Genomic DNA, 72,089 nt, shown 5'->3' on the forward strand with positions numbered 1-72,089 from the left:
TCATGCCCTAAAGGGAAAAGCTTTCCTCATCAGGCCACTGCTTCTCATATTAGAGTGTTTAGAAGAAAACAAGGCACTATATTCTCTCCCACTTGCTGGTTGACACCTCTTGCCTCCTACTGACATAAGGATTTTAGTGTGGTCTTTTGCGCCGGTCCCCGGCTTTCTGGTTAGCTCTATAATAGGCCCATGGGACTGTGAGTTGGCCCCTGTGTTTATGGAATTTAGTGCTTCTACACTGACAAGTGAGCTAGATTAGGGGCATCAAGTTCCTTGGGGAAACTTGGACCTTCACCGTCAGGATATGTAATTTCTTCTTTGGGCATGACCACTTAACAACCAACCAACAAAGCCCCAACAACGACCCAACCGACACCCAACCAACAAACCTCTCATGCCCTACTGCTTACATACCTTCTAAAAAGTCCCGAGAATCCCAAATCTCACACAGTCACAGAAGCTATCTGCAGCTGGCAAAATCATGCCTCAGATAGAGTATGAGGCAAATCATAGTCATCTACTGTGGACAGTCTGAAGTAGCCCATATGCCACACTTGGGATTAAAATGAAAACACACTCTTAAAATATTTTTGTAATTTTTTTTGAGATTTTTTTTTCTGTTGTATTCTGCTCAAGATATTTTCCCCCAAATTAGTTGAGAACCATGATGTTGAGAGCTCACAAACAAGAGGGACAGGGAGGAAAGGACTGCAACTTGCTCCCAGGGTCTGGAGAAAATTAAAAAAATCAAGAGAAAAAAAAAAAAAAGATTGGAATCTACCAGCCTTCTGTCTTCATCTTCCTTTTCTTCCTCCATTTTCATATTTTTTTAAAAAGAAAACAAAATTTCAGAATTCTTACCACATCGAGTGCCATGGTGTCAGCGTGCCAAACCAAAGGCAATGGTCTGGAATCCTGCTTCCTTACAACACAAGAAGTGGGCCTTACAGACAGACAGGTTAGTACCATTGAGGCAGGAGCGTGTCAGGCATTCTGTGAGTATGTTGTTGTAAAGTCAGCCATCTCTCGTCTTTTGCACGCACCCACTCCATCTCTTCTGCAATAGAAGAGCATATCTAAAAGGCCCTCAGCAGAGATGGCCCCCAACTTTGGACTTCCTAGCCTCTAGAACAGGGAGCTGGGGAATTCTTCATTCTTGATCAATTTCCCAGGGGCAGGCTTACAGCCTTGTCTCTTTTACTTTCGACCTACTTTCTCTTGGGGATGCTGTCATGGAACAGAAAACATGTGGTGAGATGTTCAAAGCAGCCATGGCAATGATAATTTTGCTGAATTCAAAAGGGAGACAACACCCTTATCTTGGAAAATGAAATGTTTTGTCCCCACTGACCCACGTGATAGGGAAGATACTCCTATGCTCAGATAGGACACCCATTTCTGGTACACACCAAGGCAGGGATTCTAGAAAAGAACACTATGTATATATATATATATACATACATACATTCTTTATTATATATTATATATACTTTCTTGGTCTGATTCTCAAAGTTAAATGTTAATCTCTTGAGACTGATGCTAAGATTAAGAAATCTAAAGCTCTCCCTTATGAATATAGGTGTTCCAATGTAATAAGATGCACTTCCTGAATATATAGTAAGCTATGTGCTTGAACAGCCAACTTATTTTAGGTCAACTAAAGACAGCCATGGTGGGGGATGAGGAGGTATCTCAAGTCAGAAAAGTCATTTCTGTGCAAACATAAGGACCTGAGTCAGGATCTACACATTCACGTAAGAGCTGTGTGAGAGATACAGGTCTGTGATCTCTCTCTCTCTCTCTCTCTCTCTCTCTCTCTCTCTCTCTCTCTCTCTCTCTCTCTCTCTCTGTGTGTGTGTGTGTGTGTGTGTGTGTGTGTATGTGCATTTGGGCATCAGTCTAGCCGATATGGTAACTTTCATTGATTCTGTCTTAAAAAAGGTGTAGAATAATAGAGGAAGTCATCTGATGTCATTTTACGACATCATACAGTGTGATCTTACCTACACGTGTGCATACACATGCACACACCATATGCACACACAAAAATACTAGGAAAAGAATCTGTGGTAGGAGGGAACTATCCTTGCTCTCGTCATAGACAGGATGAAGATCGGCCAATCCCCAGTCAGATCCTCCATTATCTCTGAAGATGTGATGTCATAGCTGTGGTCACCTAGGAGGTAAAATAAGTGAAGGCAGAGAATTCTATGTCTTCCCTTCTGTACAAATGGCAGAGATTGAACCAGGGGTCAATTTGATCCCAAATGGTGTCCCTTGGCTCTACGCAGTGTTTGCTATACTCTTTGCATTTTTGCTTTTTGTCATGTTCTCACCTATTTTGCTTGAAATAGACCAGCACATCAAGAAATGTAAGCACAAGGGGTGACTTAGGATAACCAAGGAACTTTAGTGAGAGATTAGAGTATCGACTTTGATGGAGCACCTATTATATTGCAGGAAACAAGAATGTTCTATGTTTGTGCTCTTAGGTCCCACAGTCTAAGGCTGTGACTCATGGCTCACATGCATATGTAACAGAGATGGCCATGTTGGGCATCAATGAAGGGAGAAGCCCTTGGTCCTGCCAAGGCTTGATGCCCCAGTGTAGGGGAATGTCAGGGTGGGGAGGCAAGAGGGGGTGGGAGGGTGGGGGAGCACCCTCATAGAAGCAGGGGGAGGAGAGATGAATAGGGGATAACATTTGAAATGTAAATAAAAGATATCCAATAGGATATATATAAAAGAAGAGAAACTGTAATCTTGTGATAGAAAAGCTTAGAGGGCTCATATCTGAGCCAGGCTAAGGGATCTATGGTTTATATACTTGTAGAAGAGGAGGAAGTATCTGTAAGCCCTGACTTACCTAACTTGGATACTCCAGTACAAAGATGTGGAGAGCCCCGAGCACTCTGAATGGTGTGAGGGGGTCTCTCTGGGATCTAACAGGAGATGCATGTCTTAGTCTTTCTCAGATGCCGGTGTTCTCTGCACAATACTTCCCATAAGGATAAAGACAATATTAAGATGGAGATGAGCCATCTGGGAGGGGCAAGTAAGTACTCTCCGTCCTTCACCTCTGGGAACTCATCTGCCACAGTTTATGTGCTGATTAAGGGAATTCTATGCTAAATCTTGACCTTGGCGTAACAGATCCTATGTTCTTCTTCACAAACCTTAGACTAAGTTTGGTCTAAGGGATCTGAGGCTTTTCTCTAGATGATCCTTTGTTTCTTTTTCAAACAGAGGCTTGGTTCTAAACTCTCATTAACTCTTGTGTTGAACCAAAAGTTTGTTTTGCCATTGATACTTTCGACCTTTCTCTTCCTATGGTATCCTTGTGAGGACAAAAGAGGCGACTTTTCTACAGAAAGCAACACGTGTCCTTCTCTGACAGGGATGAGGAAAGGACTTCACAAAGATACTCTATCAGATAGAAAGCTTATGGAATGGAAGGTCCATCTTTTCCTGGGTGATGTCTTGGTGACCTGTTGATCAAATTCATACAAGTATTAGTGACACTTCCTGTTGTAACACAGACTCAGCACAGATCTTCACCCCGGCCAAACATACACCTCACTACTGAGTTATAGCCTCAGCTAGTCACCACAGATGCTGCAGACTGTGTGTATCATGGGATTTGTCTCTTTCATGAAGGTCTGTGTTGCCCTCCTAACAACTTCATTACTCTTGTGACATCATAGAGAAGGGCCATATTAGGTTTGAAATTTCTCTTTGACCACCATGCCAGTGATTCTTGGATATATGCCAGTTGATACTCTGTCCAGGCTTCTCTCACATAAAATTGAAATCTCTATAAAACATAGTCTCTTGGAGGTAAGATAGATTGAAAAACATGTTTCCATGTGAGCAAATAATTGGATTTATTTTTTGGTTTTGAAACTTAAGAATTTTACCATTTATTTAGATTTTTCACATTCCCTAACACACTCAAAATATGTTAGGTGTAGACAGATAGAACATCTAGCTCCAAGGTGCCATTAAATTAATGAGAACATAAAATTGCAATGAATATGTGCAATGCATTTGGCTTGGTTAAATGAATTGCCTCAGAATTTGCACAAAGCCGCTAACTCCCAGTCACTTGTACAAAGGCCTCTGTGACCTCAGGTCATTCTCCTCGCCCCCTCTACTAATGTTCTAGAGGCCCTGGCTGCTCTAGAGCTCAAAGTCAGGTGAATATTTCAAAGGAGACAAATAGGTGGCTCTATCTGAAACTTGGTGTCCCAGCAATAAGTGAGGAGTATTTCCTCCTTATGTCAGGCAAAGAAGCCAGATTATCATCTAGGGCCTTCTGTAAGGGAGCGAAGGGTGATGGAGCCAGTACAGCTATTCTTCCCAAGAGCTCAGAGACTGGGTGAACTTATCTCTCCTGTTCTCCAGCTTTCAAAACTTTTCTGAGAATTCTTGGTGCCCTCAGAGGCTGGCTGGTCCTGGGTGCAGTGGACTAGGCCAGACTTTTCTTTCTTTCCAGTACTGATATGCACAGGCTAACCTACTATGAGCACATCTCTCATAGTTGAAAGTTGGCTGTTTGGATGGTCATCTATGCTTTGCACTAAGATTACATTTAAGCCGAAGTATGGGGGATCCGAGGAGTTGCTCAGATGTGGACATTTTGGTGACATTGTCCTATGATTCTAGTGTCTCTTATAATACTGATTTTTCTTATGTTGTTTCTTGGGTTAGATGGGGTGAGAATTACCCCAGATTTTTCTTTAAAAACATTTATCTTTATACGCTTGCGTGTTTTGTTTTCATCACGTCTGTGCACTGCATGTATGCAGTGTCCATAGAGGCCAGAAGACGTGTCTGATCCCCACGGAACTGGAGCAAAGAGGGCTGTTTAATAAGTGTTGCGAATAAGATCTAGGTCTCCTGCAAAAGCATCCAGTGCCTTTAACCACTGAACCATCCTTCCAGACCCATTTTCTTATAAGGCCATAAAATCTTTGTGCTAAAGGGACTGGAGGTGGCCATGTTAGCTACACTATTTCTGACTCTCAGATGAGAAAATGTTGTATCTATACAATAAAGGGTGAGGCTCTGTGAATCTCTTATTCAGGGACAATTTATAAACATCAGGATCATCTATGTAGATATTTTGGGAGTCACGAAGAAAGCATAAAATTGCAGAGGGATACTACTCTGAGTTTTTCTCCCTTCCATTTCTTATGTATCATATCTCAAGAAATAATTTCTTGTGGCAACTATTTACCAAGCCATAGGAGGTCAAAGGTCCCATCCTGACATAACTGTCCAACTTGATGATAGTTAATTTTCATACATTATCTCCATCCTCTACAATAGGCGTTTCCTAAGGTGGCCGTCCTGCTAAGTCATGGCTATAATTGAGAACTTTTCTTGTTCTCCCAGGATGTGTTCTGATGACACCAGGAAGAGGAGTTATGGGAGGCAAGAGAGATGGGCTAGAGAAAGATCCATCTCTGTTTGTTTGTGAGGGTAGCAAGAGAGCCCAGGACCTCTGAGAGCTGTAATCCTGGAACCCTGGTCTACAATTGGCTGAGATAATAAGGTCACCTGTGCCATCTCAGCCAGGAGAGGGTTCTGAGACACCCTCCTTTCCATGAGAACAGGATGGCCATAAATATCCTGAGATTCTCAGAATAACTTTCAGGTATGAGGACAATTTCAGTGGATTTTCTGTCCCCTTTCAGTCAATTGCTTTTACCACATATTTGATGTAATTTCCTGTTTCCAGAAGCAATCCCAGGTGAATGAATGGCATTTGGGCATCTTCTGTTCCAGAACCACGTGTGGAATAGTTCTTCCAGGGGGAAAGTTCAGTCATCCTATGACTCAGCAAATTCTGAACCCAGGGCTAAAGATTCCTTCACTATGTTTAAGATAGTCATGCAGCAAAAATCCTAGAATGTTCCAAAATGCCTTTCCCAGTTCCACTGTGATGCTATAACCTTTCACAACCACAGAGTAGAATGTGCTTTCATGGAGCTATGTGAATAAGGAAAGGGCGTTATCTACCAAAGCATCAAATATCAAATTTCTATTACCTATATGAAATACATGATATAATCAGCTTAAACAAAGAAAGATATTTTGGTTCATCACTTGAAAAGTTCTAATCCATGATAAATCAGCCTTCAGCTTTTAGATGTAATGCATCATACAGAAATAGTTAAACAAGACTGATGATATTAGGACTGGGTAGCAAGAGAGAGGGCCTAGGAGAAAATAGCCAATTGCTGCTAATTGTCAAAGTCAAAGAGATTCTCTTTTATGCCACAGGAAAAAAATCCAGAAAAAGAAATTATAGGAATGAACTACCATATCCATCTTAACCCAAATCTTTCTGTTGTTGCTCTTCAAGAGAAAACAGAGTAAATCAAAACAGATCTGTTTGTTATTTATTAGTAATGATAAGCGAGAACACTCAGCAATGGTTTACATTTCCATCACTAAGCATTCATTTTTATCTCAATAAATTCAAAATTACTTAAGCAGTCTTAAAAGTCTGGGATATCTCCAGGATGAAGATGAGACCCATAGAGAACCTGTTTCCCTGTGTCCTCTGAAGCCAAATAGCACTTTGAAAGACCATTTCCTGTTGGTTATTTAATTACTATCTCTCCTAATATTCCATAAATAATTTTTCATCAGTTTTGTTCCAAGATGATCTTTGATATTTTTGTCTAGGATTTTTCCTTCCTCCACTAAATAAGAAACTCACAGAGCTTTGGGCACATTTGAGTTCTTAGGCAGTGCCATGGTGGTAGTAATCTTTTTGTGCTTTGCATTTGTGCACCTTTGGAGGAAATATATGCAAAAGTACATACAGGACAGCAGGAGATACATGTAGAGGCTATGTGAGAAGATAATTAATCATCTTGGGTATCTACTGTTTCCTTTAGGGAAGGCCAAGCTGGGAACAATTAAGCTTGTGTGACTTGGGAACTGGTACAGAGACAGAGCCATCTCTGACAGGCTAGCAATCTAGGAAAGGTGACTTGAAGCTTAAGGCAATTTCTAATATAAAAGTTGTCATTAGAAACAAGGCCAGTTGGGGTTAGTGAGCTGGCTCAGCTGGTCAAAGCACCCAAAGCGTCTAGAACCACAAGCCTGGCATCCTGGAGCCCATGTAAAAGTAGAAGAAAACCAACTCTACTAAAACATCCTTTGACCTTCAAATGCATACTGTGGACATGCATGTGTCTGTGCTCACATATGTAGAACACATACATACACACACATAGACAGAGAGAGAGAGAGAGACAGAGAGAGAGACAGAGAGAGACAGAGAGACACAGAGAGAGAGACAGAGAGAGAGAGAGAGAGAGAGAGAGAGAGAGAGAGAGAGAGAGAGAGAGAGAGAGAGGAAATGAGGAAACCAAGTTGATCTGATCTAAATTCTTGGGAAAATATTATGTGGGTTTATGTAGGAGTCAAGAAATATGTTATCTCATGAAGAACGTTCAACTGTGAGCAAGGCTATGCTCTCATACCAGGTGGCATTGCTTAACCCTTTGGCTGTATTCCAACCAACAGTACCTGATACTGTTCAGTGCCAAAGACAGCATAGCCCCCTATTGATATATAAGACCAAGGGGACATTACTGCAGTTGGTGGCACACGCGTTTCTGATGACAGAGCATCTAAAGAGAGAATACTAGAGTTTCTGTGAAGGGTGTTCTCCTCCATGGCCTCTGCATCAGCTCCTGCCTCCAGGTTCCTGCCCTGCTTGAGTTCCTGTCCTGACTTCCTTTGATGATGATGTGGAAGCCTAAGCCAAATAAAAGTTTGTTTTTATTTCCTTTCCTCTCCAAGGATCATGCTGTTGGGTTACAGCAACAGTAACCCAAGTCAAGACAATGACATTCCGTAAATGAGAGAGGAAGGTGAAGTGGGTCTGTGTTTGTCAAGAGTTCAGAAACTGAATGGGTCTTTCCCCCTTCTAAAAGCTGACTCTACCTGTGGTGACGTTTGGAGAATCACTGTAGACGCTAAAATATTTGCATTCTTGTGACATGCTGCACTTGATGGTCAGTTTCTTCTTAAGATTTATTTGTATTTGCGTGCCACGTTGGAGGAAGTGTTGTCACGGGGGTGGGCTTTGAGGAGGTTTCAAATGCTCAGGCCAGACCTAGTGGCTGTCTCTTCCTGCTGTCTGTCAATGCAGATGTAGAACTCAGCTCCTCCAGTGCCATGTCTTTCTGTGCACTGCCATGCTTCCTGCCATAATAATAATGGACTACACCTGTAAGTCAGTCCCAATGAAGTGTTTCCTTTTTAAGAGTTGCTATGGTCATGGTGTCTCTTCATAGTAACAGAAACTGTAACTTAGACAGAACTAGATTCTGGTCCTTTAGGAGAACAACTAATGATCTACCAGAGCCATCTTTCTTCAGAATGTCTTTCTTCTTCCTTGAGGCTGTGCCTCACTGTGAAGACCAGGATGACCTTGAACTACAGAAATCTGCCTGCCTCAACGTCCTTGGTTCTGGGATTAAATGCATGCCTCATTCACTTGCTAGTATGTATTTTAAAAAGACAAATAAGGTGAATTATTTATAAGATGTGAGGAGAATATATTCTAGGATATTTTTTCCATTATTTTTCTTTCCCCCATTTTCTAGTAAAAACACAAAGTTAAGGACAACAGAAAAACACAAGTCTATCCTTTAAATTATCACATTTTACAATTCTCTTTTTTTCTGCAGTAAGATGGGAGTGATTATGCTGGGGGAATCCTTCTTCTTGGATCTTAGGTTACCACTCTGATAGGCTCCTAACGCTGTGATTCACACAGAAACTTTTGGACATCAGAAGGGGGTCTCACAGAAAAGCCTACATTTGCCAGTAACTGAGCTGGGACTTTATTTGGCTTCCTCTCCATTTCTGGTTAAATCATTCTATTTAAATATTTTGAAGTGAAACTCTCCATTTTCTGTTTTCATGTGTTCTGGTTGTGCAGAGAGTTTAGTTACTATCATAGACGGTGTCAATCTTGTGATGTTTGCCAGATAGCACAACATCTGCAATGTGGTTTTATTCTACTGTAAATGCTTTGAGATTTTCACTGATGTTTGGGAATGTTTGCAATTGGAGTCCCTTGAAACAGTTTGTTTCCTGTCATTTTTCTTCACTTGGGGTTGAGTCATATGTCCTTGTATTTCAGGATGTCTTCTTCATACCCCTGGGAGAGAATCTCCAAGAAGAGAGGCAGCTGGTGGGAGAGAAGACAGTTCAGTTCTGGTGGAGGTGGTAGGAGAGAGGACCCAGGAAATCTGCCCAATGACACAAGTTTGAAATGACTACATCTGTGACTACAAGTCGTGACAGGGATGTCACAGAAAGATGCTTCTAGCATTCTCGTTATTTATATTTGAATGTGATAATAAAAATTTTTGAGCATCTCTGAGATTATCAGTGCTTTGTTGAACTTATATCTTTTTTTAAATTTATCCCATGAAATCAAGCACCTAATGAAACTTTTGTTGTGGAGATAAAGTCTTATGAAGTGACCTATTTTTTTTCCTCCTAACAATACTCAGTTTGAAGAACATACCTTTTAATAAGAAGAGGTACCTTCAGCTATACACTGTACTTTTAATTTTCCTGGAAGCAGGCTGCAGCTTTGAGACTGTTAGTCAATGAAGTCCCATCAGAAACAGTTACACTAAATTATGTCACCAGTGGATAGAAAAAAAGATTTCTTTGTCCTTGGGCTGGAAATGGCTCCAAATGATATCAACCTAGAAGGTCTGCTTGGGAGAAGAGAGGGAAATACTTTTCTAGCCAGGATTCATAGATGTCCTGTAGAGCAGAGGCTGTAAACTTAAATGCCCCACCCTTACTTGGTCCATTGTAAGTGTTCTGTGCTATTTTTCTCTCCCCAACACTTTTAAAAACAATCTGATAACCCTAAACTGCTGAAGAAGAGATTCAGAAAAAAAGTCAACAAAATCTTATGCTATTCACATTTCAAAATAGTGTGTGTGCATGTGTGTGCTTGCAAGCACACATGTTCTTGGGTGTGGAGACAGGTGGGCATGTAAAGTTCAGACAATAACCTCAGGTGTCAGTTCCTACTTTCTACTTTAGTTTAAAAAATATATGACATTTAATGTGTGTGTGTGTGTGTGTGTGTGTGTGTGTGTGTGTATGTGTGCTCACCTGCTTACTACCTGAATGAGCCTCACACACGTGAAGTTACCCAGAAGGTCCAGAAGAGGACATAAGATCTTCTGGAGTTGGAGTTACTGTTGGTTGTGAGTCAATACCAGGTCTGGGAACAGAACTTCAATTTCCAAAAGCAGCAAGTGCTGTTAATAGCTGAGTCATCTCCCAAGTGCCCACCATGTTTTAAGACAGGTGGTTTCCTGCTCAAAGCTACCTATGCCTAACTAGTTGGCCCATGAACTTCCAAGGATTCTCATGTCTCCATCTTTCTTCTTGTAGAAATACTGGGCTTAAGTACATGCTCTACCGTGTCTGTACTATGGTGGGTTCTGGTGACACAAACTCAGGTCCTCACACTTCTGTGGCAAGTGCTTTTACCCACTGAGCCATATCTCCAGCTCTACCTCTCTTTAAACAGTAGTCTTATTTGGTAGTGCTAGACATCAGGTTTCCTATCTCATCTCTATTATTCAGGTCTCTCTAGAAGAACAGGATGCTATGAATATATTCAGATTTATTAGAAGGACTTATGGGCTGTGGTCCAGTCAGTCCAACATGGCTGCCTCCCAACTGAAGGTCCAAGGATCCAGTAGTTTAGTCTATGAGGCTGGACATCTCAGCTGGTCATCAAAATTCTAAAGAAGCAGGCTCTATTGCTAGTAAAGAAATGGACTTGCTATCAAGATTGAGAACACACAGGCAAAAACAGCAACCTTCCTCCTTCCGTGTTCTCTAAGTAGGCTGCCCACAGAAGGTGCAGCCCAGATTAGAAGTGGGTCTTCCTGAACTCAGAAGATCTGGATTAAAGGTGTGTCTTTCCATATAAAAGATACCGATTAGAAGCAAGTCTTTCTGTTTTAAACGATTTGTGGAAACAAAAGTTTCTCATGGGCATGCCTGGTTCTTTTAGGGTTTTAGATGGTTCCAGATTTAGTCAACTGGACAGCCGAGAATAGCCTTCAGGGTCTCTGGGTTTTCTGCTCATCTTTTTGTCAATCATGTGTGTCTGTTCCAGAGAACAACAGAGAACATGGTGGTGTTGGGAAGTGGCCACATCATAACCGTTTGTTGGTGACAGCAATCACATACCTTTAGCTATAACAAATTTGAGGTCTATAGAGGATGGACATATTTACTAAAACGATGACTCCTTGTAAGAATAGGATAGAATATTGATAAGGTAAAATAACCTTATCAATAAGAAAGGAAAAGGACCTATATATACAACACAGGCTTTCCTAGGTCACAGCTCTGTCACACCTCACCCATCTGTGGTCATCTTTGGTTTAGGTTGTAATATAGGATTTAGCATATTTGCTAATGAGTCAAACTGTCTGCCTTTCAGTCTCTGTTCTTTTTTTTTTTGATAAGCCTGCAGACCTTCACCAAATTATTTTTCTGAGCCACACATCTCAGTTGCTAAAAGTGAGAATTCTAACGGTGCCTGCTTCATTGAGTTACTGGCCTTTATGTCAAGTGGAATATACAAAGGACATGGAGTCAGGATTGTAGTAGTTTGGATGGAAGGCTGAGACTTGGACATCTGCTCCTCAGTGGCTGGCACTGTTTAGGGAGCTGAAGAGATGTGGCCCTGATGGAAGTAGTTATTGGGGGTCCGATGGGGGAACGTTTAGAGAATTGAAAGTCTCACACCACTCCTGATAAACTCTCTCTGCTTCCTGCTTGTGCTTGAGGATTGGAACTCTTGGCTTCCCATTCTGGGCACTGTGCCTACCCATGTAACCCTCCCGGCCATGATGGACTCTAGCATGAAGTTCAAATAAACCCTTCTATGAGTTGTCTCGGTCATGCTGTTTTTAATCATCACAGCAACAGAGATGTATTGAACACAAGGACTTTCCATATAGTAAGAGTTTGGTATTCAGGTTTAGAGGGAAGCTTGTGTAATCTCACAAAACCTATTGCTTTCTTGTTTTCAAATAAAATGATACCTTTAGGCTTGATGTTTTGAGATGAAATGTTTAGATTTTTAAGGTAGTTGGTAGCACGGAGTGTTCTCCCATACCTTTCATGTGGCTTCCTCCAATTTTAACATTTTACATAATTATGCTGTTTCTCCAAGGTAGGTAACATTGGCTTAATATTATTCCAAGCTATGTATATGTCTTTTTTTCACCTGAAGAATCTGTTTATCACCTCTACTTTCCTTGGATTCTCTATCCATTCTTAGTTTAAATCACCTTTTCTAGGGCTATAGATTTGTGTAATGTATGTTTTGGTGAAAAAGAAAAAAAAACCCTGATATTTACAGGTTGAATAGAAGTTGCCTGTGAATTATAAAGCCTGAGAATAAATTGTTCTGCTAGAAACAATGGCATATTTGCTCATAGTTAGCATGTTACTAATGAGGTCAGTTCATCTTCTTATAAAGATGCCATATTCTGCAGAGTAAATTGAACATAATTGAGCTATTTCTCCAAATTATCAAGTTTCAAGATATTTTCCCCAGATATTTGTGTTTCAATGTTCTCAATCTTAAAGCATACATGGGCAACAGAAACTCTTAGACAGTTACTGAGATTTGAAAGGCTGACTGCGAGATAATTTGTAGCTTTCCAATCCAACATTTATGTTTGAAAGATGAAGTTGAGGTATTCTGGCAGAATTATAAGATTGGGTTAAAGAAACAAAACAAAATAAAACAAAACAAAACCCCCAGAAACCTTGGTCATCGGATGTAGCTTACACAGTGAATCTCAGAGGAGAGGGAAGAAAGAAAACACCCGTAACTTCCACATTCTCTGAGTCTTGCAGTTTCACTAAAGTGTGAGTCACACAGGAAAGGGAGAGTCACTTACTCATAAGTGTGTCCTTAGCAACTGGCACAGGGCATCCTAACTGCTCTATGGATACTTGTTAAATAAATATTTTGTAACAAAGTTTTAGTAATTAAAATGAAGTGCTAAGCTTGGGAAAGTGAGCACACTTTTGGAGCAGGTGTGCTTTTGCTGAATTTCTTCATAGAAAACGTTTCTTCACTGGGGTAAGATAGGACCCTGCCTTCAGCTGCTCCTTCACGTGATGCTGTTACAGACTGGGGTGGGGGATGTAGCTCATCCATCACCTCTTTTGCCTTTGCGCCTTGCATTCTTTGCTGACCTTAAAACTGCAGAGCCCATGGGGGGAAGAACTCCGTATTTTCCTTCTCTCTGTACACAAGAGGCAGACTCCTAGTTTACCTCTCTGTGACTGTGATAAGCAAAATGAGGAAAAACTAATTGAGGAGGAAAGGGCTTATTTGATGTTCCAACTCTCGGGCCACAAGCTATCATTGAGGGAAGTCAGAAAAGGAGCTGGAGGCAGGGACCTGGAAACAATAACTGAAGCAGAGGCCATGAGCTACTACTGGCTTGTTCTCAGTGGCTTTCTCTGCTTGCTTTCTTTTACAGCCCATGAACTCAGATCCGCGCTCACAGGCAGCTCTGATGTCGGAGCTGTGAAATCTCTTTCCAGCTGACATCTTTCCAGTAGATGCACTCCACCTTTGGCCAGCACCAGGGGTCCAACCTTTTTCATCTCCTAGTAGGAGATTACTGTGGAAATTTCAATTTCTTTAGAGCCATTGTTTCAATAGTCTGGGAGTCAAAAAGTAGGGGCACATATGTCTCTCTGGAATATCTTCATTTCAGCCAGAAATACCATGCTGTGGCAAAGAAAAAGGGTGAGGCTCTCTTGCCAACCAGGAGACTGATTTTTTTGAAAGAGATTTATCACTATTTGGACAGTTCGTTCAGATGACCTCACAAGAGAGAATGGAGCCCAGGAGATGATAATGAATGGAACCACACCTTGATCAGATTTTGTGGCTGTTTGGTGCAGTTTAATTAACCTTTTGGAGATATTTTGTTCTACCTTTGGTCCACACTCCTTCATACCCAGTTTTACTGCACCATCTCCCACCCCTCGACTTTATCACCTCCCTTTGTTCATTTCAGTAAGAGATGCATGGCAGGTATGGCGCTTTTTGCATAGAGGAATGGATGACGTGTTCTTGTCCAGCTCTGCCAAGAAGTTGTGGCCGATTTAGCCAGACAAAGTAATGCCTGGCATTGGCTGTGGCAGTAAAAGCTGATGCTTGAGTTTGCTGGTGGGTTGCCAAGAGTACCCACTTTTCTTCAGCTCCACTGCCAACTCCGCTTCTTCTCCCTATCTTTGTAGTCTGTTCTCAGCTCTGTATCCAGTGAACATAGCACTACATGTGTGTGAGAGAAGGGTGTGGGGAGATGGGCAGAGGCAGTGTGCTAGCAAAAGTAATGAGAACACATTCTTTTTTTTAAACTTTATTATAAAAAACAAAGATAAATGTACAGATTTTTAAGCATTTTTGCATAAAAGTGTACAAATACATTTTTATAAGGTTGTAATTAAGTATTTGTGGGTACATATACATACACATATGTATATATGTAACAATAATATAGGAAAAGAGGTTATTAATTTGAGGAGAGAGGAGAGAAACTGGGAGGGGCTGTAGGAAGGGAAGGGGGATGTGATGCAGTTCTATTTTAATTAAAATATATTCTTTTTTTCTTTTTTTCTTGATCTTCACACAGTTTATGGGTTGTTTCTGGGGTGTTCAGAGCTTTCTGGGGTTAGTATCCCATTATCAGTGACTGAATATTATGTCTGTTCTTTTGTGACTGGGTTATCTCACTCAGGATGATATTCTCTAGATGCAACCATTTTCTTGAGAATTTCGTTAGGCCATTGTTTCTGATAGCTGAGTAGTACTCCATTATGTAAATGTACCACAATTTTTGTATCCATTCATCTTCTGAAGGACATCTGGGTTCTTTCCAGCTTCTGGCTATTATAAATAGAGCTGCAATGAACATTGTGGTGCATGTGTCTTTGTTTTATGTTGGAGCATCTCTGGGGTAAATGCCCAGAAGTGGAACAACTGGGTCTTCAGATAGTACTATGTCCATTTTTCTGAGGAACTGCCATCTGATTTCCAGAGTGGTTGTATCAGTTTACAACCCCACCAGCAGTGGAGAACTGTTCCTCTTTCTCCACATCCTCGTGAGCATCTATTGTCATCTGAGTTTTGGATCTTGGCCAATCTGACTGGTGTGAGGTGGAATCTCAGGGTTGTTTTGATTTGCATTTCCCTGATGGCTAAGGATGTTGAGCACTTCCTTAGATGTTTCTCAGCCATTCGATATTCCTCAATTGAGAAATTTTTGTTTAAGTCTGTACCCCATTTTTAATAGGGTTGTTTGATTCTCTGGTACCTTGCTTTTTGCGTTTTTTGTATACCTTGGATATTAGGCCTCTATTTGATGTGGGGTTGGTAAATATCTTTTCCCACGCTGTTGGCTGCCGTTTTGTTTTCATGATAGTGTCTTTAGCCTTACAGAAACTTTGCAATCTCATTAAGTCCCATTTGTCAATCTTTGACCTTAGAGCTTGAGCTATTGGTGTTCTGTTTAGGAAATTTTCTCCTGTGCCTATGAGTTCTAAGGTTTTCCCTACTTTCTCATCTAATAGTTTCAGTGTACCTGGTTTAATGTGGAGATCTTAGATCCACTTGCACATGAGCTTTGTACAAGGAGATAAGAAAGGGTCTATTTTCATTTTTCTGCATGCTGAGTGCCAGTTGTACCAACACAATTTGTTGAATAGGCTGTCCTTTTTCCATTGAATGTTTACAGCTTCTTTGTCAAAAATCAGGTGACCATATACGTGAGGTCTCATTTCTGGATTTTCTATTTTATTCCTTTGATCCACGTGCCTATTTCTGTACCAGTACCATGCAGTTTTCAGCACAATTGCCTTGTAATATAGCTTGAGGTCAGGGATAGTGATTCCCACAGATGTTTTCTTGTTGTTGAGGATGGATTTCACTATTCTAGGTCTTTTGTTATTCCAAATGAAATTGCACATTGCTCTTTCCAACTCAGTGAAGAACTGGGTTGGAATTTTGATGGGGATTGCATTGAATTGGTAGATTGCTTTTGGTGTTATGGCCATTTTTAAAATGTTGATCTTTCCAATCCTTGAGCATGGGAGATCTTTCCATTTTCTGAAATCTTCCTCGATTTCCTTCTTTAGAGGTTTGAAGTTCTTGTCATACAGGTCCTTCACTTGCTTAGTTAGAGTCACACCAAGGTATTTCATAGTTTTTGTGACTATTGTGAAAGGTATCTTTTCCCTTATTTCTTTCTCCATGTTTGTCCTTTGAATATAGGAAGGCTACTGATTTGTTTGAGTTAATTTTATATCCGGCCACATTGCTGAACTTGTTTATCAGCTGTAAGAGTTCTCTGGTGGAATTTGTGGGGTCGCTTATGTACACTATCATGTCATCTGCAAATAGTGATGTTTTTACTTCTTCCTTTCCAATTTGTATCCCTTTGATTTTCTTTTGCTGTCTAATTGCTCCGGCCAGGACTTCCAATACTATGTTTGAATAGGTAGGGGGAGAGTGGGCAGCCTTGTCCAGTCCCTGATTTTAGTGGGATTGCATCAAGTTTCCCATTGCATCAAGTTTGATGGTGGCTGTTGGTTTTCTGTATATTACTTTTATTATGTTTAGGTATGGGCCTTGGATTCCTGTTCTTTCCAAGACATTTAAAATGAAGGGGTGTTGAATTTTGTCAAATGCTTTCTCAGCATCTAGTGAGATGATCATGTGGTTTTTTTCTTTGATTTTGTTTATATGGTGGATTACGTCGATGGATTTCCGTATGTTAAAGCATCCCTGCATCCCGGGATGAAGCCTAGTTGGTCATGGTGAATGATCATTTTGATGTGTTCTTGGATTCGGTTTGCAAGGATTTTGTTGAGTATTTTTGCATCAATGTTCATAAGTGAGATTGGTCTGAAGTTCTCTTTCCTTGTAGGGTCTTCGTGTGGTTTCGGAATAAGGGTTATTGTAGCCTCAAAAAATGAGTTAGGTAGTTTTCCATCTGATTCTATTTTGTGGAATAGTTTTGAGAGTATTGGTATTATGCCGTCAATAAATATCTGATAAAATTCTGCACTAAACCCATCTGGACCCGGGCTTTTTTTGGTTGGGAGGCTTTTGATGACTGCCTCTATTTCTTTAGGTGTTATGGGATTATTTAGATGGTTTACCTGGTCCTAATTTAACTTTAGTACCTTGTATCTGTCTAGAAATTCATCCATTTTCTCCAGATTTTCCAGCTTTGTTGAGTATAGGCTTTTGTAGTATGATCTGATGATTTCTTGAGTTTCCTCAGTTTTAGTTGTTATTTCTCCACTTTCCTTTCTGATTTTGTTAATTTGGATACTCTCTCTTTGCCCTCTACTTAGTCTGGCTAAGGGTTTATCAATCTTGTTGACTTTCTCAAAGAACAAGCTCTTGGTTTTGTTGATTCTTTCAATGATTCTTTTTGTTTCTATTTGGTCGATTTCTGCCCTAAGTTTGATTCTTTCTTCCTGTCTACTCCTCTTGGGTGTATCTGCTTCCTTTTGTTCTAGAGCTTTTTGCTGTGCTGTCAAGTTGCTGATGTATGCTCTCTCCAGTTTCTTTTTGGAAGCACTCAGAGCTACGAGTTTTCCTCTCAGTACTGCTTTCATTGCATCCCATAGGTTTGGGTATGTTTTGTTTTCGTTTTCATTGAATTCTAGAAAATTCTTGATTTCTTTCTTTATTTCTTCTTTGAACCAGCTATAGTTTAACAGAGCGTTGTTTATTTTCCATGTGTATGTGGGCTTTTTGTTGTCTTTGTTGTTGTTAAAGACCAGCCTTAGACCATGGTGATCTGAGAGGATGCATGGGAGTATTTCAATCTCCTTATATCTATTGAGGCTCATTTTGTGACCAATTATGTGGTCAGTTTTTGAGAAGGTGCCATGAGGTGCTGAGAAGAAGGTGTATTCTTTTATTTAAGGATCATATGTTCTGTAGATATCTATTAATTCCAGTTGATTTATAACCTCTGCTAGTTTTACAGTATCCTCGTTCAGTTTTTGTTTCCCTGATCTGTCCATTGATGAGAGTGGGGTATTGAGGTCTCCCACTATTATTGTGTGGGGCACAATGTATTTTTTTTTTTAGCTTCAGTAGGGTTTCTTTTATGAATATTGGTGCTTTTGTATTTGGAGCATAGATGTTAAGGATTGAGAGTTCCTCCTAACAAATTTCTCATGTAATGAGTAAAAAGTGTCCTTCCTTATCTTTTTTGATAACTTTTGGTTGAAAGTCTACTTTATTCGATATTAGAATGGCCACTCCAGCTTGCTTCTTGGGGCCATTGGCTTGGAATGTTTTTTTCCCATCCTTTTACTCTGAGATAGTGTCTGTCTTTGTCTCTGAAATGAGTTTCTTGTATGCAACAAATTGCTGGGTTTTGTTTTTGTATCCAGTCTGATAGCCTATGTCTTTTTATTGGGGAATTGAGTCCATTTATGTTAACAGATATTAAGGAATAGTGGTTGCTGTTTCCTGCTATTTTTGCTTTTGGAGGTTGAATTGTGCCTGTATGTCTTTCTTCTTTTGATTTTCTTGCTTAGGAGTTTTCTTGTTTTTATTAGGATGTAGTTCCCCTCATATTGGGTTTTCCACCTATAATTCATTGTAGTGCTGGGTTTGTGGTCAGATATTGTGTAAATTTAGTTTTGTCTTGGAATATCTTAGTCTCTCCATCTATGGTGATTGAGAGTTTTGCTGGGTATAGCAGCTTTGGCTGGCACCTGTGCTCTCTTAGGGTCTGCATGATGTCTGTCAAGTCTATTCTAGCTTTCATAGTCTCTGTTAAGAAGTAGGGTGTGATTCTGATTGGTCTGCCTTTATATGTTACATGACCTTTTCCCCTTACTGCTTTTAGTATTTTTTCTTTGCTTTGGCCACTTCGCGTTTTGATTATTATGTGTCAGGAGGAATTTCTTTTCTGGTCCAACCTATTTGGAGTTCTGTAGGCTTGTTTTATGCTCATGGTCCTCTCATTCTTAAGGGTAGGGAAGTTTTCTTCTACAATTTTGTTGAAAATATTTACTGTGCCTCTTAGTTGATATTCTTCGCCCTCTTCTATCCCTATTATCCTTAGGTTCGGTCTTCTCATTGTGTCCTGGATCTTCTGGACATTTTGGGTTAGGAGCTTTTTGGTTTTTGCATCTTCTCTGACTGTTTTGTCTATGTTTTCAAAGTTGTCTTTGGCCCCCGAGATTCTCTCTTCCATCTCTTGTAGTCTGTTGGAAATGCTTGCATCTGTGACTCCTGATTTCTTTTTTAGGTTTTCTACCTCTAGGGTTTTCTTTTTTAGTGTTTTCTTTATTGTGTCCATTTCCATTTTATATTCCTTCTTCTATTCCTTCATCTCTTTGGTTCTGTTTTCCTCTAGTTCTTTGAGTTCTTTGAGTGTTTTTCTTGTTTCCTCTTTAAAAGCTTCTGATTCTTTATGCTTTCCCCCACCCCCTGTTCTTGTGTAAGGATCTCTATCATCATCTTGAGGTATAATTTTAGGTCTGAGTCTTCTTTTTCTGGAGTGTTTGGCATTCTGCTCTTTGCTGTGATGGGAGAGCTGGGTTCTGCTGTTGCCAGGTTGTCTTGGTTTCCCTGCGGTACGTTCTTTCCCTTTCCTCTTGCCTGTGTTTATATGTGGTCTTGTTGTCAGTGATTGGTTCTTGCCTCTCCCTTGTACCTGGCCTGTGTTCCCTGAACCAAGCAGTGGGAGGCACTTTCTGCACACTTGGCAGAGATCTCTCTGCAGAGATCTCTCTGCACCCCGGCTAGTCGGAACGCCTTCCCACCAGGCCTGTGTCCCTGGTTCCCCCGATGCTCCAATATATAACAGAGACACATGCTCCACTATGTTCACAGCAACTTTATTTTTAATGGCCAGAAGCTAGAAAGAACCCAGATGTCTTTCAATACAGGAATGGATATAGAAAATATGGTATATTTACACAATGGAGTACAACTCAGCTATTAAAAACAATGCCTTTATTAAATTCTTAGGCAAATAGATGGAACTAGAAAATATCCTGGAGTGAGGTAACCCAATCTCTCTCTCTCTCTCTCTCTCTCTCTCTCTCTCTCTCTCTCTCCCTCTCTCTCTCACACACACACACACACACACACACACACACACACACAAAACTCACCCATGGTATGTACTCACTGATAAGTGGATATTAGTCCAAAACTCTGAATACTGAGGATACAATTCACAGACCACATGAACCTCAAAAATAAGCGCGACCAAAGTGCAGATGTTTTAGTCCTTCTTAGAATGGGGAACAAAAATATTCTTAGGAGGAAATAAGAAGACAAATTTTGGAGCAGAGAGGCTGAAGTAAAGGTTATCCAGAGACTGCCCCACCTGGGGATCCCACCCAGCTACCAAACCCTGACAATATTGCTGATTCCAAGAAGTGCATGTTGACAGTAGCCTGATAAAGCTGTCTCCTGAGAGGCTCTGTTAGATCATGACAAACACAGAGGTGAATGCTCATAGGCAACCATTGAACTGAGAATGGGGTCCCCAGTGGTGGAGTTAGAAAAAGAACTGAAGGAGCTGAAGGCTGAAGGCATTTGTAACTCTATAAGAACAACTATATCAACCAACGAGAGCTTCCAGGGACTAAACCTCATCCAAAGTGTATACGCAGATGGACTTATGGCTCCAGTTGCATGTATAGCAGAGGATGGCCTTGTTGGGCATCATTGGGAGGAGAAGCCCTTGGTCCTGCCAAGGCTTGATGCCCCCCAGTGTAGGGGAATGTCAGGATGGGAAGGTGGGAAGGATTGGGTAGGGTGAACACCCTCATAGAAGCAGGGGGAGGCGGGATTTGATGGGAGTATTGAGGGGAAACCTGGAAAGTGGATAACATTTGAAATGTAAAGAAAAACATATCCAATTAAAAATATTCTTAAACTCAACTACAAGGAAGCATATAATATTTGAAAATCAGCATTTCAAATGAGAAGACATCATTTATATTCATGCAACCCTAAAAACGTCACAAAAATTGAACCAGAAGTTTGCAAAATCAAGATAAAATGGCTAAACTGCATGTGGTGTTTTATATATTTATTCCCAGCACTTGGGAAGCAGAGACAAGCGGGTCCCTGTGAATTCTAGGCTTGCTTGCTCTCTAGAGCCATATCCAGGGTAGCCAGGGCTTTGTAATGAGACCCTGTCTCAAACAAGCAGACAAAACAAAGAAACCAACAGGTAACATCAAATCAATAACAATATTGTTTATTTAATTCCATCAAAAGTCTCCCATCTCTATTAAGTCATCACAATCCCAAATATGGTTTCTGCAGGTAGAGTTCCAGGAAACAAAGGGTAGCCGAAGATGTAGCTGTGGTCATCTGTGAAAAGATTGGGCTTTTGTTCCATTTATCTGGCTGTCATGTCAATGTTTCTTAAATGCCAACCTAACCCATAAGTAGAGAAAGGGCATTTCTGTCTTTACATAGAAGAATGCATTGTACCATTCCATGTGTGTCCAACCTCATTTGTATGAGAATACAAACTATCTTTGCTGAACAGAGAATTAAATGCAAAGAAATTTGATCCCTTGTGTGTGAGGAAATTACTTTTGTTCCATGGGACAGTAAGATCAAGAAATAACATTCAAAAAGTCAGACACAGTGGCCCCACCTGTGAGCCTAGAATTCATGGGGCTGAGACAGAGGAGGATTGCTCTGAGTGTGAAACCAACCTGGTCTATGTTTTGAGTGTGAAGCTAGCCTAGACTACAGTGTAAGACTATGCCTTAAACAAACAAAACAAAACAAACAAACAAAAAGGCAAGAAAAGAAAATGATATCATTTCAAAAGGCCACACCCCTGTGATCGTGCAGCAGCTGTCTTCCAGTGGTGGCTGGGTAAGAAGGAGCTGTCACCCCAGGAAATGTTATTGCACTTTGAGGCTATAGCTCAGTTTTTCAGAATCCCTGTCTATAATGTAGCTTGAATTGTAACTATTTCTACCTATGCAGAAATGTATTCAGTCACTGATACAATTTATTTAATGTTATGAGCAGGATCATGTTAACATTTGTGGGTGACTGCTCTCCTTAGAGTTACACCAGTGTTTTCCAGCCATGGGCTGTCAGTTGACATTAACTTTATTTTTATTTATTTACATTTTGGCCATGAGTAACAGTGTGAAATGACAGCCTCTGACAAAGGTCTTCATATTCGGGACTTTACTTGTGTGGGTAGGATGCTCACAGGTTCATAGGTGGAGTCAAAGGTCAGCATGCTGTCCTCTTCTTCTAGCAGCGGTTCAAATGACCCCCCTCCTCTCAATTCTCATCAGTAATGCATCTTGGTGCTGTTTTAAAGGCTTGCTGGTCTGATTTATATGGAGTAAGATCTCGTTACAAAGTAGTTTTCCATATGTTTGCTTTTATTAGTTGTGTCAGTACTTGCTAGTGTGGGTGTGCATGTGGGTGCACAGGTATGTCAAGTGTCTTCCCTGTGGCTCTCTCTATCTTAAAGTGTTTCGAGGCAAGGTCTCCCACTGAATCTGAAGCTCATATATTTGGCTAGGGCGGTTAGCTAATAGTTTAAGGGACAGGCCTGTCTCCTCCAGTCTGGTCTCATGGCTTTTAAACATGGGTTCTGGGATATGAACTTCAGGATGTTCTCTTGCTGTGTGGCAGGCATGTTACCTACTGAGTCATCTCTCCAGTGCCTTTAGATTTTTATTTCAATTTATTTTGTGAAAAATGCCTTTATGTAGCTTTGTTCAACTGTTCCTTAGACACCACACACACACACACACACACACACACACACACACACACACGTATACATTAACACTAGCTACTGTTCATGCACTGTAGAACATTAAGAACTTCATATATATGTGCACACACACATATATAATTCTTTATATTTGTGGGCATTAACACTTCAAGTGTAAGCATTTGTCTTTCTTTTCTTTATAGAGTTGGTGTTAAACTCAGAACCTGGTACAGACTAGACAAGTGCTCTACCCCTGAACCACAGCCCAGCTCAACACTCTCATAAGCTTTCAGAGTTCTGCCCTTTCCCACAAGTCATATATAATATTTCTGTAAAACTAAATATATCCACTAATTGTTTTAATTAAAAATCAGGGAAATGTACCTACAAACTGGTCTCACCATCTTTTAAAAAATGTGGAACTTAACAATTTTTCTAGTCTTTTTACTTTTTAAGGTTTTGTAATTTTGGTTGAACTTTCTTCATGGAAGACAACTTGTAAACTGTGAATCCAAACATGTCTTGCTTAAGCATAGAAATAAACATGTACAATGTATTCATTTGAGTGGAAGCCTGATTCCCCAAGGTGTGGCCACCATCTCTGACTCCAGGGTTTATGTGTACTATATGCTTTCCCTGGAATGGTTTAACTTAAATATCACATCTCCTTATAATCTCCCTAAACCTTCTGGATGAATTTTCTGCCATTTGGAGTGTCTTATATAATCTTTACCATAGTGTAAATTATAAAAATGTTTGAACTGCCTCATAGGATCCCTGCAACATTTCAAAATAGTTACTTCCTGAGCCTTATGGATGTTCTTGATAAGCAGACACACACACACACACACACACACACACACACACACACACTTAGTAATGGTTGAGTCATATTTACAAATAGTTGATCAATATCTGAACAAAGATACAAATTTATAAACATATACACATAGCTATATCCATCTGGAAATATAGAAGTATATGAATTCTTTTCTTTCTAATATAAGAGGAGTTATCTGTCTCAAGAGGAGTGTGCCTGTTTTGAATAATGATGAATAAATTCACTCACCTCAATGGATTATAAATTATCATTTTCCTTTTCAGTGTGCCTCTGAATGGCCCCTTTTTAATTCCAGAAATGGGAAGATATTTAGACAAAGATGTTAGTCCATCAGCATTAAAATCATATGAATCATTGGAATTTTCTGGAAGGAAGAAGATAATTACTGGGAATATATGCCAGCCCTGGCCTCAAGTGTCTGAGAAGCTCTTAAAGTATATAAAACTGCCCAGCATCGGGCAGCTGAAAGGTGTGAACCGAAAGCCCTCCTCCCCCATTCCTGCCCCTTAAATGCACAACTGACATAGCAGCAGCAACAGACTGAAGAACCAAGGCAAAACCCTCTCAGAAGGTTTCTGAGGAGCGAGGACAAGGAATACTAGGGCATTTCTTCTGGAATGAAAATGAAGGCTGGTCCTGGAGGCAGCTATGGTGTCTCATTAGGTGGAATGTGGGAAGCTTGAACTTTCAAACTTTGATAAAAGTATAATAAAAGTCAAATTCAAGGACAGATATAACAGGGAATGGGAGTGGCCTTATGAAGGAAAGACAGGTGGGAGGATGCAAAGAAGATGAACTCAAGGGAGTGGATGTAGGCGCTCTGCAGCACATGCGCAGTAGCCGCAATACCGTGTTGCGCACAGGATTCCTGTGAGACTATGGAAACGCTCATTTGCTTTACTTTAGTAACTTTTATGGTGTCTGTGTTCTCCATAACATCATGTTGCATACCTTAAATATACACAGTCAAATCATTTTTAAAAAGAGAAGGAAAAGAAGATTTAAACAGTCACCATAATAGTCTCTTAGAAAATGGATTTCTGTTTCAGCAAAATGAGGTCCAAGTATGCTGGGGGGTGGTGCACCCCTTTCCAGCAATCAGCCTCTGGGGCTAAACAGACTTCCTTGTGGCTGCAATTTATGTTCTCTAAAAATAATTTTCAGCCCACGGCTCCCTTTCTTGATGGTTTGGTTGTGAGACATTTATCCCGCCCCTCCTTTTATTTTTTTTCTTCCTATGCACCACAAACTTCCTGTTACAAGGTTTCAGAACTTTCTCAATTATTAACCGAAGTTGAATGTTCAGCCTCAATTGCAGGCACTTGTTTAAATTCCAAGCTTTAGACTTTGATACAGTTCACTGACCCGAGGATTTCAGCAAGTCCAGATCATCCGCCTTCGAATCCATCTCTTGGTACTGAACTTGATGTATCAAGATCTCTCCTTGTGAGGAAACTAACAATAGAGTTAGAGGTCAGTGGGCATCCATTAAACTGTCTCCCCTTCATCCGAACCTCTCACCAGCAATTTAAACATACCTAGTCATTATCTACGCTGCTGTTTTCAACCAGCCTACGCAAGAGATAGGAAATCGTCTCTACGTCATGATGTAATGACCCATTCTTCTACCGAGGAAGCCAACACGGCTCTGTGAATGACTGAAAGTACATCGTCTTTCCCCTGATCTCTCTCTAAAGCCCTTTCTTGTTCTACAGGGCTGCTCTTGTCAATCCTGTCGTCCTACGCCAACCTTTCACGCATGCGCTTGCACAAAGTTTTTTTTTTTTTTTTTGGAAAGCACAGCTTGATCCCTTTGCGTCTCTCACATGCTATTCTAACGAGCAGGCAAGGGATACAAGGGTTTCATAACTTGTTCCTTCCTTCTACTCTAGCTTGACAGGCAGCTTCTCTATTTGATCCTCACGTCACTCGGCGAGGACAACTGTGTGATCTTTTATACTCTCCTGTACTTGCTCGCGTCCTTTTTCTCTGGAATGGCTCTTGCTCAATTATCTGAACTCTCTTTAAAAATCTGTCTCAAGAGGCATCTCTGAAGCTCCCCAACCTCCTTCTTTTCTGCATATGATCTCTCTCCTCTTGTCACGTTATTTCTCATTCATATCAACCGCCGTATGTCAATATTCTCCTAAACCCGAAATCCCATGAAACCAAAATATTTTATTTTATCATCCCACCTTCAGATCCTAGCATGTTGCTTGACAGAATCATTCAGTTTTACATTAAGGTTATGATGGTTGAAGAAAATGAAATATGGGCAAACCTTCATCTTAAAGCATCAATTGTATATTCAGTCTAAACTACCAGTTCCATTAATTAACTATGTAATTAAACGTAGAGAATGCAAAGTACATTATTGCAGCCAGAGCTTCTCTCCCTGCTCCTTACATCCTTAGAAACTCCTCGAACCTTTCATAGCCCCCTGCTTTCTGGTCACTTCACACTTGAGTCATTTGACTATTCGTATTATAATTGTTCTAAGAGCGTCTTTATCCCAGGGCTGTGTCAGAGAGACGGTCATTTGCTCAGACCTGTAAGCCGCTGGATCTGCCGTCGCTTCAGTGTCCACAGGAAAAAGGCAATGAGGAGGACCAGTAGAAAGGCTCCACAAACCAAGAGTGCAGTGAGGGCTGAGTGACCTAAGCAAGGGTAAAAATAATCAGAAAGATGATAAAGTCTCAGCTTCTCTTTCTTTGACCCTGAAGTAAAGTTCTAATCTTTAGGGATCCCTTTGACCCAAAGTCTTCCAAATAGGAAGGATGCTATTTGTTCTATCATCATCATCATCATCATCATCATCATCATCATCATCATCATCATAATCATTATTACTACTTATTCATCTTACATCCTGATTACTGCCCCCCTCCAGGTCACACTGATCCACAACCATTCCCCTCTCTCCACCCCCTTCTTCTCTGAGCAGGTGGGGCCCCTCCTAGGTATCCCCCCACCCTGGCACATCAAGTCACAAGAGGGATCCTAATGCTTATAAATTAATGCCGAATTTATAAACTTCACGATATACCTGTGCCATGCTGTGATTCTGAAGTCACTCCTGCAGGGGAAAAGAGGGGGAAAAACAACCTCAATTCTGGGGTGGCCACAAATGAAGCAAATGTCAATATCTCTTTGTATGAGCCGCCATTGCTCCTTCAGCAAGTGGACCTCGCTGTCCTACCTAAAGCTTGCGTCTCCCAGTATCTCTTCTGCACACAGATACACAGGTTGTATGCCTGTCTTATAACCTTCTGTAATAGCCACTCTGTGACAGTAAATGTTTTTCCCCCACCATTCCTTTAGATAAGTGGTTCACGAGCTGGGGGTGGGTGGGTGTCACTTATCAGATATCCTGCCTATCAGACATTTATGTTACGACTGAAAACAGTAGCAAGCCACAGTTATGATGCAGCAACAGAATAATTTTATGGTGGTGGGGGCGGTCACCACACCATGAGGAACTGTGCTGAAAGGGCTGCAGCAACAGGAAAGTTAAAAACCACCGCTTTAGATAGAAACACCCCAATTGCCCTCTCACCGGACCCCCTTGTTGAAGATCAGCCATCCACACATCACACTTTAAAACCTGACTCATCTTTGCCGCCAAAGAGTCCAGCTCAATCTGGGTTGTTAACACTCACTTGGGAGGCACTGCACAGAAGCATCTTCTTTGTGCCCACAGTCGCTGTGACTCCATGGTCTGGCAGGACAATCCCACAAGGAAGACTCGTTCCCTCTACAATTCACTTCATTGAGCCATATGGGCCCAGTTCCTGGACCAAATGCTGCTTCCTTTAGAGCCTTCACAGCTTTGCCACAGCCCAGCTGGTTACATACAACCTGAGCATCACTGAGACCCCAGGAGTCATCACACACTGTCCCCCAGGAGCCTCTGTGCCAGATCTCCACACGTCCAGAACAGTCCGTATGCCCTCCCTGTAGTCTGATTTTGTCTGAAAAAAAAAAAAAATCAGAGATATCTGGCTTATTCCTGAGGAGCTGAAAGCTTCTGAAAGGCTATAAAACAGGGAGATCTGATCGCTTTAAAAACTATTTAATGTGTACTAGCCCAAATGCAGAGAGCAATAATGGCCATAAACGAGACATTTTTAAACAGTCCTCTCTTCCAAAACTTGGGGACCATCCTGGGAGGAGATGTGGAAAGATTGTAAGATCCGGAGGTTGAGAAAAAATGGAGGGCAAGCAATCTTCTCTGGACATGGCAGGACCACTGCATCCACAGCAGCTGTGGCAACCTGCAGGAAATCAAGCCTGTCAGCATTATAGGGTGAAGTAGGGGTGGGGGAGGGGATGATTGTGTGTGCCCACTCTGACCAAGGAAGTATTTGCAGCCGATAGCTCTTGGAGCTGGCGAGTCATTTTTCTTTGGGGATGTGATCCCTGGTAGGTTGACATTGTTTCAGTAGATGGACCCATACCCGTGATTTTACGTGCAGCAGACTGGACTCAGTGGGTTGTGAAGAAAACAAATAAAGGAGACATGAAGTTGGAAGGGGAGCTATGGACCTGGATCTGAGAGGAGTTGGAGGAGTGGAAAGGCTGAATATAATTCAAATATACTGTATGCATTTATGAAACGCTCCAAGATTTAATAAAATATAAAAACGAATGCAGGGTTTAAAAATCTCACTGTTCATAAAATCCCTCTTTTATAAAAGTATATGTCCTTTCATCAAATTGGATGACAAATGGGACCACAGGAAACAGAAAACATCCATACAACAAAGTGTGCCGTTACCATGGTGAAAATGGAGCCTGCAGCATAGCAAACGATCTTTACTGACTATAAACCTGACAAGGGGCTATTCTCTAGAATTCACAAAGAATTCAGGAGACTAATGTCAACAAAACCAATGATCTAATTAAAAGCCAGGGCAAGGGATAAAACAGTGAATTCCCAAAAGATAAAGTGCAAATAGCTGAGAAATATTTTGAAAAGATTTGATATTCCAAGTCATTAGGGAAATGTAAATAAAATCTATTTTAAAATTTCATCTTACTCTAGTCAGAACAACTAAAAAAAAACCCCATAAAAACAAATGACAGCAGAGGCTGGTGTGGGTTTAGTGGAAGGGAACACACTCTCAGTGATAGAAGGGAAGCAACCTGGTGTAGACACTATGAAAATCAATGTGGGCATTCCTCAAAATGCTAGATGTAGGTCTACCAGAGATTTAGTTATACCACTTTTGGACATATGCCCAAAGCCCCCCTATAACTTATATAGATACTTGGTCATCCATGGTCATTGCTACTCTAGTCACAATAACCAGGAAATAGGACCAACCTATATGTCCACCACTAGATGAGGAGAAGATGAAAAGGCGGTACATTTACACAATGGGATGCTCTTCAGCTGTTAAGAAAAATGAAATCATGACCATTTCATGTGAATAGAAGAAGAATGGAGACAATCATCCCCTGTGAGCTAACAACCCACACAGACAAACGTCACATGGTTTGTCTCATCTGTGGGTGCTAGCTTTGAGTCTTTAGGCATGTGCATTTCATTTGAGAAACCCATCAAGGTCAGGAAACTAGAATGGGGCCATGAAGAGGTGGGGATATCTCATGGGAGGGGAGATGGGAAACAGTGATACAGGTGGAAAAAGAAGGGTTAAATGGGGTGTCAAATGGGAGGGCAGGGCAGAGGAAAGATCATGGGGAGGGTAACTGAGACCTACAATTTGTCAGTATTCGGAGAACAAGAGGTGCCACGCTTCTAAGATCTAAAGAGAATGTCTATATCATACCCCCTCCCTTAGGGCTCAGGGATTTTTAACCAAAGATGGGGTGAAAAGACTGTGAGATCCAGACATGGTGGGGGACTACAAGGGGACAGTATATTCTGGACACAGCAGGGTACCTGCAAGCGTGAACTCCTAGCAGTTGTGACACCTTGCACCAGACCTATGCCAGCTCAAGCCAGGCAGCAATTCCAGCCTGGAGAAGAGAGGCGGGTGTGAAGTCTCGCCGCAGCCGAAGAGCTATCGGCCACTGATAGTTTCTGGGAGAGCGATGATCATTGTCTTAAAGGGTATAAACCCCTGGTAAGACCAAGCTCCAAGGTCAAACCCACACCCATGAGTATTTGGACAGCACCAACTGGGTTTAATGGGTTATAAAAATAAAAGCGGAGCACAGTTGGTTACATAGAGGGGTAGGGATGGATCTGGTGGAGAGAAAGGGGCAGATATGATCAAAATACACAGCACGGAATGTTCAAAGAACTGTTAAAGACATTATCAAATCAAGCCAGCATTTGAACAGGAAAACAAAAATCTCATCTTTTCTCAGGAGGTGGTGTAAGAAGCAACCAAACTGAAGCCATCTGGAATAAAACTTTCATTTTGAATAGGGGTCAAGTAAAGTTTAAGTTCCCAAGACCTCCCTGGGTAACTGACGTCCTGGCTGACAACCCGAGATATGAATGTTAGGGAAGTTGTCACAGTTGAATAATGAACCAATGGGAACTGAATAAGCACAGGAAAGACATGTTCCTAAGGAAGTCCGCTAACCCTAAATCCTGATTGGTGAGATAACTTGACACAGACGTTTATGGTTTGGAGCTTAAAAACGTTGTAACACTCTGGCTCTGGAAGGGGGAAGGCAGCAGTTCAGTCCCCTAGTCTGTTCTGCAGCGCTGATCAATCAGTAGCGTCCTGCTTATGATACATTTTTATCACCTGGAAAAATACTAAGATAAACATTCGAAGATTCAATCAGCGCCCGAGTCTGTGCTGTTGTCCCTGACTCGTCAGTTTTTCCTGCCTAATTCAAAGGAGGATCTTGATTTGTGTGGACTCTTGTTTCTGCTTGGGGTTTTTGATTTTTGAGCCCTAACATTTGATGCATTGGCTAGGAAACAAAACCAACCGGGAGAAAGCGTATATCTGTATTCTGATTTCTGGTTGGAACCTGTCTGGGACCCAAGAATGAAGAAATTGGACATAGGGTCAGAAATGGACTTACGACGTTCTACCCCCTACTGGTCCATGTCTGTCAGTTTGTGCCTATAGTCTCAGCTTGATTGTTGCTCGGTTCCATATTCGGGGGGGGGAGGGGGGAAAGATCCATACTTCATCATCCCTAGACTTAGTCTTAACCCATCTCAAGGATTTTTCAGAAAAATGTTTGGGAACCCTGCACCCAAAGCTAGGAAATGAGAGCTGCAGGCATAGCCCCACCTTCTCCCCCTGGATCAAGCTGACAGCGAAGCTGGCGGTGGAATGTGTGTGTGTGTGTGTGTGTGTGTGTGTGTGTGTGTGTGATTGGCATTTGTACAAGCTGCTCTTAAAAAGGCACCAGCGGCTCCTCAGCTTTCTCTGGTCAGGAAGCCAGTGGCTACTCCTGCTACAGAACCACTGTGTCCATGAGGATTGGAGGTAGGTAGCAGGTGCTCCTCTTTCGAGATTACAGCTGGAGGAAGTAGAAAAGGTTTTGTTTGTTTTAAATGTGATCACTGTGTGTTTGTTTCAGCATTCTCTCTCTCTCTCTCTCTCTCTCTCTCTCTCTCTCTCTCTCTCTCTCTCTCTCTCTCCCCCTCTCTCCCTCTCTCCCTCTCCTTCTCTCTCTCTCTCCCTCTCTCCCTCTCTCCCTCTCCTTCTCTCTCTCTCCCTCTCTCTTTTAAATTGGATATTTTCTTTACTTACATTTATTTTTTTTAAGTATAACTTTTGTTTTATTTTCCCAAGGTATTTTTCTTTCCACCCTTATGAAAGCACATTTTTTTACGTGGGTTTTGGTGGAGGTTGTGGTGCAGCGCCAGCAGGTCTGAGTTGTAGTGGGGGTGTCTGGTCCTTCTGGTCCTCATGAAATCAATTCCTGACAACCTTTCTGTGGATGGCACAGCTCGTCAGTAATGCACCTTGACGTAGAGCTTAGGTAGTACCTAAGCATCAAAGATGTTTGCTTCAGATATGTCCCTACAGCAGCGGCTTCTACAATGTTCTGAATGACAAATTTCTTAATGGCCTTGTCCTTGGGCACACATCAGGCATAGTTCGTGCAGCAAATTGGCTGTATATGGCCACGGCCCTTTTTGGAACAACCATTGTTTCTTCTTCTTCCTTCTTCTTCTTCTTCTTCTTCTTCTTCTTCTTCTTCTTCTTCTTCTTCTTCTTCTTCTTCTTCTTCTTCTTTTTCATTTTTATCTTGGAGTCAGGACTTTTTGCTTACATTTCAAGAGCTTTTAACTTACATTTCAAATGTTATCCGCATTTCCAGGTTTCCCCTCTGGAATCCCCCTATCCCCTCCTCCCCGCTCCCTGCCTTTATGAGTGTTCCCTCACCCATCCACTCTCTCCCATCTCCCTGACATGGTATTCTCCTACACTGGGGATATTGAGCCTTCAAAGGCCCAAGGACCTCTCTTCTCATTGATGCCTGATAAGGCTGTTCTCTGCTACATATGCGGCTAAAGCCATGGTTCCCTCCATGTGTACTCTCTGGGAGTTCTGGTGGGTCTGGTTGGTTGATATTGTTGTTCTTCCTGCGGGGTTGAAAACCCCTTCAGCTCCTTCAGTTCTTTATCTAACCCCTCCATTGTGGACCGTATTCTCAGTCCAGTGGTTGGTTGAGAGCATCCGACTCTGTATTTCTCAGGCTCTGGCAGAGCCTTTTAGGAAACAGCTCTACCAGCCACCTGTCACCATACACTTCTTGAAAACCACAATATTGTCTGGGGTTTGGTGACAGTATATGGGATGGATCCCTGGTTGGGGCAGTCTATGGATAGCCTTTCTTTCAGTCTCTGAAATTTTGTCTCTGTATTTGTTGCTGTGAGTATTTTGAAACATAATGGAGCATGTGTCCTTGTTATATGTTAGAACTTCTTTTGGGTATATGCCCATGAGTGGTATAACTGGGTCATCAGGTACTACTATGTCCAATTTTCTGAGGAACCACCAGAATGATTTCCAGAGTGGTTGTACCAGCTTGTAATCCGACCAACAATGGAGAAGTGTTCCTCTTTCTCCACATCCTCACCAGCATCTGTTGTTGCCTGAGTTTTTGATCTTAGCCATTCTGACTGGTGTGAGGTGGTGTCTCAGGGTTGCTTTGATTTGCATTTCCCTGACGACCAAGGATGCTGAACATTTTTTAGGTGCTTCTCAGCCATTCAGTATTCCTCAGTTGAGAAATCTTTGTTTAGCTTTGTCCCCCATTTAAAATAGGTTTATTTGATTCTCTGGAGTCTAATTTCTTGAGTTCTTTGTGTATATTAGATATTAACCCTCTATCAGACGTAGAATGGGTAAGGATTTTTCCCTATATTTTGGCTGCCTTTTTGTCCCACTGACAGTGTCCTTTGCCTTACAGAAGCTTTGCCATTGAGAGAGTATATACTGATAGCTTAACAGCACATCTGAAAGCTCTAGAAAAAAAAGCAACATACCCACGAGGAGTAGACAGTAGAAAATAATCAAACTTAGAGCTATAATCAACCAAGTAGAAACAAAAAGAACTACACAAAGTATCAACAAAACCAGGAGCTGGTTCTTTGAAAAAATCTACAAGATGTAAACCCTTAGCCAGACTAAACAGAGGAAAGAGATACAGTATACAAATTAACAATATCAGAAATAAAAAGGGAGGCATAACAACAGAAACTGAGGAACTTTAAAATATTATCAGATCCTACTACAAAAGCCTATACTTAACAAAACTGTAAAATCTGGAGGAAATGGACAATTTCCTAGACAAATATCAGGTACCAAAGTTATATCAGGATAAGATAAATCTTATAAACTGTCCTATAACCGCTAAAGAAATAGAAGCGGTCATTAAGTCTCCCAACAAAAATAAGGCCAGGACCAGATGGTTTTAGGGCAGAATTCTATCAGACCTTCAAAGAAGACCTAATACCAATACTAGTCAAACTATTCCACAAAATAGAAATTGAAGGAACTCTACCCAATTCATTCTTTGAAATCACAATTATGCTTATACCTAAATCACACAAAGACTCTACAAAGAAAGATAATTTCAGACCAATTTCCCTCAAAACATTGATGCAAAAATACTCAATAAAACTCTAGCAAACCAAACCAAGAATACATCAAAACGATCAGGTCATGATCAAGTAGGTTTCATCGCAGGGATGCAGGGATGGTTCAATATATGAAAATCCATCAACATAATCCACTATGTAAACAAACTCAAAGTAAAAAAACCCACATGATTATATTATTAGATTCAGAGAAAGCCTGCTCTTAAATGTATGAGATTACTATGTTCAGTATGTTGGGTGTCTTAATTATGGTTTTATTGCTGTGAACAGATACTATGACCAAGGCAAATCTTATAAAAGAGAACATATAATTGGGGCTAGCTTACAGGTTCAGAGGATCATTCTATTATCATCAAGGCAGAAACATAGCAGCATCCAGGTAGGCGTGGTGCAGGAGGAGCTGAGAGTTCTGTATCTTTATCTGAAGGCTGCTAGTGGAAGATTGATTTCCAGGCAGCTAGGGTGAGGGTCTTAAGCCCACACCCACAGTGACACACCTACTCCAACAAGGCCATGCCTCCTAATAGTGCCATTTTGTGGACCAAACATATTCAAACCATGACATTGGGTGTGGTTAAAAATCTGTAACATTTGTACCAAAAAGTTAACTGAAAACTTTTAACTCAGGGTTGGAGCCATTTTGGGTAGCAACATATGGCACGAGGCAATCAAGGAAACAGGTCTCCAAAGATACTTTAAACTGAGGTAAGATTTTTATATAATTTCTACCCTATCTTAAAAAGTAATTTTTAAAAGTAAATAAGAGGCATTAAAAGTTGTACCTACATGTGTTCAGATGCAAGAACTTTTCTTCTGGGCAGTTAAACTTTGTAACATAAAAGGGGGCCACTTGGCATTGATCTTGGAAACAATAAATAGTTTATACTGCTAAAACTTGGTTTTGCCTTGTAAAAATTATGATTATGCTCTCTTTCTTCACTCTTAATAAAGGTGTTTCATTTTGATATCGCAGAAACATACAATTGAGAGATTTTAAGCTTATTTAAAGAAAGCTTTACAGAAAAGTAAAAAAAAAAAACCCAGCTTTTATTTATTTATTTAATGTCTTGCCTAAATATTTAATAATGCAGGACACTGAATAGCTTCATAGATTTTTTTGTCCCTCCCAATTTTTTATTGGAAATTCTCTGCATTTACATTTCAGATGTTATCCCTTTCTCACAATCCCTTTCCCCTACCCACTCCCAACCACCCTTTCTCACCTCAGCACATTGGTGTTCCCCTACACTGGGAAAATGAGCCTTTGTTGGACCAAAAGCCTCTCCTCCCACTGATGTCAGAAAATATTCCATATGTACCTCAGACCATGGGTCTTTCCATGCAAAGTCATTGGTTGGTGTAAAAACAGCTTTTAAAAATGTTTTAATTTATAAAATCATGAAACATTTTAAAGTTTACCAGGTATTTTATTGTAATGTCACAATTAATATATGATATTGATGAATAAATAAATAAGGCTGAAAATGAGGGCCACAACTAAACACCAGAGACTGAAAAACAGTCAGAGGGGAGCGGTAGAATGGAAATTTCCTATTGAAAATGGATACTTACTGTCACAGATGATCCAGGACTCCTGGGAGGGGCTGGCCTGTCTCTGCTTCCAAGGCGATGAGGGGCACTGCCACAAACTGTCAACTCCTTTTGGGCACTGCACACTATCTACCCACATGAGCCTGGATGGTGTCTTGTCTGAAGATGTAGGTTTCACTGTCCCGTTGTCTGCACAGCCCAGCTGACGGCACACTACCCCCACAGTGGTTGGAGACATATTGCTGCTGCCAATACTGCCCCATGTACCATTGTAAAACACTTCCATGCGACCTGTACAGCTCTCTCTGTGGTCATTGGTCAGCCTCAGAGACATGAATTCTGGGGAAAAGAAAAACAACTTCTCTGAAGAAAACATTTCTTTTTCTCTGTCTTAGAAAGGGCTGTAACAGATTCAATGTATCAACTCCTAGTAACTCCTTAATAATGTCTGAACAGGCCAATAGATCTCAGTGAGGTGTAGCATTAGTTTTTACATACCACCCAGCTTTCTAATCTGGAGTTTTTACATAGGGATGTCTTCCCGAAAACTGTCAGTACAATCAAATTCAGATTCAATCAAAGCCTCAGAACTCCTTTCCATGATGCAATTTTCCATGAATTAATTTTAACCCAAGGAGTCTTATTATATTCTTTGTTGGCTTTAATTAACATGTGAACTGCATGTGTATTTCGGGAATACGGCAGCAATGTCTCAGTGCCTGTGCATTCCAGTCTATGATCAAGTCAGGTCTTAGGTGGCTGCATCCTCTTGGATGCTCAGTGTTGATGTGGGTTTTGGAGCAATGTCTTTGATACTTAACATTTAATGAGACACAGATGCTAAAATCCAATGTTTTGTTTGCATTAAAATGAAATATTTTCTTTTTTCCACAGATGCCCTCTAGCAAATTTCGGTCATTAAATAGGGACTAATTGTTTCTGATACAGAATTGCTCCAGTTCACTAATCTACTGAGTCATACTGTTTTCTCAAACACACTGCAAATGGGGGCATTTTTTTTGTGGTTCATGAAAGTCTCTGAAGCTTCTTTATGATAAATTTTGCTCCATTGGCAAATAGAACTCATTTATCTGCTTTTAAGATTTATTTTAATTATGGTAATTATCTCCTTCTTTGTAAATATTATATAGAATTTATTTACTTTTGTTATTCTTAATCTACCATATCTATATTGTAACTATTAAGTGTGCCATTGAATCTAATATCCAATTGTACATATATTTATGAAAGCACTTCAGTGTTAACAATGTTATGATATCTGGGCCTGTTTCTGTATTTTTCTCTTTAAAGTACACTAGCTAACACATGAGATTGTACCAATGGGTTGAACAAATGCTTTGGGGCTCCTGACTCTGGAAATGATTGAACAGAATATTGGGGGAATACTTCAGGTTGATGTCAACTACCCTTCGCACTTTAGTCATTTTAAAAGCAATCGTGACCAGGAGTTATGTGCAGAACTTACCTGAGCAGATAACGCCCGCATCTTCCTTGTGTCTGCAGTTATGGCGTCCCCAACCATGTGAATGGCACTGCCAAATATGAGACTCCTTCCCGCTGCAGTTGATTTCGTCTAGCCAGATATTTCCTGCTCCTTCCCCAAAGTAAGCAGAATCGGTGGCATTAATAGCCACGCCGCAGTCCAGCTGCATGCACACCACATTGGCATCAATCAGGTCCCAGCTGTCATCACAGACGGTGCCCCAAGAGCCCTCATGGTAGACCTCTACTCGCCCAGCACAGCGACCACCTCCACCGACCAAGCGAAGCTGGCCACTTGCTGGGAAAAGAAATGAAAATGAGGATAAACTACATTTTGGAAAGGTTTGAGGTCATTTTCACAGGTCGACCATGGAGTCTCACCTATGCAGGGAACGTCACTCTCCTTTGGAATGGTAGAACTTGTTGTTTGGACTGAAGGTGATGAACCACATGGCAACAGTGTCTGGGATTGGTTTCCTGAAAACACCCAAAGTTTCAGGAGTATTAGATACGAAGGGTGAAGAATAAGGATCGGATGCAGAGTTCTGTAGGTGAGTTGAGGATAAACATAGATTGAGAAAGAGGAAGGAGGAGGATGGAGGGGTCACAGAGAAAGGAGAGTGGGGTAGATGGGCCACCTGGAAGTAGTAGGTGCTTTGAGAAAAACGTAGGCGACAGTAAGCCAGCAGTTCTCAACCTGTGGGTCACGACCTCCAGGGAGGACAAACGACACTGCCACAGGAGGTGGAATATCAGATGTCCTGCATATCATATGTTTACATTCCGATTCACAGCTGTAGCAACGTTACAGTTATGAAGTAGTAACAAGAATAATTCAGTGGTTGGAGAGGTCATCAAAGCATGAGAAACTGTAATAAAGGGTCACGGCGTTAGGAAGGTTGAGAACCACTGTAGTAAGTACTAGACAGCCATAAGGTTGATGGGAGTTAAGCTTACATACTCTCTAATAAGACAAACAAAGTTATTCTAGGACAGGTCTCATGGACCTCCCAGACGGACTATTTCTGTTTTCTTTTGCTTCATCCCTGACTCAGGCCCTGATCATAAAGTACACCATCGTGGAGAGGCTCATCACTGGCTCTCTCCTTCATCCTCTCACCTGAGCATATTACAGAGGCAAGCTGTCCTTCTGGACATGTCGATGCACCCAGAGCAGTCATGAGGCAGTCCCCTATGTGCTCCTCAGTTCCAGTGCAGTGGAACATGTGCCTCCAGACTGGACCGGCTCCTTTCCCAAAATGTGTTCCTCCTGGAGTAGAAAGGGCAACTCCACACTTAAGCTGCTGACATAAGACATGGGCATCTTCAATGTCCCAGTGAGAGCTGCAGAGGGGCCCCCAGGCTCCGAGTGTCTTGAGCTCCACTCTTCCCTCACAGGAGGACTTGCCACCTGCCAGACGGATATCTATGTATCCTGAAAGGAGACCGGGATTTAGAAAAGACATTGTGACTCCCCAACCCTCTCTCTTTCACAGCATAGGAGCAGATTGAAGATATTTTCCGTGTCTTACGTGAGCAGACTATGCTGACATCCCTGCTGTGGCTACAAGTTCTGTCTCTCGGGGGTGCCACTGAGCACAGTGAAAGATGGGACTCGTCCCCATTACACTGGAATTCTTCACCCCAGATCTGTCCACTTCCTTCTCCAAAATGTGCTCCCCCTAGGATGGAGACGACTGTTCCACACTGTAATTCCTTGCACACCACTCCGGCAGCTTCCAGAGACAAGTCAAAATCACAGATGGAGCCCCACACATCTCCGTGTTTCACTTCCACACGACCAGAGCATGGGATTTCTTCTCCCACCAGTCTGGGTTTCCTGTGGCCTGAAAAAGAGGAATTTCTGTGAGAGGTACAATTTCTACGTTTTCACTCCCGATGCAACTCAGAGCCAGGGTTCTCTGCAGTTTCACCCTGCACCTCCTGGATTTTCTGTCAGAACTTCTTTTTTTCTTCTAGTATTTCACTTGCATTTATTCATAAAACAGTTTGTTTACAGTTGGGACTCTGTCCGCCAGCCCAGCACCTGCTTCAGTCCGAAGTCTGCAGCAACTTTGTCAACATATGCATATAGGTTTTCAACATATTTTTGACTGGAGCATTGAATAAACACCAGACTTTAAAAAGTGGAATACTTGATATCTGTGACATTTCTGTCCTCTTCCCATGCCTTTCTGACATGGCTTTGTCATAGTGGTTCATAGACAAACAGGCCTGTGCATCCTCTGCCTTACTAGCCCCACACCATATATTGTGCCCCATCTGCTCTGTCAGCATGAAGGGCAGAACTATATCATACTCTTAGATCTTGTGCCTCCAGGACAGAGAGAAAATGAACCTGTATGTCACTTAGTGTAGCTGGGCTTTAAAATGTAAGCAAAAGAGATGCAAAGTAATAAGAAATGGAACTCAGATTGGGATGTGCTCCTTGTCAGGCCAAGAGGCTTAACATCAAGACAAACAGAGCTTCCTTTAACACCAGAAGTCATCAAGCGTCTTGAAACACAAACTACTTCAAATTCACTTCTTTCAAAAAACAGAAATTCATCTGAAGTTGGACCTTCTAGAGAGCAAACATCCTTCACAGATGTCTGTGCTAATCTTCGATGCCACCCTCACTGTGGTACAGATGGACAGCCAGCCAGCTCTTCAGTCCTTGCAGTGTTTGTCCTCGCTGTACACTTCAGATCATGAGTCTTTTACCTCACACTAAAATACCTCTGAAAATGTTCCAGACACAACTACTTTCTGCATTAGAAACACAGATAGAATGTTTCAGCATGATGGTATTTTACCATTAAAGTGAATTCCTATCCAAGTATGAGAAGGAAAACCCATGATTTCTAAATGCAGACCAAGTTGAAATTAAATAATGATATACACAAATGATTGATGACTATTGAACTAACTGGAGAGTCCTTAACTTGAATTGAGTGAGCATAAAATCCTCCTAAGATGTCACTGGCTACTATGTATACAGTCCTCCCCTATTAATTAATTAATTAATTAATTAATTATTCCACTGGCTAGTATGTATACAGTCCTCTTGTACAGTCCTTCCCCCATTAATTTATTTATTCACTTTATATCCCAATTGCAGCCCCTCTTTTTTCCTAGCCCTCCATAGCTGCTCCCTTACCCCTCCTTTTTCTCCTCTGAGAAGGGGCTACATCTCCCTGGGTACCAACCCACTCTGGCACAGCAAATCACTGCAAGACAAGGCACAGTCTTTCTCACCAAGGCCAGACAAGGCCACCCAGTTAGAAGAACAGGATCCACAGGCAGGCAACAGAGTTAGGGACAGTCCCTGCTCAAGATGTTTGGGAATCCATATGAAGACCAAACTGTATATCTGCTACATATGAGTGTGGGAGATCTAGGTCCAGCCCACATATGCTCTTTGGTTAGTGGTTTAGTCTCTGGGAGTCCACAAGTGACCAGGTTAGTTGACTCTGTTGGTCTTTCTGTGGAGTCCCTATTTCCTCTGGGTGCCTTAATCATTTCCCTAACTCTTTCACAAGACTCCCTGATCTCTGTTTATCTGTAGGTCTCTGCATCCGTTTCAGTCAGCTCCTGGATGGAGCCTCTCAGAGGACAGTTTTGGTGGGCTCCTGTCTGCAAGGATCACACAGTGTCATTAATAGTGTCAGGGATTGGTTCTCGCCTATGGGATGCGTCTCAACTTGGGACAGTCATTGGTTGGCCATTCCCTCAGTCCCATCTTTGTCCCTGCACTTCTTGTAGGCAGAAAAGTTTTGTGAGTTGGTTGGCATTGGACTTAATCTTTAAGTCAAGGAAATTTCTGAGATCAGGCCAAACTAGGTTTCTAGGTTTCTGGAGTATTCATGCATAGCCTTTTCAAATAAAGTAAAATAGAATCAGAGAAAAGCAAAGCCAAACCGAAGGTGCATCCTTTCTTGGTGAAGACATGTAATGTGCTTGAAAGCAAATTCTTTCTGTACACATTCTTCTGTACACACTCTTTCTGTTCCCCAATCCTAAAACATTTGAATCTCAGTCCAAAGTCTTCATTGCAAACAGGTTACTTTGGGATTCCATTTTTTCAGCTTTGATTTTTGTGAATTTGTTAACACGCACTCACTCACTCACACCTTTAGGTCACTATATAAGAATGCTGGCGTCTTAGCTTCTTAAAGGGACTTTCTTCCCAACAAATATATGACTTCATTGATTTTTGTATAAGAGCCAATAAATAGAATTTTGTGCATAGGTTCAATTCTTTTGGTTAACAAGTTATTTTTTAAGCTTCCAAAGTAACTAAATCAACATTCTTTCTAAAGAACCTGAATGAAGAGCAAGTATAAGAACAATTAGTTAGGACTTTCTCCCTTTGTTCAGTAACAAAGTATATGAAATGCACAAAGAATAAGTTGTCATCATTTGAAACACCCAGAGTGTCTTGTTTCTCAGCTGAGTTGATCATCAAATGCAGCCAAAGCAGAAGATAAAATTGGAACTACAAGACAGAAGTAGCAAAAATACCAGCAAAAAACTTTGCTTTCATTTAGCCATAGTTCTCAAATGGCCCATGTCTGAGATGAACAATGACAGGCGGAGGTTGACATCAGTACCCATCGGCATTTGTAAATGTGCCCTTTGACCTCATAGTTGGATAGCATTCCCTTGCTACCTTTGAGAATAGCTGCAATCAGACGCAAGTGCTGAGCTTACAAATGTACACTGTGAGCTTACAAATGTGCACTGTGGCACCCAGACTCTTATGTGTGCTGTCAGCCTGACCCAGGTTTTTATGAGTGTGTGGTAAGTGCTTTACCTACTGAGCCATCTCTCCAGATCCCCACTATGTTGTTAGTTGAAGAATAATTATTTATGGTCTGTCAATATATCCCATATGCGTAACACAGATGCATAATGATATGTGTCAAGTACATTATTGCTTTCAGAGAAATAGTACAATCAGATTTATTCTACGATTAGACCCCAGGGGTGAAGAGATGACTCAATGGTTAAGAGCACTGGCTGCACTTCCAGAGGTCCTGAGTTCAATTATTAGCCACCACATGATTGCTCATAACCACTTACACAATGAAATATAGTGTCGTCTCATGGTGTGCAGGCATGCATATAGGTAGAATACTGCATATATACTAAATAAATAAATCTTTAAAACATTCAAAGGAAGAGGTTAAAAGCAATCCCAGTTTTATCATTAGTATAAGCAATGTGCCTGCATATCCTGATTCATAAGGTTAAAGCAAGAGCATAAAAACTAAACCATAGGCACATTATCTATAGTGCTCTTGGAATTAAGTTGCTTCTTAACAAATGGGTTGAAAGTATCACCTGAGCAGGTAACTTGGGCTTCTTCAAAATGATCACAGGAAAGGCCACCCCACTGCCAGTTTTTGCATTGCCAAAGAGAAGTTTCATTTCCACTACAAGATCCAGGAAAGAGCCACGTATTTGTTGTCCCGGTTTTAGAGTAGATCTTAGATTGTGTTTGAAGTGCAGATCCACATCCAAGCTGTCTGCAAACCACATCAGCATCTATCAGCGTCCAGCCTCGGCTACACACCTTCCCAGTCAGCTTCTGAATCTCCACCTCCACAATTCCAGCACAGCGACTGCCTCCACCTACAAGTCTCAGTTCCAGATCTGTTCCATCTGCAGAGGAAACATAGGCAGAAAAAACCTGAGCACTGTAGCTCTCGAAAGACTTTCTATTCCCCACCTTCGCAGACACTGAGACACCGGAACCTATGATCTACCGAGTGTCTACTGTTGGCTTGTTTCTTGATAATACTGTGGCTTAAACCTAGTCCCTTTTATAAGATAGAGGACTGTATGCCCAATACTGCTATAAGTTTCAGTCTTACTGAGATGGGTCTCAGTAAGTTTCCCAAAATGTATTTCAATTTGCCACCCTCTGCCCTAATCTTTCTCCTAAGTGGCTTGGATTACAGGCCTATGCCACTGTATCTAATTTTGGCTTACCTATTTACTGAGGCCTTAATAAACAAACACTGACTGCGAATTCCATAAAGAAATGATACATAGTTCTTTTTTTTTACAACTTTATTTAAAGAAGAGAGATACATGCACAGATTTTTAAAAGCATTTTGGCAATTCATTTGGAGGTTTGATAGCATGCACTAAAATCCCACTAGTTACCATAAGCATAAAGTACATGTAGAACAGAACATAGGATGCATAGTTCTTAAGGACTAAAAGTATTAATTGCACACACATGCACACACACACACACACACACACACACACACACACACACACACACACTTTGTTCCTTAAATACTAACTCTCTGAGCTCCATATAGATTTAGAATTTAAGGTGTGGTTCCAAACAGTACTCCTGATAATACAGGAAAAAGAACCAAGTAACCCTACTGTTAAGAATGTGTCAGATCTTTCCAGCTGTGAAGGAATCCCCAACACTGAATTACTTATTTCTACTTGTTATACCATCCATACCTCTTTGACTCCCTTTTGTTCTAACTTACCAGAACATGTCACTCCAGCATCTTCTTTGTGATTACAGTAATGCTTTCCCCATTCTTGATGTTTACAGTCCCAAAGAGCTGGCTCATGTCCTTCGCAGGCGATACTGTCAAGCCAGATTGGTCCTGATCCCTCGCTGGCATTAACTCGACCAATGGCAGTGATGGCAGTTGGACATCCCAGTTGCTTACACACCACAGAAGCATCCAGGCGATCCCAGCTATCATCACACACGGTTCCCCAGTCTCCTTGGAATCTCACTTCCAGTCTTCCTGAACATCTGGACACTCCATCCACCAGTCTCAGGCTCAGATCTGCTCCCTCTACAACAGCAACAAATAACAAGTTGTCAAAAATTAGAATGAGGTGTCTGAAAACCAGCCCCAGCAGAGTTAAAGGAGGGGAGATGGGATGGTTAAAGGCAGCCTTTCATTAGCTCCACTGTGAGTCATTAAAGATAGAAGGTGTGCATCAGCAAGGACTTTTGAAGCATGCAGTTCTTACTTTGGGAATTGTCTCAGAGATTTATCCAGAGTCAGTTTTGTGCCTGTTTGGTCACCATAACTGGTACTAGAACTGCTTACTCTATTTTGTTAAAGTACATCTGCCTGTGTTTAGGTTTTTCACTTTTTTTACTCCACTTTGGGTAAATATTCGCCAGTTGCTTTCATTGTTAATGACATGGTCTGTTTACATTACCTGGCTTGTGCTGTGCACTTGGCCCTTCTGTGAGTACCTGTGGTGGTTTGAGTGAGAATGTTTCCTCATGGACTCTGGTGTTTAAACACTTGATTCCCTAGTTGGTGGCACTGTTTGGAAAGGTTTAGGGGGTGTGGCCTTTCTGGAGGAAGTATCCTTTCTGGGGAAGACTTTAAAAGCATTATCTCATTCCTAGTCATTGCTCTGCTTCGTTCTTGCATTTTAAGGTGTGGATACTCAGTTTGCAGCACCACTCACCAGGCCTGCCTGTTGTCATGCTTCCCCACTGTGATGGTGAAGGACATCTACCTATCCCCGTAGACGCTCAAGCCTAAACAAATGATTCTTTTTATAAGGCGCCATGATCATAATATATTACTACAATAGAACAATAACCATCAGGATACTCTCTTAGTTTAAAGGCAGAGAAGAGGAAAAAGGAACTGCCGAATCTACTCTCACTGTCTACAAATCCATACCCTTTTAAAAAAACCTTCCTTGGTTCTGAAGAGCATCCTGTGGTAAACACAAGCTTACAGCCTGGGAGCCTGTGTGAAGTATTGAAGTCACTGAAGCAGTACTTGCTCGTGGATAGCCTGATCTTTTGTGGAGTGCTGGTATATTGGCACTTTTGCTTTTATTATTTAGTTCTATGGATTTGAGCTGATGGTTTTGGAAACAGTAGGTCAATGTGGCTACAAAGGAGGGTGATAGGGGATGATGAGGACAGTGGTTTGTTTTAGACAATCTCAGACAAATAGCAAATGTTATTTCAGTGGTGGTTCAGAGACTTTTACATAAACATACACAATTATATGTTTGTGATATGATATTCCTGTATTTGTATCTCTATCCATCATCTATCAATCTATCAGCCACTCTATCTACCTATCAATCCATCCATCTATCTATCTATCTATCTATCTATCTATCTATCTATCTATCTATCTATCTATCTACCTACCTACCTATCTACCTATCTATCTACCTATCTATCTATCATCTATGTATGTATATATGCATGTATCTATCTATGTATATATCTATGTATGTTCTATCTAAGTATCATCTATCTATCTACTATCTATCATCTATGTATTTATGAATCTATGTATCTGTCTGTCTACCTGCCTATCAACCTATCATCATCTATATCATCTATCTACTTATTTAGAAGTAACTTGAAAGAAAAAATAAAACAAAGAGTACTAAACAGGAGGGAGAATTGAAGGAAGGATAAGGGATTACAAGGGGGAATGTGCTCAGCATATAATATTCACATATACAAAAGCTTTAAAAAATTTGCTACTGACTCCTAAACCTCTGTCCCTCCTCTCTTCACCTCAGTCTTTTCCTGCCCCTCCTTACCCCATCTTCAATCCCTGTCAAGATTTTCCTAAATGCTCTCCTTATAATGGAAGTAAATTTCATTACTCTTAATTTTTCTTATAACCACTTTAATTGTTTATTATTTTAAGATTTTTACATGTATATGTAAATTTGCCTGAGCAAATGTATATGTAGCATGTGTGTGCACTGCCCTTGGAGTTCGGGAGGGAAAAAGTCTTGTGGAATTGGAGTTACAGGTGGTTGTGTATCTCAGGTGGCTGCTGAGAACTGAACCCCAGTCTTCTGCAAGAGCTTTAAGGACTATCAATTAATGAACCACCGCTCCAGGGCCTCCCTCTCCACTAGCACTATTGCAATCTTCTGATTTCAGTTAGTGAACCCACAAATATATGAGCTGGGGCCCTAGATTACACAGTGACATGACAGAGGCTGACTTCAATATGTTCTCAAGGACTTGGGTGTCCACTTCGGGCACCTTTTTGTTTTGTTTATCACAGAGAGCAGAGAGCTCGGAGGTGTCCTTACCTAAGCAAATCACACCAACGTCCTCTGCATGGTCACAGTTATGCTTTCCCCATCCCCGGTGTTTGCAGTCCCAGAGAGCTGACTCATTTCCATTGCAGACTAGATCATCAAGCCAGATTGGTCCAGAACCAGCTCCTAATTTAGCTGAGCCAGAGAAACTGATGGCACTTCCACATCCGACTTGTTTACAAATCACAGAAGCGTGAGCTTTGCTGAAACCGTCATCACATACTGTCCCCCACTTGCCCTGGAACTTTATTTCAACTCTCCCGAGGCATCGGTTGTCCCCGCCGCTTTCCAGTCTCATCTCCAAAGTAGATCCATCTAGAGAATTGATCAAGGGTAGGAAGTGAAATTCATTCATAAGCAGCTAATCATGTAGGGCTTCCTGGATACTTGAAATGTAAATGTTAGTGTTTGGCTTTTAGATATGGCCCATCTCCACTTTTCAGAGAATTTTAACATGTTAAAACCCAATGAGCCATAAGGATTTTCCTCTACATCTGCTTCCTGAGCAAGCTGTAGTATAGATCAGAGTACTCTTGACTATAGAAAAGATCAATAGGACACATTATTCACTAAACAAGAGCAGGAAAAAGTAAATTGGCCTTCCAGTCAAGTTCTCAAAATGAAAAAATAGTCACTTACTTAGATTCCTTACTTTAACATCTCCACATCAAATGAGTTCTAAGAATGAGTAGATGTTGAATTTGAAATTAGAAAATGAGAAAAGATTAAAATGCCTAAATAAACAAAACAGTCTTCAAAACACGATGTGCTATCAAGTTCTTAACAATCTTCCCAAGAAATTTACTATCATTTTCAGCAAGAAAGTAGTTTTAAATTTTTCTTATTTTTTTTCAATGAATTTTATTTCTTATGCCACGAGTTTCTACAAGGAGTAAAATCCATAAAAAAGAGACTTTTGTTGATATCTGGGGACATTTGAGAAGGAGGAGTTGGACAAACATTTAGAAGCACTTTCTTAAACAAGAAATTAACTTTTATGAGCTCCAAACTTCAACCAAAGACTACAACTTAGCAAGGCTTGTTTTCATCATGGGCAATTAGTAATAATAATTGATAGGTATAAGAGGTCACGATCAATATATAAATAAGTGCATCCCATGCCGTATTATTCAATCCTTATAAGTTTAAACACTATATGCTGTCATTGTTAGCCCAGTTCACAGATCAACAACCCGAGGCTCAGTTGCTAGACATAGTATTGAGCACCTAGAAAGTTGGCGAAGCCAAGACACGCGTGGCAGAGAGGTAGGGGGAGTTTTAGTGTACCAAGAGGTGGGCTTTGAAGACTAAGCAGGGACTAGGGTGAAGGATCTCACAAATACAGACAGCGGATCCCCATGAAACCTCAAGTAACTATCGGTTCTGTTTCTCTCATCAGGTTATGGTAGGACCTTTACGTTTATAAACTTCAAAAAGTAAGTTTGACTTCACTCGTTATTATGTAAGAAAATAAGAGCACAGGGTACAGCGTTTAGACTGTAATTAAATATCGACCCCGTTTACAGGCAAGGCCTGGAAAGATTTCTTATGGCTTTGAAATTTGTTATAAGTGCTGCATTTGTTAGCTCATCGAAAAGATTAATAAAATAAACGAAGAGGTGAAGATGGCCGAGTCCACATGGCAATAAAAGATGGAGCCCACGAAGAAACTAATAATTTCAGCACTTGTATTCAGAGAGCTTGGCATGTGTCATATTACTGAATTATCCGAAGTTTAGAAAGATTTGCGTGAAGTTTTAGCATCAGTGAAGGACTGTGCTGGAATTCATTGCAACGTTGAATCCAAAAGACACTGAGCTGGATTAGAAATATGTGCCCGGGGTTTGCTTTGACGTAGGCAAGCCTTACCTGAGCAGGTCACTCCAGCATCTTGTTCATGGGTACAGTTATGTTTTCCCCACCCCTCATGTTTGCAGTCCCAAAGAGCTGACTCATTCCCTGTACATGAAACCTTGTCCATCCAGATGTCCCCAGAGCCTGCGCTGGAGTTAGCCCATCCGAGGGCTTTAATAGAAGTCGGGCATCCTAGCTGCTGGCAAACCACGGACACCTCGTTCATGCTCCAGCCGGTTTTGCACACGGTGCCCCACTTCTCTTGGACCTTAAGTTCTACTCTCCCACTACAGTTGTTTTCACCACCAGTCAGTCTCAGTTCCTTTTTCATTACTCCTGCAGTAACAAGTCAACACAGTAACAAGTTAACACAGCAAATGGTCAGAAAGCATCAAGAGAGCATGACCAGGTTTTAGATTACGTACATAGGACTTAGAGTTCGAGTTGGGACCCATTCTAACCCGACCGTAGTACAATAGGAGAATGCCATTTTATAACGTCCAGATAGAACTGTTAGTACCATAGGCTTCAAGCGGAGCAGTGGCAAAAGTGGGAAAGCCAACAGCAAGGTGCTGTGTAGGATTTTAGTTGTGTGACTGAATATCCGAAGCAGTGGCAATCTATACCATCTCACATAAGGTGCACAGAAGTCTAAAGGACTAACCCTGCACGTTCCTTCCCATAATAAACTCAACAGAAATCGAGTTGATGGTATTTGTATGAAGATGGACAAAGTAGTTGAAGGGAATTAAATAACCATTTCATACATTCATGTAAAATTGCATGGATTTTTACACATAGTAGTTGAAATCTACTAAAACTAGTCTTTTAAAATTGAAACCAAGAGTTATTTTCCTATTATCTATGATTGCAAACAAGAACAAGAAGATTATTTCTCCCCCTCCCTTTCTCAGACTGTTTCACTTGCTTTTTTTTTTTTTTTTTTTTTTTTTTTTTTGCTATTATTTTGGTTTAACCAAGGAACCTGGTGGGCCTACCAGGAAGGCTTCCTGCAATATGATTTTTTAAAATGTCACGTTTAGGGTTGGAATTTATTAAAGTGTTTCTGGAACTTCCTTTTGTCCAAATAACTCTGAGCTTTCTCCTCCTTTCTTTTAGTCTTCTATGCACTGCTTTATATAACATGGGGTGGTTTTATATGAGGAAAGACCATGCCAATAATTTTGGGTCTGTTTAGAATATAATTGTGTAGTTTTGTGATCTGGTTCTTCAGCTCCACAGAGGTTGGATTTTTAGATGCTATTGATCATACATGGGAATTGTGATTTCGTTTGACAGTTCATATCAAGACAGGCTAAGGCCATAAGTAAGTTTGACAAAATACTCACCAGGAGCGTTAGTGACAGCAGAGGCACCAAGAATTGAGCTCAGAGCCACAACAAAGAAAGCTAGATGGACAAATCGTTTACAACCTGTGAAACAAGGGGGCAGGAGTAAAGTTCATTAACAAGAGATTTTTTTGGAGAAGAAAAGGTCCAGAGTTTGGGGTTTGACAGAGACTAAACCAATAAGAAGAAAGACCCTTCCTTCAAAATGAAAGGCACATGGGAAAGGTCCAGATCAAGAACGACAGGGCTGGCGGAATAGCTTTGGAAACGCAACTGCTCATATGCAGCCCAGGAGTGAGGATTTTCAAAAACACTGTTCACAGAAGCAAATTTTAAAGGCAGGTCCTAAGCCTCCACTATGGAAAGAGACTTCAACAAAACCAGAAATGAAGCATGTTCTCTGTACATCATCAGACAGGCTTCTGAGCTCTCTGTCCCTCTTGGCATCAACTAAACACGCTCCCATCTGCATGTCTATCTGGTCCACACAGTTTCCTAACAACTTCGTGGAAGAAGGGCTGGTATTTCTTACGTTCATGACTGTTCCACCTGCTAAGTAGCATTCTCAACTATGTGACAAATAGTCTATTTTACAATCGAAAGTTCCCATCATCTCCACATACAGCATAAAAAGAGTGCTGTACAGCTCTGAGCTCTGCAGTGACCACAGTTCAGCACTCATGTAAGACTGCAGAGTGATTTTAGCCGGTCCATGGACATCATGAAGTAGAATTTCGCACTGAGTTGGTTTCCCCAAACTTCCTTTCGGAAATCAACTCTTAACAAGTATGGATTCCTACACTGTATCTTTCCCAACAACCCTTGTTTCACACCCAGGGCTGCTCTGCTTACTCCAGGTTCTGACTTGATTTCACCTGAGCTTCTTTACAGTTTCACTTTGGGATCCATGGCTGATGAAAAGCACTTCCATAGGACCTGGATGCCCCTTGCTATTCCTTGTTCTTCTATGCCAATAACATCTATTCACTGTCAGAACATCTCTTAACTCAAATAAAGGATAAATATAAATAAGACACGTTTACCAGGAGATCCAGCACCTCCAAGAGCCTTTCTGTGTTTGTCCATTCCAAAGTCTGATGATTTCGATGGCTCCTGTATCTCCTTTTACTATTTCATAGACGTGTCCTCTGTAGAAAGTGGACGACCACGGAGGGAGATAATCATCTCACTCTTAAGAATAGAAAGGCTTCAGAAGGAGGGAGGAGTCATCCTTAAAGGGAGAGTCGTTATTTCCTTTATCCTCTTTCCCCTCCCACTTCGGGCCACAAAACAAGCAAAGGAAAGTTCAACAGTTTTCATAGATTTACAAAAAATAACATATTCACACTTTGCTTTTGGTTGGATATTTTAATTAATTGATTGATTAATCTGCCCCTAGAGATGTTGCAGGTGCGCTGCTGTGTCACACAAAGTTGGTGGCAGAAAGGAGAGAGGCCATGACTGTGCTCAGTGTTCTGACCCATGAACGTATGGATGATTAGTAGCCTAGCATGCCTTGAAGAAAGAAAGCCTGAGACAACCATCAGTCCAGTGCCTTGGAGGCCCAGAGTAGGAAGTGAGCCATTGACCATAAGAACCCTACCTGGGAGGTGGGGAGGGAGTGAACCCAGGATAGCTGACCTCCTTACATGGCTCCATTCAGAAGACCCTGGGCAGGCCGTTATGACCACCAGTCCAGCTCCAAGGGGCCTGAACATGGATCTATCTTAAGATGACCACAAGCCCATTGCAGCACAGGCCTAGGGGGACAGACCATGCTCCAGATGACCCCTGACTAGTGTCATAATGCACTTGTGGAACATAACACTCCTGAGACCACTTCTGAAATGAACCCACACACTCAGAGACCCTGGGCACCACTAAAAGGAGCAAGTAAGTGGTAGAGAAATAGAAGAGAAAAGAAGAAGGATGTGGGCACAATGAAGACAGCCTGAACTGGAGATTCAAGGGTAGTGAGGAACAGCCTGATATGAGTAGCCTGTAATACCACCTGAGAACCTGCTGGGGTACTGGCCTGTGCTACCACCGGGGACCATGTCTGGGTCCGTGGCCCTGAAACAGCAGGGGTTTGTTACTATCAAAGGCTAGCTGGACAGACATCCCTGCTCTGGGCTGCTGCCTGGGGTCATGTTGATGTCTGAAGGCTGTGTAGAAATGGCCCCACCCCTCACCTGGGCATCATGGGAGAGCTGATCCTGGGGCCTTGAAAACAGGAGAGTCTTTGCAATGAACATGTGGACCAAAGTGGGATACACTGGCACACAACAATTTCCACAATGTGCTTTCTTTTCTCTGTCGTAGGGGAAGGTGGCCAGGGTGCAGGGCAGGTATGGTAGGGGAAGAGAGAAATGAGTGGGATTGTGGTGCTGATGTAAAATTCACAAAGAACCAATAAAAAGTTTAAAACATTGATTGATTATGTCTTACTTATGTTATATGTATTTGCCTGCATGTATGTGTATATACTACATGTATGTGTGTACCAACAGAGTCCAGGAGAGGACACTGATGACACTGAAACTGAAGTTACGGGAGGTTGTATATCACCACGTGGGTGCTCAGAACAGAACTTGATCTTCTATAAAACTGCCAAGTGCTCTTAACGGCTAAGACATCTCTCCAGATCCTCCTGATCACCTTCTCTTATAATCTCATTATACCCTCTCCCCCTTCTCCTCAGAGAGGGTGGCCCCTCCCCCCATTCATCCTGGTACATCAAGTATCTGTAGGGCTAGGGCTATCCTTTCTCACAGAGGCCAGACAAGGCAGTACAGCTATAAGAACATATCACACAGACAGACAGCAGCTTTTGGGATAAGCCTCCCCCCCCACCTAGTCCAGTTGCTTGTGACCCACATGAAGACCAAGTTGCACATCTGCTACATATGTGTGTTTGGGGACTATGTACAGCCTGTGTATATTCTTGGGTTGGTGGTTCAGTCTCTAAGAGTCCCAAGGTTCCTGGTCTGTTGATCTTCTTCTAAAGTTCCTATCTTCTTCAAAGCCTGCAGTATTTTTATTTTTTTGAACAGCTTTATTTAAAAAAACAAAGATAAATATACAGATTTTAAGCATTTTTGCATAAAAGAATATGAATACATTTTTGTCAGTACTTAATTTTTTTAAAGGTTTGATAGTATGCATTAAAATCTTACTAGTTACAATGAGTATAAAGTACATGTAAGACAAGATATAACCTGGAAATAGTCAAAGTTTTTTTAGTGTGTAAAGATTAAGCATATGGTTTTTCATTTTCTTTTTTTTTGGCCTTTGTTTTTTCTTGAACTTCATATAGTCTGTGAGTTGTTTCTGGGGTGTTCAGAGCTTTCTGGGGTTAGTATCCAATTATCAGTGACTGCATATTATGTCTGTTCTTTTGTGGCTGGGTTATTTCACTCAGGATGATATTCTCTAGATGCATCCATTTTCTTAAGAATTTCATGAAGTCATTGTTTCTGATAGCTGAGTAGTACTCCATTGTGTAAATATACCACAATTTTTGTATCCATTCATCTACTGAAGGACATCTGAGTTTTTTCCAGCTTCTGGCTATTATAAATAGGGCTGCTCTGAACATTGTGGTGCATGTGTCTTTGTTGTATGTTGGAGCTTCTCTGGGGTATATGTCCATAAGTGGAATAACTGGGTCTTCAGGTAGTACTATGTCCAATTTTCTGAGGAATCACCAGATTGATTTCCAGAGTGGTTGTACCAGTTTACAACCCTACCAGCAATGGAGAAGTGTTCCTCTTTCTCCGCATCCTCGCCAGCATCTGCTGTCATCTGAATTTTTGATCTTAGCCATTCTGGTTGGTGTGAGGTAGAATCTCAGGGTTGTTTTAATTCAAAGCCTGCAGTCTTACCCCCAATTCTTCCATAAGAGTCCCCAAGCTCATTCACTGTTTGGCTGTTGGTACCTGCATCCATCTGAGTCAGCTGCTGGGTGGAGTCACTCAGATGACAGCCATACTAAACTTCTGTCTGCAAGCCTAACAGTATCATTAATAGCTTGCCCATGGGATGGGTCTTATATTGGGTTGGTTATTGCTCAGCTATTCTCTCAGTCTCTGATTTATCCCCATCTCTATATTTCTTGTAGACAGGATAAATTTTGGGTCAAAATTTTTGTCAGTGGGGTGGCATTCCTAACGCTCAACTGGAATTTCTGCCTGGCTACAGGAGGTGGCCTCTTTATGTTCCATAACCCCAGTGCTGTGAGTCACAGATAAGTTCTCCATCAGTGACTCTTAGGTACCTCCCTTATCTCAGGTTTCTTTCTCTTCCCGGAGATACCCCCTAACTCCTTACCCCTATTAGTTGCAGATTTCCATTAATTTTCATGGCCATTTGACCATCTCTCCTGTCCCCCCATACCTGATCCTAAACTTCCCTCTCCCCCCCATCCTCTCTCTCATTCAGATTCCTCCCTCCATCTGCCTCCAATGACTATTTTATTCCTAAGTGAGATTCAAGCATCATCATTTGGGCCTTTCTTCTTGTTTAGCTTCTTTGGGTCCAGACCTTATTTTAGCATTTGAAGTTTATTTTACTTCTTTTGTTCAATGCTGGGATCTACAAGTAGATGCCAGGCAAGTGTTCACCATTGAACGATTCCTCCAGACCTTGAGTTTTCATTTGGCTAATATATTAAATACACACATAAAAATAGTGATAGCGACAAGTTAAACTATGTGAAAACACTAAAACACACAAAGATGGTGTTTTGTCATTATTTGACATTCCTCCTAGAGCTGGACATATCTATTGGGTGATCATGTGATGTAGCACAGAGGCAGCTTTTGTACTTCCTATTTAATGTACAGAGCACACAAATAGACTTATCAGGCATAGCAATGGCTCCATAAAGGAAGAGCCAAGCACTTACAGGTACTCAGACTGGCCTGGGACTCAATGTGTATTCTAGGCTCTTCCTGCCTCAGTGTCTCCAGTGCTAAGACTGCAGTCGCAAGTCACCATGCCCAACTTTACATTAATAAATTTTGTCTTCAAATTTGAATTAGTAGAAGCTGTTTACTTCCACTTTGTTCTCAAAATGTCCTTACCAAAGGGCAAGACCAAAGAAGTTGTGCACTTTGCAACCTTCAAGATAACTATCTTGGCACTGGAAACCCTGGCCAGTAAGGTGTCTGTTCTAACTTCTCCATTACTATAAACCACAGCCATTGCCTAAAAGTTTCTCTTCACAGTAAAATCTTTTAGGAGTCTTTTTTATCAACAATTTAAGAAAGATGAGTGACAGTCATACAAATCTCCACATATAGCAAAATCAAAGCAAAAGGCCTTGCTAGGACATCTTATTCCCTGCTGAACTAGGACTTTGGAAGTATCCCAAGTCACACATTTTACTGAGTGTAGCCCAGGCTGGATATTTAGAAGATGGATTCATACCTTATGATAGTGTCTACATACCTGGTTGAATTGGATGACATCTCTTCCTATTCCTCTTCAAATTCTCATAACAAATAGCTCCTTAGAACTCTCTATCTTGTCCAAGGTCCCAATCTGCTCTTTATATACTTTCAGTCTTATTCCTTATTCCTTAAGATCTGGTGACCACACTGAGGATACACTACTAAGAGACCAATTGACCACAGATTGCTCTCCAGCCCCTCATCTTCTGTTTTGATATGCATCCAATTTGAACGTATAATACTCCAAGCTGATGTATATCTGTGCCACATTCTGGTGACAATTACAGTTGATTTGTGACTTTGATTGCTTTATGATTTAGGGGATCACATAATATTAAGTTGGCTCCCCAATTGAAAATGATATCCTAGTCCTGCATTGTAGGTGACCTTGCACTGGTACCAGATGTCACTACTAGGTAATGACAGTTCCTCAAGCAACATCATCTCAGACAAAGACCTTGTACTTGAAAATGCTTCACTTTCTATGTTAGAGTTGACTTTACTTAGACACTAAAGTAGCTGTCTCCCATGGACAATTTCTTCTATCATACATGTTTGGCAGAACACATCTTTTTCTTTTCCTTTGATTTTAGAATTCTGCTACAGTTTGTGATTCTATTTATTTAACTTCCTGGACATAATTCTTATTCTGCGATAAAACATATACCTTATGTTGCCATGTTCAAAGGCAATCTGAATAAAGTTTATTAAATCTGAATTTGATTAAGTTTATTAAAATTAATGGAGATTATTGATTTTCACTGGAGTCTTCTCTTCATATCAGTCAATATCGTGACTCCATAGAGAAGAGTCTCATGCTGAACTAGCTTCCCTTTAGCTTCTCATCATGGCCACTACAGCTATGCTTTCTCCTTGTTCAAACACACCACCTCATTATAATGGGTACATTCTCCTCCAAAGAATGGCCCACGCCCATGTCCACAAGCAACGTATATAATTTTCCTTATTGCTTCCTCTGTCTGTTTACTCTACTGGAACCATACTCTGGTTCACATGCTTCATATTAGAATTTCTCATATCGGCAATCCACAAGAACTTTAAATAGTATTTAGTATTTTGTTGTGTCAATAGGACTTTCTATAGACATAGAAGTTAGCAGCATTGTCCTATGCAGAGGAACCTTTGTCCACTGAAAGCAAAACTACCCACTTAACTCTTGGTAATTCCTTCAGGTCATGTTCAAAGGCCAAATAATGTGTTACTTTTAATGCAACAAGCACACAATAATCCAAACAGTAAAGGATAACAGATTGGTCCTTATCTGTTTACAAGCCACAGAAATATGGCTTTGTGCTACCTAGGATACTGCTTACTGTGTGTTTACAGGAATAGTCATGATGTTCCCAAGAGAACAGAATAAAGTGACAGTGGCCAACACAAAGACTTTGAGGATAAATGATCAGCCTGGCAATTAAAAAATAGCCACTTATGCAAAGCTAGGTGAGCTTCAAGAAATCACAAATGATTCAGAAAATTATCAGGGAAATTTAATGGAAGCTGATACAATTTTTAAAAGTCATTCATATGCTGGCTCATGATGCCCATACCTCAGCTTCTTGAGTGATGGGATTATTCTATTCACAGATCTGTGCTTTTATTTTTTTCTTCCTTCCTTTTCTTTCTTTCTTTTATTGTTTACAGCTCTATCAACTACTGAATAAACTGTCCCTGTAGCTCTCAAGCTTTCTGTTCAGTTGGAGTCCAGTTGCAGAGCCAGTAGACCTGCTTATCCAATGCCAAGGAAGATCAGAACTCCTTTGTTTCAACTTTATTAACTCTTATTTCTTCATCATTTTTGAAATTTCTCCATCCATGTATCTAATTTCTTCGATAGAAAACACCCCAGAGCAATGCCTTCAGCTCCAGTTAATTTAATGTTGACGTTATTTTTCAGGCTGTTTCTCTTTATTATTCTAGAATGTTAAATTTAAGTTTGGGCTGTGTATTTGCAAATTAAGCTGTTTACACTGAATCTATAAAGTGTGAACACTGACATATATAACATGTGCTTATTACATATAAAGTTTTAGTTATTGCCTGCTTTCTGACAGAAAGCTGGCTTTGATTCCCGAACTAGAGAGTGGCTTTTGCCCGGTTCTAGTAACTCGGTTCTGCTTTGTTCATGTGCCTTATGACAAATCTTTGTCAAGTACCAGTTCCAGGAATCCTACCATATGACCTGCTTACACTTCACTTGCTGACTTGATTGTTTGTCTGTATTAATGCCTGTTTCCAGATTGGAGACCCTCCCTTCCATCAACTATTTGTACATAAAGAAACATAAAATGACAAGGGAGATAGATAGTGAAAATAAATATGATATGCTCAAAGTCCTTTCAACAGTGACTGTGGCTATAGTATGGGAAAAAGCAAATGTTCAAAATTATATATAATACCACTGTTTAAACAACAAACTTCTCACTAGACAAAAACTGTTGTCAATAAACTCATACAGAGCTCAGTGAGAAATGAAATGTGGTAGAGATGAGGGGATACACTTGATGGCCTCAGCAATGTTAATTATTATAGAAAATAAATCACCAAATAATAAAATATTTGCATGCATCAAAATGGCCAATATGTTACACCCCTAACTTATACCTGACTCAATTATATGTATTTGAAGTATAGGAATGGAATGTGTGGATAATGCAAATGTATCTTGATAGTATAAATGCACCGATAGTCACTCATCATTCTTGATGAAGAGATGAGAGAATTCAAGAAGTTGGAAAACTCAAAAACTGAGTTTTCATTAACTACGGTAAGTGGCTTTTACATTTCCACAATTTAACATGGTTTCTATTTGCTTTGTTGTGTCCTTTCCCCCAACAGTGATCACGCTCCGAGAAAGAGAGGAGCAGAGGGAAGGGCAATGGTCCTGTAAGGTTCTCCGTTTGTTACACAACTTCCCCATCAGTGAACAACACTTCATCATTTCTACTAATTCCAATTATACTGCAGTTTTGATGAGAAATGACTAATTCCCATTTTTCTAATCCCCCAATATGCCTTTTAGATGTGACCCCTGTATGCGGGATTTCTATCCCTTCATGAATACGTTAGCAGGAATGTTGGAGGTGGTAAGTTGTTGTACTGACCACTGAAGTTTCTGGGAACAGAGTTGAAGAGTGAAGAGCCCAAGTAAAGGAAAAGCCTGTGTTTCCAGGAAGGAAGTAGGATGGGTCTTAAAGAATGTTAACCATTAGCTTGTTCCAAATTAGAAATTTAAGCAAAGAAAAATAGTTGTTTCTTAAAACAGCTTTTATTTATTCTTTGACAAGTGTAAACAATGAATGTAATCATAGCCCCTTAGGATCCCCTCCCAATGTTGACAAGACCCCCTAACATAGTCCCTCTCTCTTCACTTGCTCCTCCTCCTCCTCTTCTTCTCTCCCTCTCTCTCCCCCTCCCCTCCTCATCCCCCTCTCTTTTCTCTCACCCACTGAGTCTAATTAGTGCCATCTATTAGAATGTTGATTGAGAATGCTGCCCTGATCTTGTTCAAGTTACCATAGCAGCAGCGAGTTCATGGGTACAACGGTCATGTTATGGGTGCTGGGGACTTGAACTTTGGTCTCTATGCTTGTGCACTCTTATCTGCTGTGGCATCAGCAAAGCCTTGCTTTTGTGTTTTCTTTGAGGGGAGGCATATAGTCTAGGCTGGACTTGAACTATCTGTAGAGCTAGGGATGACCTTGAATTCCTGAGGTCCTTTTGCCTCCAAATCCAAGCTGCTGGGGTTCTAGGTATGAACCTTCCCTTATTTCTGTGAAAACACAATTTTAATAATTTTGAGTGGAATTACGTTTAAGTACTGAAACTTTCACCTAAATCTGAGTTTAAAATGTTAAAATATATTAACATCTAAATATACTTACATTGTAGTTGATATTTTAAATATATTTCAAATATATGCTTTATGTTTAAGAATAAAATACCTATGTTGAGATGACAATTTGTTATAAATATAAAACTTTGAATTCTGAAATGTTATAGAAAAAAACTAATATTCCAATTCTGAAGTTAAGATATAAATATTTCACAGATACTAACATGTAAGCTCATTAACATATTAATAATTTGACAGATATTTATTAAATAAATTATTAAAATTTATAAAATTCTCATGAAACTTTGAGAAGTTAAGCAAAAAGGCACATAATATTTTAAAGAAGGACACAGGTATAAATTATATAAGTAAGATTCTTCCATGAAAACTCCTAAGAAGAACCACAATAGATGTTAACATAAATAAGCATGTATATGTAATTATAAGCCCCTGAAGTTTTATAAAATTATGAAAACAAAATTTATACAAAACTTAATGCTCATTCAATGTAGCAGCCATTTTTAAGGATGATAATTAACATTAAGTTCTGAATAAATTTTCAATTAACACAAGAGTGTATGTATACTTTCAAATCTTTATTTTGAAGGTATTTTATATCTATTCCCTCATTTGAGTCTTGCTCTAAAATCATGTCCAAACGTACAGAAAAGGAACACATTTCTTTATGGACATCTTCATCTATTCATCCTTCAAATTAGTTCACATGAATTAATTAATTCATGAAACATAAAATGTAGGACCTTAACCTCCAAAAGGTTGAATGTCTTATCTGGAACTTGGATAATCATAAGTAATATAAGATATACATATTGTCCTCAGAAGTCAAAACAAATTCTAGATCAATAATGTTTTAGAGCCCCATTTAAAACAATCCCAGAAACAAATAAATTATGTAATTTTTGGCTCTTTGCTCCTCTCTGTTCCAGAGACAGCTGCATCCTCTCATGCAGTGTCAGCCTCTTCCCTTAGACAAGATGGTAAAGGTCTGTGTGAATGGATTTGGCCGTAACGGGTGCCTGGTTACCAGGGCTGCTTTCTGCTCTAGATCTGGCAAAGTGAAGATTGTTGCCATCAATGATCCCTTCACTGACCTCAACTACATGAGCTACATGTTCTAGTATGACTCTACCCATGGCAAATTCAATGGCACAGTCAAGACTGAGAACAAGAAGCCCATCTTCCAGGAGCAAGATCCCACTAACATCAAATGGAGTGATGCTGGTGCTGAGTATGTCCCGAAGTCTACTGGTGTCTTCACCACCATGGAGAAGGCCTGGGCCCACTTGAAGGGTGGGGCCAAAAGGGTCATCATCTTCACCCTTTTGGCCCATGCACCAATGTTTGTGATGGGTGTGAACCATAAGAGATATGACAACTTTCTCAAGATTGTCAGCAATACATCCTGCACCACCACTGCTTAGGCTAGTGTCATCCATGACAACTTTGGCATCATGGAAGAGCTCATGACCACAGTTCATGCCATCACTGCCACTCAGAAGACTGTGGATGGCCCCTCTGGAAAGCTGTGGCATGATGGCCATGGGGCAGCCCAGAACATCATCCCTGCACCCACTGGTTTGCCAAGGCTGTGGGCAAGGTCATCCCAGAGCTGAATGGGAAGCTCACTGGCATGGCCTTCTGTGTTTCTATCCCCAATGTATCTGTTGTGAATTTGACCTGCCACCTGGAGAAGCCTGACAAGTATGATGACATCAAGAAGGTGGTGAAGCAGGCAGCTGAGTGCCCACTAAAGGGCATCCTGGGCTACAATGAGTACTCCTGTGACTTCAACAGCAACTCTCACTCTTCCACTTTTGATGCTGGAGCTGGCATTGCTCTCAATGACAACTTTGTGAAGCTCATTTCCTGGTATGACAATGAATATGGCTACAGCAACAGGGTGGTGGACCTCATGGCCTACATGGCCTCTAAGGAGTAAGAAACCCTGGACCACCCACCCCCCAGCAAGGACACTGTGAGCAAGAGAAAGACACTTAGTTGCTGTGGAGTCCCTATCACAACTCGGTCCCCCAACACTAAGCATCTCTCTCACAATTTCCATTCCAGACCCCCATAATAATAGGGGGGACCTAGGGAGACCTTCCTACTCTCTTGAATACCATCAACAAAGTTCTGTTGCACCCACAAGACAAATTATGTAAATTTTAAAATCTTAGAAATATTTAGACTAAAGACATTATGCACTACCCTGACAGTCCCCTGAACTGGTGGACTTTCAACACTTTTCTAAAGAGTTTTCTGATCTACATGTTGGCTTTAGCATGAGGTTATCCCACGGTCCAATCTGCACACTGGAAACACTCAGTGCTGGGATTGCAATATATGCCAATGGCCCATTTCTGTCCAGTCTATTTTTTATTTAGGAACTGAAGATTTAAATTGAAAGAAGAAAAGAACTGGTTATAAAAATGGCCATTGGAAGAGTAGATCCAGTAAATAGGGAAAGAATTACAAGAAGAGTAGATGCAGATGGTCAGAGTGAGCTGACAGATAAGGGACCCCATTCAGAACCTAAAACAAAGGATAGTTTTGAGTTTTACAACCAGAGATGAGATGGAGGAGCCAGCAGCAAACTATTAGAGTGGATGGCATACGTCTTGGTTTAGAAAGCAAGATGGCGCACCAACTGTGCAAGAAGGCAGATTACTAGAGTGAACAGAGAATGTGGAAGAAAAAGAGATGTTTCAGAGATCATCTTATTCCTTCAAGGTAATCAAGGTAAATAAGTCTGGAAAACAGGTATAAAGATTATGAAGTATTAGGACCTTCCTTTAAAAACTTAAAAAAAAATCAGCTTCTGCAAGGGGCAGCGCTTTCTGGTAGGAGCAAGCTGATCCCAGTTGCACAAGGAGGCTATGGGAAAGCAGCCACAGATGAGGGGAGCCTGTCTCTGGCTGGTAGAGGTCACACAGCAGGAGACGAGATTCCTGACTGACCCTGGAGCTGTACAACTGTACCCATTTTCTTCTGCAGCTCTGAAATTCAACTGTACAACTTCTTTATCTTCCTTGTCTGAAAACTTCATCAGCTTGATGTGGGGAGGCAGGAAGAAGCCTAGGGAAGAGTGGGAAGCCAGGGAGTCAGGGATGTAGGCTCTTAGATGGCACTGTGTGTGAGTGTGTGTGTGTGTGTGTGTGTGTGTGTGTGGTCACCCATCAGCCTGTGGAACTGTCTGTGAAGTAAAAGCTTCAGGACACTTCACTGCCCCTTGCTCACCATAAAACAACAGATCATCAACAAAAAACAGCAGTTTGAATGTATAAAGAAAAATCTCCATAGCCCCAGGAAAAAAGTTTATATCCCACATACAAAAAATAGGAGTGAAGAAAAAGAGGCGGCTTCTGTGGGACTCAGGCAAACCTACTGACTGGTCGTTCACTCAGGGGTGAGCAGCATGTTTGTGAAACCCCCCTTTAATCTTGCAGACCACCCTGTTAGATTGTCCATGAAGTGCTTCCTGCAAATCGGAACACTGAGGCTAAAGTAGGTTAAATGTCTTCCAGAGCCTTTGCTATGTAGAAGAAGGGGCATTAGAAGCTTGCCTTTTTGATGCCACAATCATTTTCATTTCCATGCAAATGGGCCACGTCAGCATCAGAAGAACTGTGTATAAAGATACTTGGAACTTCATCCACGATGGGGCTAATTGCACAATGAATTCCTGGAATGAAGAAAGCAAGCTCGGACAAAAAGGCTAGAAATTCGTGTTTAGACAAAGAAGTCAGAACAAATGAAAAGCCCACGCTCCGAGCAATATTGAGATCTTTGAAGTGTTATTACGAATGGGCAAATCTAACTTGGCAGGGTTCAGAGGTCACCACAACTTTCATTGCTGTTAGTGCTGTGGGAGTCAGAATGTTGCTTCCGAAGTATATGGGCAAAAAGCTTCCTTAGCTTCCTTGTCTCCAGGCTTCAGCAGTTTGACTGGAAGAAAGAAACCTTGAGTATGGAAACAAGATTTTCTATAGCAAATAGGACAGTACGTTAAGTCATGAGCATGCTTAATCTTATATTGAATTCCCAAAGTGGCACATGAGCCTCATCCTTAATTTCTTCCTTATATTTTGTCAGCATAGAGATAAGTATTTTCAAAAAGAGTTTTTTTTAAAAGATATTTTAAGGATAATGTTCTTCCCCTTTTACAAATCAGCAGAGGTTTGCAAAACCCAGGACTATCACATTCAGTTACTTGCTGAAAAGCTCAGCTTTTTTTTACTCATAATAAAAATGAGTACAAAATGTTCACAGCACAGAAACATGTGGTCATATGCTAAAATATAACTATGTACAGTTTATTACAGCAGTGAAAAATTTGAAAAGATATGTATTAAAGGAAAGACTTTTTTTTTCATAAAATTTAGGGTGGTCATTCAATGGAATACTATTAAAAGTGAATGGAAAGGGTTAAAGGAAGAGGGAGAAAAATGTATTAATATTTTAACTAAAAAATTTAAATGTAGATATTTAAAAAGGAAATCTCAAGAGTACTGTGGGCTTGCTGATCTGAAAATTGGCTAATATTTATGTTCAGAGACCCTCAGAAGAGTCTTCAGTAAAACAGATCCAGAGCATTCAGTTCACTGTACAGACAATGGTCACCTAGAAGTTCAGGGTATTAGATGATCATTGGTTCAGAGAGGAGAGAAGGCACAGACTGGAACACTTAGAGAAGAATGGAGCATGTTCACGAGACATCTGCTTGGTAAGTGTAGCTCTCATTCCTCATCGAGAAGCTTCTCTTTTGCAGCAGACATAGACTGTCATGGAAAACCATACCTGGTCAAGATCGTGGGGTGCCCTGCTCTTAGCTCCTGCTCCTAAGGTTTGGGGAACATTGTAGAAAAGGAGGCAGAAAGATAGTAACAGCCAGATGATCAGGAAGTGATAGTGTGTCTTTAAGAAATGCCATTCACAATACTGTAACAAGTCGCTTCAACAAGACCTCCCCACCCAAAAAAAAGCTACAAAACCATGTCCAAATCAATAGATGGGTCAACATGGAAGGGGAAAAGCTCACTGGGCCCCACCTCTAGACAAAGAGGCCCAGGCAAAAAATGGCTCCTGAGAGAGGGAGAGTTGGTCTTCCCAGGAATGAACCTGGTTATCCAAAACCAAGTGGTCAGCCCTGAAATTGTGTACATGTAAGTGACACTAAAGTTCAGGTGTTTATATTTATGTATGTATGCATAGGCATGAAATAAGAAAAAGAGACTATGAATCTGAGAGGCAGTAAGGGGGAATATGGGAAAGGTTGAAGGGAGAGGACACAGGAGAGATGTAAGGGAAAGGAAAGTGAGGAAATGGTGTCATTATATTTTAATCAAAATACAAAAATCATTAAAGGACAGAAGAAATTAAGGCATGTAGGGCATGTGCTTGTTCTTTCATAGACCTTTGCTTGAACCCAGTTAACACAGGATCAACAGGAAAAACACAAAAAAGAAATATAAAGTGAAAATGAAGATAATTTTCAGGTTTCAAAAAGTTTAAAATGATAAGATAGAAACTGAATTTTATTTTACAAGTGACATTTACTATGCATTTTATCTATCTGTCTGTCTGTCTGTCTATCTATCTATCTATCTATCTATCTATCTATCTATCTATCTATCTATCTATCTATCTATCTAGGACAGGGCTCTCTGTGTAGCCCTGGTTATGCTGAAAATCACTCTGTAGATCAGTCTGGTCTCTAACTCATTGAGGTCCAATTACCTCTGTGTGTTTGTATGTATGTTTTTAGGGCTGACCATTTGGTACTGGATAACTAATTGGCTTTACTCTTCCCTGGGGAAGGCTATTTTTCTCACTCCCAGCCTTCCTTAGTTGCCTATAGTTCTTTGTTTAGGTTGAGGCCATGTGAGTCTTTTACCTACCCATATTATCATGTTTATTGGTGTCATTGGTCCTGTTTAGGCAGCCAGGTGAGTCTTCATAGATGTATCTTTTGACATACCATGACTAACTTAGTTTTATAGCCTACCCAAGCTAATTAACTTTGAGAAAACATAGTCATTTAGAATATTTTCAGTATACACAGCTTACATTTAAAGGTAAGGTCTTTTTTAAAGTAAGCAGAAAAGGTGATATGTGTGATGATGTTAAAGTGTTATATGATTGGTCAGTAGAGAGGTAGATTGGGAAAAGACTAGAAAAACAGAAGAGGAGGAGGAAAAGGGAGATTCAAGGAGGAATCAAGATGGAGCTGGAGAAGGAGGATTTAGATCGAGGTGGTCTTAATTGGCTATAGGTAGATAGAAATATTTTTAAGGGTTTCTATAGGTATTTTTATCCCATATAGAAGGGTAGTTTGTAGTCCATTGGATGTAAGCTTATTGTATAGAGGGTTTGTGGATTGAGAATTTAATACATAAACTTGCTTGATAAGCTACCGGGCTTTGGAGTTGCGTTTGTGCTGGACTGTGGAGTAAAGAAGCACACCAGGGCGGTGGAATCCACCCAGGGCAGAATCAGCAGGGTGGACGGAGTGAACCACCTGGGAAGGGAACCTCCGGGAGAGGGCAGCTTGTAGACCCTGTGACAGAGTCCGTGCGCTCAGCTTCACACTAGAGCAACGCTCGTGGAGTGAAACCACAGGGGCTGATAAAAGAATAAGTCAGAAATTAATATTTACCGCAACACCTTGTAGACATAATCTCCCAGAAATTTGCTGTTTCTCTGAGACTTATAATCTCTTTGTATTCTTTTCTGCATTGATCCTTGAAGCTTAGATGCAGGTGTTGTGTTGTTAGATGTATCCCTTGGGAGTGGGCTCTACAACTCTGCATTTTGATTGGTTGTGGTTTTTTGTAATAGTTTATATTTGTTTCAATCTTTTTTTTCTTGATAAGGGGCAAGGACTATACATATCTATATGTATAAGGACAAATATCTACAATGTAATTAGGGAGTGTGTTGGTTTAGTAATGTGGCAGTTGTAGCTTGCCTTGCAGGTCCCTAACTTCACTAGCTCTGAGTGATTGGCCAAGTTTCCAGGACTATGCATGGTTTCTTTCTTCTTGAGTGAGTTCTAAATCCCATCGTAGAGTTGCTGGTTACTGTTAAGGTATGTGTGCCATTAGTACTGCATCCTTTGGGCTACCCTACCAAGCTGCTCATTGGTGTGGTTCCAGGTGTTGTAATTGATGAGATTATTGGTTGCTTCTCTCCTTTGGAAGCTTGCATGGGCATTCAGGTACCACCAGCTAGTCCTCAGGGAGCTCAGTGGGCCTCTGGGCCCTGTGTCTGAAATGCATGGTGTCTTCAGACTTAACTTCTACCTCTGGGTGTGGGGGCAACCAAGGTAAGAGCAATTGTATGTAATGGTTAGTTTGTTTCTTGGACATCCCTAACCAATAAATCAAAGGAGGGATTCTCCTGTGGCATAAATTTATTTTTTGATGGCATTGTATGTAGATAATTACACACACACACAGACACACACACACATACACACACACACACACACACACACACACACACACACACACCCCACACACACTGAGCTAAATCTAAAACCAGGTAAATAATGGTTATTTAGGATGAGGAGGACATATTTCAGTCACTGTACTATTTGGATTTTTATTAGCTTTACATAAGCCTTGGCCTATTTGGGAAGAAATTTCAATTGAGAAATTGCAGTCATCAGATTGGCTTGTAGGTATATATGTGGGTCATTTTTCTAGATTAATTATTGAAGTAGAAAGGTCTACTTCACTGTGACTTGTACCATTCCTGGGCAAGTATAAGAAAGCAGGCTGAACAAGCTGTAGAGAGCAAGTCAGTAAGTAACATTCCTTCATGGCTTTTGCTTCAGTTCCTGTCTCTGGGTTCCTGCCATGAGCTCCTATCCTGACTTCCCTTCGTGATAGACTATGTACAATAATCTGAAATTAAAACCCTTTCCTCCCCAAGATGGTCATGGTAATGGTGTTTATTACAGCAATAGAAATCAAACTAAGTTAGTCATAGACGTGATAGGGTTAGAGTCCTGATAAAGAGCTCTATGTTTGAAGGTGGAGCCCAGTTGCAGTAAAAACCCGGGCATTTTGGGTGAGTCAGTACTATGGGATGATCACCAAGGACAGCAGCATTTGTGGAGTGGAGTCAGCTTGAACCATTGTGAAGCAGAACATCAGGGTAGAGATCACATGACAGCACAAATCTCCTCATTGCTAGTGGTCAGAAAGATGGAATGAGGATCGGTATAAAATTTATCTTTATATCTCTAGTGACCTGCTTCCTCCACTTATATAACACATTTACTAAAGTTCCCAGAAGCACTCTTGTAGGAACAAAGCTTGTACATAACAAGCTGGTGGGGGAGCATTTAGTATTGAAGCCACAACAAGAAGTGAGGCTTTGCAATCTCTAACTGCATTGCAGTTGTATTCAAACTATATATGTTATTGTCATGAAACACACACACATACACAAATATATATATATGTATATATATATATATATATGACACATGATAGCTCAATGAAACAAAATGAACAGAACCTTGCTAATCCAAGTGCATCTGATAAACTAAGGTGGCATGTATGTATAAGCTACAATGAATGGGGATAGAACAAGAATTTGGATACGCAATAAAATAGTACAACTTTTCTCAGTGTGGAAAAATACATTAAATATGTAAATTGAAACTTCTTTTACTTTGGGAAATCAACGATGATTACATATACATAAAATTTGGATATCTTTTTGAGTATAGGAAGACAATTATGGAAGAAAACAGCCTGTTTATTCTAAGCTGGCCTGAGGCTTACTCTACACTAGGCAACAAGCAGTCATGGGTTGCTCAGTGAGAACTCTTCTGACCCAAGTCTCTACTCAACCTGTTTGTCTGTCATGTACAAGGCTGGTACAACAGCTTGCTATGTAAACTTCCAGGGAATGCACACCCACAGGGTGCTCAGCATTGTTTCATAATGAAGTCAGGGAACAGAGAAGACAGCCCTGGGAGGTAAGAGAAGGGGAACTCGGGTCAGCAAGATGCAGGCAAGTCCTGTTGGAGTCAGCAGGACTGAGCCTGAGAAGAATGCTGAGACACTGTTTAGGAGAATCTGTGGTTGATTCTTGCATGCTTCTCTTCCTTCCCCAGGCCGTGTTCCCTGGCCACTGTCTCTCCCTTAGCGAGGCAAGGAGAAAGTAGGCATGAAGAGGAAGTATGCTTTGAAGGAATGAGGAAATGAAGGCTGTGATCTCTTCCTAAGCAGGGCCAGGAAAAGAATATGGAACTATGATTTAGGCAATGGAGGATTCCAGGATTTGGAGAAGGCTTATGTGACCCAATAGCTATGATTCTTGGCTTGGGGGTTCATATTCTCATATTCTATGGAATGAAATACATTTGACCTTACTTGATTGTTTCTGGGTTTTACATGAATGTGGAACACAGAAAAGCAAGGACAGAGTTCAGTGGGATATAGGGTCAGATGCAACCTTTCAATGTTACAAATTCTTTCCTATACAAGATGTGAAAATATGTTAAGCCTCCAAATGTATGTGAGGAAGCCAAAAATTGCTCCATATTATTTCTAAACCATTAGTTATTTAGTATTTGTTTTTATTTAAAACATGAGACATTTACTCTCAGCTGTGTCAGCATACCATACCTGGTAGTTCTTCCTGTAAAACAGGCCTTTTGTGTCATTCCAGGGGTCTTGTCTAGTTTCAGTATCTCCATATGCATGAGTTTGTGTGTGTGTGTGTATGTGAGTGTGTGTATGAATGTGTATGACAGAGAGAGGGGAGGGAGATAGAAACGTGTACAACAGTGCAGAGACAGCTCTCTTTAACAAGCAAGAATGTATAATGGATTTATAAAGAAATAAAAGAATTTATTTCTTCGGGATTCAGTTCCTTTCCCACACATCCTTTGTGTTTCTCTTGTGAGACTCTCAGTTTCTAAACCACTCCCAGGTTCTCCCAAGCAAGTCATGCTCTCAGTCTTCCATGATACATTGGCATGTACTCTGCCTAATATTTCCCTCTTCCAGACCAACACAGAAGCATCACAACACGCTTACCAGGGAAGGCTGCACACATTTCCCTCTTTCTCCGTGTGTCTCAGTATGAAGCAGAACCGAGTTGGCCTCACCTGACATTGACTTTCTTCCTCATCCTTCCTGCCTTGCAGAGACTATGGTAAAGTTATGTGTGGAGATTACTGTAAAACCCTTAGTGGAAGTTCTGAGACACAAGTAAGAGAGATCTCTTCTGGAAGCTTGTGCCTCAGGAGACACAGTGTTTAGTAAAGCACAGTTACGGTTGTCATGGAGTGATCTGAGAGAGACAGTGAGGTGAGTGAATGTTATCTGCCATTAATAGTCCTCCAGGCCTATTCTAGACACACGAGGCACACTGCATATAAAGTAGAAATCTGGTAAACGCTAAAATAGGATAAAGCCAAGTTTTCAGGGGAAGTACCTTGAAAAACAAGGGTATTGATAGGGTAGAAACCCTAAACTATTTGACCTGCTCTGTTGTCTTTCCACTCCAGTGTAGTTTTGGTTTCTAAAATAAACATTTTGGCATAAATTCATTAGTTTTCCTGTCAAGATCACTTCCTAGGTTTTTAATCTTTTTCTAGTAGTAGTGTGGTAGCCATTCACTTATATCTTGCTTGTAAGAGCAGAAGCAGTGAAAGACATTCAGCATTTTTCTTTTTATTAGCTGACATAGTTGTGCATAATAGCGCATACGGCTGTGAGTCTCTCCTACACACACTGGATCCACGCTGGCCATGTGCATCCATCCTGTCATCTCTAATTCCCTCCTCCCACTTCTCAGATCCCCTTTCGTTTCCCGAATCGTCTCCTTCTGCTTTCGTATCTTTCCTCCGCCTGGATTCTACACATGAGAAAACACACACCATGCTTTCCTTTCCGAACCTTGCTTCGTTTGCTGGCTGCAATGTTCTCCAATTCCACCTATTCCCCTGAGAAGTGACACGATTATGTCCTTCTTTCTGGATGAACAATAGTCTACTGTTTCTCTATGGACAATCAATAGTCTACCACGGGTTTTCTACACATTTATCAGACACACGGACTGACTTCATATGACTTCATGCTTGGCTGTCATAAATAGTGTTGTAGAAATAAATACATGTGTATTTTTATCACATACTAACACTGATTTCTTCTAAGCTATGTGCAGGAGTGGCATTGTGAGGCCACATAGTGGTTCCAATTCTGTAGTTTCATGGTAGGGACACTTCTGTCCACTCTAACCTCCCCCATGTCCTCAGTACTGGCATTTATGATTTCAAGATTGTGTGGCTACACCAAGTATCATGTCATCAGCATTTCGACTCTCAAAACCAGGAAGCAAGAGGGACAGACATAGTCAAAGTGTGACTGAGATCCAGCTTTCCACTCTTCCCCAAGCTCAGGCCCAATGATCCTTTGAGGTGAGCTTCACTTCTGACTGCAGAGGGCTTCAGTTACACAGATATTCCCTCACATCATGATGTTTTTAAAGTATCACTTACTTTCTTAGCTACAGAGTGATCATGCATTGGAATCTGTCAGCTGTGCATCGGAAATTGGAAAAACATCCTTTCTTTTCTTGGACTTTACCAAATGGCTGGAAGAAAATCATTGCACTGGTTCAAGGTGTGTTCTTTCACATGCCTGTCTTTGATTAAGACCATATTCATGAATAGTTATGGGTGTACTATGTTTGAGTTAGCATTAAGTACATGTGCAGTCTTGGAATAGTAGACATTTGAGTTGGGTGGTTGGGTTATTTAGGCTTGTATCAAGTAGTTACACAATTATCAATTATTTGGTCAGAATCCTGGGGATGGAATGCACCATGTTTTTCACATGTTTTAAAAGGTCAGAATGGCCACTTTCCATAATCTCTTGAAACAGCATTTGACTTTCTTTGAGTTCTAAGCAGCATTTATGTCAGAGGTGGTTTGAGTTTTGAGAACATAATATTTGCTGTCTACTTTTTTTTTCCATGCCAAGGATCAGCTTTTTTGATACAAAGTAAGGGTTATCCGAGAGTAGACAGCTGAGAAAATGCCACATGTAAGTAAGCCCGTAGATCATTTTCTTGGTTAATGATTAATGAGGAATGTCCTTGCCCATTGTGGGTGGTACTGCCTCTAAGCAGGTGGTCCTGGGGTGTGTAAGAAACCAAACCAAGTGAGCAATGAGGCGTGAGTAGTGTTTCTCCATGGCCTGAACTTCAGCTCTGGCCTCCAGGTTGTACTTCGAGTTTCTGCCCTGTCCTCCTTCAGCGGATTGTGACCGGATTGTGTAAATTAAACATTTCGTGCACAAGTTGCTTCATGGTTTGATCGCAGCAATAGCATCTGCAACTAGGACATAATGTCAAGTAAATCTGCTTCTTGTAGCTTATGTCAAGACACAAATCATTAAGTATAATACACAGTGAAGCTCCTTCTTGCCTATGACCAAAACTCCATTTAAGTAGGTTTGATGGCTTGCAGAGCTCACAGAACAAGAGCTTCTAAAGGGAAAGCCCCAGAAGTGAGGATCCGATGCCTCTAGAATATTTTCCTTTCTGTTTTCCCAGAATTCCTGCCTATTTCCACTGGTATTGCTCTTACTAGGGAGATAAGAGCAGAGGAGAGTCATGTCATGGAAGAGTGGGAGGGTCAAAGGTTATTGTTTTCCTGAAAGAATAAATACATTTTGCTTCTCTATGAGTGAATACACCCAATACTAATGAAGTATATATTTCAGAAGCAGAAGAGGCAAAATTGAGCGAACTCACCAAACAGAAAGGGTAAAATTTAAGGCAATAAATGTGCGGGCTATCCAGAGTTGGTGACTACGTAATATACAAGTTAATCAGATCACCAAGTGCATATCATAAATACAGTATTAGACTAACCTGAAAAGTGCAAAGATTAGACAAAGCAGCAGCAATAAGAAAAGAAGCACAGGAATGCCTTCCCACACAGCAGAGGCTTTGGATGCAGGTCAGCTGCCTTGATCCAGATGAAGGAAGGACACAGAGGGCCAGGACTTCTGTTGACCACCTGTTATGGACCAGGAAGTAAGAGAGAACACATCGTTTGGACATAGTGCTGCTCCTGAGGGATTGGACACCAGAGGACATGATGCTTCGTAGAAAGTGTGAGTCATATACCAACGTTACAAATTAGAAATACTTTATGTGTGCAGAGACATGAAAATGTGGCTACTAGATTATTGGGAAAAAACATGTTCTTAATATGAATGCAAGCTTTTCTAGCTACTTTTAAACAAATGTACATTTAATGAAACACAGAGCAATATTCAAATTATTGCTACTCCTGTTTTATTTTCCAGGAGTTTTTGTTCTCAGCAAGGAACAATCAGTGTGCGAAGACTCTCAGGAACTTATGAGGAAGAAAGACACCACTGGGGGGAAAATATGCATAAGACAGACAAGGAATGAGAAAAGCGTTGTGATCTTATATAACAACAGGCTGCAACTGGAACAAGGCTTAATGTGAACATAGACTTGATGATATTTTATATTCACATCTGTTCCTTCTCAATTTCCTTTCAGAAAAGGGAAGACCTCCCAGAAATAGCAACCAAATGTGGTATATCAAGCTCAATAAGATTAGGCAGCTCCCT

General features: G+C 40.9%; 1 protein-coding gene across 2 annotated transcripts; it reads right to left on the reverse strand.

The window, feature by feature from the left end:
* Window positions 1-23,894: 23,894 nt before the first annotated feature.
* On the reverse strand, window positions 23,895-50,287 carry CD163 (CD163 molecule). Of its 2 annotated transcripts, XM_080914736.1 has the most exons (16): window positions 50,169-50,287; window positions 49,126-49,209; window positions 47,792-48,112; window positions 45,914-46,237; window positions 43,342-43,662; window positions 42,167-42,487; window positions 38,353-38,667; window positions 37,941-38,255; window positions 37,202-37,297; window positions 36,804-37,118; window positions 35,339-35,656; window positions 27,375-27,686; window positions 26,762-26,791; window positions 26,265-26,372; window positions 25,081-25,170; window positions 23,895-24,079 (listed from the first exon to the last, which is right to left on the reverse strand). In XM_080914736.1, the coding sequence occupies exons 1-16, from the start codon at window positions 50,209-50,211 to the stop codon at window positions 23,940-23,942; spliced, it is 3,453 nt and encodes a 1,150-aa protein (XP_080770862.1). In that variant the 5' UTR covers window positions 50,212-50,287; the 3' UTR covers window positions 23,895-23,939. The 2 variants fall into 2 exon arrangements, with proteins under 2 accessions (XP_080770862.1, XP_080770861.1); XM_080914735.1 differs by lacking the exon at window positions 23,895-24,079 and having other exon boundaries at window positions 24,177-25,170.
* Window positions 50,288-72,089: the final 21,802 nt, after the last annotated feature.

This window comes from Micromys minutus (assembly GCF_963924665.1).
Source record: "Micromys minutus genome assembly, chromosome: 3".
NCBI lineage: Eukaryota > Metazoa > Chordata > Mammalia > Rodentia > Muridae > Micromys > Micromys minutus.

Coding starts and splice junctions, on each gene's coding strand:
- CD163 (XM_080914736.1), bottom strand. CDS start 50,211: ATGGACAAACACAGAAAGGCTCTTGGAGGTGCTGGATCTCCTG. Junction 43,663..45,913: donor CGTTGGTGTGATTTGCTTAG/GTAAGGACACCT, acceptor TTGCTGTTGTAG/AGGGAGCAGATCTGAGCCTG. Junction 26,792..27,374: donor TTCTGTGCAGTGCCTCCCAA/GTGAGTGTTAAC, acceptor TTTCCCCTGCAG/GAGTGACTTCAGAATCACAG.